Below are 72,089 nucleotides of genomic sequence, written 5' to 3' on the forward strand. Positions count from 1 at the left end.
TAGATAAATCTAATTCCAACCCCGATGAACTTTATATGTATCGTCAACCCCCGAAGTCCTTAAGTTGTAACAATGACCCGGGAACCTCTAAACCACCAGGTTTTTCTAAACCAATGTGGAAAATTACGGCTCGTATTAGGGGAACATCATATATCCCTAGAAACTTGGCAAAACGAACCAAAACCGAAGAAGAAGAAACAAGCGAGTCGGAATAAGATAGTTGTATTCGTGTGGTGTAATATATGTAATATAGTGTGCTTATGCTTTATGATATATGTAAAAATTGCTTGTATTAATAAGTATTTTTTTTTATGAATCTAACTCTTGTCTATTTTACAGTATAAAAACACAAAATGGATAGACAACCCAATATTTTAAGAGACCTACCCGGAGACATGATTGACGAAATCTTGTCTAGAGTCGGTCAGAATTCTTCGGCACAACTATTTAAGGCGAGATCAGTTTGTAAGACATTCGAAGAACGTTCCAAGAATGCCTTGGTTTATAAAAGGCTTTCGTTCGAAAGATGGGGGATATCACATTGGGAAATCCATAAGTTACGATGTGTTTACTTTGACGCATATATTGCGGGGAACCCAAATGCTATTTTACGCAATGGGTTAAGAAATTATTTTGACTCAATATATCCGAATATTGGACTTCGTGATTTAGAAAAAGCGGCTAACATGCAACATAAAGAAGCATGTTATGCTTACGGATTAGTAATGTTCGCTTCTCACCAAAGTGAGAACAAGAACATCGGGCTACAACTATTAAACAAAACGTTCCCACAAGTGACGGAGTCGGTAATTGGGGTAAGAAATGAGGTTTTTAGATTGTTACGGGACTGTTGGACATTACGTAACCCTCGTCCCTTTGACGACGTTACAACACGCTGTCTTATCAACGGCCATAACGGTTATGTTCCACAAGACCAAGGATGGGAAGTAATCCTAGTAAAACCAGAATGCATGACTTGTTTCTGGACGTATGAATTACGTGTCTTTATTGCCTTTGCTGAACGACTTGTGTACTAGCTAGAATTATCTTCACAACTATCTTGTATCAAAGTTATTGGGTGCTATATTTCATGCTTTATGTAAAATAAGCGGTATTGTAAGTTTGTAAAATATTGTATAAAAGTTTGAACGCGAAATATTATTATAATCAGTTTTTTATATAGAATTGTAGTAGGTGAATTGTATATTAGCTACTAAGTATGAACTTAACGGGTAGGTACTACCCGAATTCAAACTTATAAAACGCTAATATGAAGAAAGAACTTTTATAAATGAGTTCATATTATGCTACGAAATACTATTAACTACTTTTAATATTCTGTATGATTAACTTGTTCCATTTGACTATTTTGAAGGAAATGGCACCGACTACTCGACACACCGTGAATATGAATGAAGAGGAATTCCGTACTTTTCTAGCTTCAAACATAGCCGCAGTACAGGCAGCGCTACATACCAACAATAACCTTGGATCTAGCAGTACAGGAAATCGTGTAGGATGCACCTATAAAGAATTCACTGCCTGCAAACCTTTAGAATTTGATGGAATCGAAGGACCGATCGGATTGAAACGGTGGACCGAGAAGGTCGAATCGGTGTTTGCCATAAGTAAGTGTACTGAAGAGGACAAAGTGAAGTACGCTATGCATACCTTCACAGGTTCTGCGTTAACATGGTGGAATACCTATCTAGAGCAAGTGGGACAAGACGATGCATACGCACTACCGTGGTCAGCATTCAAGCACTTGATGAACGAGAAGTACCGTCCCAGAACCGAGGTCAATAAGCTCAAGACAAAACTTAGAGGGTTACGAACCCAAGGATTTGATATTACCACGTATGAAAGACGATTCACAGAATTGTGCCTATTGTGTCCGGGAGCATTCGAAGATGAGGAAGAGAAGATCGACGCGTTTGTGAAAGGATTACCGGAAAGAATCCAAGAAGATATAAATTCACACGAGCCCGCCTCCATACAACAGGCATGTAGAATGGCTCACAAACTAGTGAACCAGATTGAAGAAAGAATTAAAGAACAGACTGCTGAAGAGACCAATGTGAAGCAAGTCAAAAGAAAGTGGGAGGAAAACGGTGATAAGAATCACCAATACAACAACAACAGCAATTACAACAATAATCGCAACAATTATCCCAGCAATCGCAACATCAATCGCAACTACAACAAACGGCCCAACAACAACAACAACAACAACAACAACAACAGCAACTACAACAATCATCCCAACAACAATAATAACCGCAACAACAATAACAATCAGAAGCAGCTATGCCAAAGGTGTGAAAAGTATCACTCGGGGTTCTGCACCAAATTTTACAACAAGTGTAAAAGAAATGGTCATAGCGCGGCGAAGTGTGAGGTCTACGGACCAGGGGTTAATAGAATGAAAGGAATAAATGGTGTCGGAACGAGTAATGGTGGAGCAAGTAGTGTCGGAGCAAGTTATGCCAATGTAGTTTGTTATAAATGTGGAAAACCGGGCCACATCATTAGAAATTGCCCGAACCAGGAGAACACGAATGGACAAGGCCACAGAAGAGTTTTCAATATTAATGCGGCAGAGGCACAGGAAGACCCGGAGCTTGTTACGGGTACGTTTCTTATTGACAATAAATCTGCTTACGTTTTATTTGATTCGGGTGCGGATAGAAGCTATATGAGTAGAGATTTTTGTGCTAAATTAAGTTGTCCATTGACGCCTTTGGATAGTAAATTTTTACTCGAATTAGCAAATGATAAATTAATTTCAGCAGATAATATATGTCGGAATCGAGAAATTAAACTGGTTAGCGAAACATTTAAGATTGATTTGATACCTGTAGAGTTAGGGAGTTTTGATGTGATAATCGGTATGGACTGGTTGAAAGAAGTGAAAGCAGAGATCATTTGTTACAAAAATGCAATTCGCATTATACGAGAAAAAGGAAAACCCTTAATGGTGTACGGAGAAAAGGGCAACACGAAGCTACATCTTATTAGTAATTTGAAGGCACAAAAACTAATAAGAAAAGGTTGCTATGCTGTTCTAGCACACGTCGAGAAAGTACAAACTGAAGAAAAGAGCATCAAGGATGTTCCCATTGCAAAAGAATTTCCCGATGTATTTCCGAAAGAATTACCGGGATTACCCCCACATCGATCCGTTAAATTTCAAATAGATCTTGTACCAGGAGCTGCACCAATAGCTCGTGCTCCTTACAGACTCACACCCAGCGAGATGAAAGAACTGCAAAGCCAATTACAAGAACTTTTAGAGCGTGGTTTCATTCGACCAAGCACATCACCGTGGGGAGCTCCTGTTTTGTTTGTCAAGAAGAAAGATGGTACATTCAGGTTGTGTATCGACTACCGAGAGTTGAACAAACTTACCATCAAGAACCGCTACCCACTACCGAGAATCGACGACTTATTTGATCAACTACAAGGCTCGTCTGTTTATTCAAAGATTGACTTACGTTCCGGGTATCATCAAATGCGGGTGAAAGAAGATGATATTCCAAAGACTGCTTTCAGAACACGTTACGGTCATTACGAGTTTATGGTCATGCCGTTTGGTTTAACTAATGCACCAGCTGTGTTCATGGACCTTATGAACTGAGTGTGTGGACCATACCTTGACAAGTTTGTCATTGTTTTCATTGATGACATACTTATTTACTCAAAGAATGACCAAGAACACGGTGAACATTTGAGAAAGGTGTTAGAAGTATTGAGGAAGGAAGAATTGTACGCTAAGTTTTCAAAGTGTGCATTTTGGTTGGAAGAAGTTCAATTCCTCGGTCACATAGTGAATAAAGAAGGTATTAAGGTGGATCCGGCAAAGATAGAAACTGTTGAAAAGTGGGAAACCCCGAAAACTCCGAAACACATACGCCAATTTTTAGGACTAGCTGGTTACTACAGAAGGTTCATCCAAGACTTTTCCAGAATAGCAAAACCCTTGACTGCATTAACGCATAAAGGGAAGAAATTTGAATGGAATGATGAACAAGAGAAAGCGTTTCAATTATTGAAGAAAAAGCTAACTACGGCACCTATATTGTCATTGCCTGAAGGGAATGATGATTTTGTGATTTATTGTGACGCATCAAAGCAAGGTCTCGGTTGTGTATTAATGCAACGAACGAAGGTGATTGCTTATGCGTCTAGACAATTGAAGATTCACGAACAAAATTATACAACGCATGATTTGGAATTAGGCGCGGTTGTTTTTGCATTAAAGACTTGGAGGCACTACTTATATGGGGTCAAAAGTATTATATATACCGACCACAAAAGTCTTCAACACATATTTAATCAGAAACAACTGAATATGAGGCAGCTTAGGTGGATTGAATTATTGAATGATTACGACTTTGAGATTCGTTACCACCCGGGGAAGGCAAATGTGGTAGCCGATGCCTTGAGCAGGAAGGACAGAGAACCCATTCTAGTAAAATCTATGAATATAATGATTCATAATAACCTTACTACTCAAATAAAGGAGGCGCAACAAGGAGTTTTAAAAGAAGGAAATTTAAAGGATGAAATACCCAAAGGATCGGAGAAGCATCTTAATATTCGGGAAGACGGAACCCGGTATAGGGCTGAAAGGATTTGGGTACCAAAATTTGGAGATATGAGAGAAATGGTACTTAGAGAAGCTCATAAAACCAGATACTCAATACATCCTGGAATGGGGAAGATGTACAAGGATCTCAAGAAACATTTTTGGTGGCCGGGTATGAAAGCCGATGTTGCTAAATACGTAGGAGAATGTTTGACGTGTTCTAAGGTCAAAGCTGAGCATCAGAAACCATCATGTCTACTTCAACAACCCGAAATCCCAGAATGGAAATGGGAAAACATTACCATGGATTTCATCACTAAATTGCCAAGGACTGCAAGTGGTTTTGATACTATTTGGGTAATAGTTGATCGTCTCACCAAATCAGCACACTTCCTACCAATAAGAGAAGATGACAAGATGGAGAAGTTAGCACGACTGTATTTGAAGGAAGTCGTCTCCAGACATGGAATACCAATCTCTATTATCTCTGATAGGGATGGCAGATTTATTTCAAGATTCTGGCAGACATTACAGCAAGCATTAGGAACTCGTCTAGACATGAGTACTGCCTATCATCCACAAACTGATGGGCAGAGCGAAAGGACGATACAAACGCTTGAAGACATGCTACGAGCATGTGTTATTGATTTCGGAAACAGTTGGGATCGACATCTACCGTTAGCAGAATTTTCCTACAACAACAGCTACCATTCAAGCATTGAGATGGCGCCTTTTGAAGCACTTTATGGTAGAAAGTGCAGGTCTCCGATTTGTTGGAGTGAATTGGGGGATAGACAGATTACGGGTCCGGAGATTATACAAGAAACTACCGAGAAGATCATCCAAATTCAACAACGGTTGAAAACCGCCCAAAGTCGACAAAAGAGCTACGCTGACATTAAAAGAAAAGATATAGAATTTGAAATTGGAGAGATGGTCATGCTTAAAGTTGCACCTTGGAAAGGCGTTGTTCGATTTGGTAAACAAGGAAAATTAAATCCAAGGTATATTGGACCATTCAAGATTATTGATCGTGTCGGACCAGTAGCTTACCGACTTGAGTTACCTCAACAACTCGTGGCTGTACATAACACTTTACACGTCTCGAATTTGAATAAATGTTTTGCTAAAGAAGATCTCACTATTCCGTTAGATGAAATCCAAATCAACGAAAAACTTCAATTCATCGAAGAACCCGTCGAAATAATGGATCGTGAGGTTAAAAGACTTAAGCAAAACAAGATACCAATTGTTAAGGTTCGATGGAATGCTCGTAGCGGACCTGAGTTCACCTGGGAGCGTGAAGATCAGATGAAGAAGAAATACCCGCATCTATTTCCAGAAGATTCGTCAACACCTTCAACAACTTAAAATTTCGGGACGAAATTTATTTAACGGGTAGGTACTGTAGTGACCCGAACTTTTCCATGTTTATATATATTAATTGAGATTGATATTTACATGATTAAATGTTTTCAACATGTTAAGCAATCAAACTTGTTAAGACTTGATTAATTGAAATATGTTTCATATAGACAATTGACCACCCAAGTTGACCGGCGATTCACGAACGTTAAAACTTGTAAAAACGACATGACGATATATATATGGATATACATATGGTTAACATGAGATTATGATAAGTAAGTATCTCCATAAGTATATTAACAATGAGTTATATACATATAAACAAGACTACTAACTTAAGGATTTCGAAACGAGACATATATGTAACGATTATCGTTGCAACGACATTTAAATGTATATATATCATATTAAGATATATTAATATATCATAATATCATGATAATATAATAATTTAACATCTCATTAGATATAATAAACAATGGGTTAACAACATTAATTGAGATCGTTAACTTAAAGGTTTCAAAACAACACTTACATGTAACGACTAACGATGACTTAACGACTCAGTTAAAATGTATATACATGTAGTGTATTTAAATGTATTAAAATACTTTTGGAAGACTTCAAGACATATATCAAAACACTCATACTTAACGAAAATGGTTACAGTTACTTTCCCATTCTTTTCTTTCATCAAGAATTCTAGTCGTATTTTTACCCGTATTATACACAGCTTCAAAACGTACTTACTATAGGTATTTACCAATAGGAACTAGCATGGGATTCCACTCTTGATTATGTCATGTATGACTAATCAATTTTAACTTCTACCATGAGCTAGTCAACTAAGTAGAACTCCTTTTAACCCCACTCACCACTCACCAATTACCACTCATCATTCACTCCATTTCACTTCCAATTCTCTTTCTAATTCTCTCTCAACACACCCACACTATTATGAACGTATTTTTCCAGTAGTTAATCATCATCTTCATCAAAAATCACTTCAAGAATCAAGCTATAATCATCATAGGAAGAACACTTCAAGAACACTTCAAAAATCCCTTCAAGTTTACTAATTTACTTCCAAGCTTTCTAATCCATTCCAAGTAATCATCTAAGATCAAGAAACCTTTGTTATATACAGTAGGTTATCTTTCTTATTCAAGGTAATATTCATATTCAAACTTTGATTCAATTTCTATAACTATAAACTATCTTAATTCGAGTAAAAATCTTACTTGAACTTGTTTTTGTGTCATGATCCTACTTCAAGAACTTTCAAGCCATCCAAGATCCTTTGAAGCTAGATCATTTCTTGTCACTTCTAGTAGGTTTACCTACTAAACTTGAGGTAGTAATGATGTTCATAACATCATTCGATTCATATATATATAAAACTATCTTATTCGAAGGTTTAAACTCGTAATCACTAGAACATAGTTTAGTTAATTCTAAACTTGTTCGCAAATAAAAGTTAATTCTTCTAACTTGACTTTTAAAATTAACTAAACACATGTTCTATATCTATATGATATGCTAACTTAATGATTTAAAACCTGGAAACACGAAAAACACCGTAAAACTGGATTTACGCCGTCGTAGTAACACCGCGGGCTGTTTTGGGTTAGTTAATTAAAAACTATGATAAACATTGATTTAAAAGTTGTTATTCTGAGAAAATGATTTTTATTATGAACATGAAACTATATCCAAAAATTATGGTTAAACTCAAAGTGGAAGTATGTTTTCTAAAATGGTCATCTAGACGTCGTTCTTTCGACTGAAATGACTACCTTTACAAAAACGACCTGTAACTTATTTTTCCGACTATAAACCTATACTTTTTCTGTTTAGATTCATAAAATAGAGTTTAATATGAAACCATAGCAATTTGATTCACTCAAAACGGATTTAAAATGAAGAAGTTATGGGTAAAACAAGATTGGATAATTTTTCTCATTTTAGCTACGTGAAAATTGGTAACAAATCTATTCCAACCATAACTTAATCAACTTGTATTGTATATTATGTAATCTTGAGATACCATAGACACGTATACAATGTTTCGACCTATCATGTCGACACATCTATATATATTTCGGAACAACCATAGACACTCTATATGTGAATGTTGGAGTTAGCTATACAGGGTTGAGGTTGATTCCAAAATATATATAGTTTGAGTTGTGATCAATACTGAGATACATATATACTGGGTCGTGGATTGATTCAAGATAATATTTATCGATTTATTTCTGTACATCTAACTGTGGACAACTAGTTGTAGGTTACTAACGAGGACAGCTGACTTAATAAACTTAAAACATCAAAATATATTAAAAGTGTTGTAAATATATTTTGAACATACTTTAATATACATGTATATATTGTTATAGGTTCGTGAATCAACAGTGGCCAAGTCTTACTTCTCGACGAAGTAAAAATCTGTGAAAGTGAGTTATAGTCCCACTTTTAAAATCTAATATTTTTGGGATGAGAATACATGCAGGTTTTATAAATGATTTACAAAATAGACACAAGTAAGTGAAACTACATTCTATGGTTGAATTATCGAAATCGAATATGCCCCTTTTTATTAAGTCTGGTAATCTAAGAATTAGGGAACAGACACCCTAATTGACGCGAATCCTAAAGATAGATCTATCGGGCCCAACAAGCCCATCCAAAGTACCGGATGCTTTAGTACTTCGAAATTTATATCATGTCCGATGGAGGATCCCGGAATGATGGGGATATTCTTATATATACATCTTGTTAATGTCGGTTACCAGGTGTTTACCATATGAATGATTTTTATCTCTATGTATGGGATGTGTATTGAAATATGAAATCTTGTGGTCTATTGTTACGATTTGATATATATAGGTTAAACCTATAACTCACCAACATTTTTGTTGACGTTTAAAGCATGTTTATTCTCAGGTGAATATTAAGAGCTTCCGCTGTTGCATACTAAAATAAGGACAAGATTTGGAGTCCATGTTTGTATGATATTGTGTAAAAACTGCATTCAAGAAACTGATTTCGATGTAACATATTTGTATTGTAAACCATTATGTAATGGTCGTGTGTAAACAGGATATTTTAGATTATCATTATTTGATAATCTACGTAAAGCTTTTTAAACCTTTATTTATGAAATAAAGGTTATGGTTTGTTTTAAAAATGAATGCAGTCTTTGAAAAACGTCTCATATAGAGGTCAAAACCTCGCAACGAAATCAATTAATATGGAACGTTTTTAATCAATAAGAACGGGACATTTCAGTTTGCATCCTTGAAAAGTTTTGTATGAGCATCGGTTTCGTGAATTTGTGTTTATAGCTGCTGCTTCGACTGCTGCTTTTCCTGCCTCGGCTGCAGCAATTCTTTCATTCACACGTTTCTCGACTAGTTCCTCAAACTCAGCATCCGACATTTGAGACACGTTTCTTTAATAAACACAACAGAGATAATTTAATCATATAGAATATTATAGGTAAAATGAGTTGTCAATAGTTAATCGTAGCATATTAATAATATGAACCAATTATTATAAAAGCCTTTTCTTCTTATTAGCGTTTTATAATTATTTCTCGGGTATTAACTACCCGTTAAAGTTCATACTTAATAGCTTAGTACAACAATTAACTACTACAATTCAAATAATATTCTATTATGAAAAATTATAGCGAGTTACTACGTTATTATTTAGTAATAATAATAATAAGTATTAATAATACAAATAATCATTCCATGCTTCTATTATTAATAAACCAAAATAATACAATACCATACAATACTGATATTTTACATATGCTTATTTTATATAACAAGATAGAGTAGCACACATAAGCAATAGAATAGCGCATGGAAGATTTATGGTTGCGAGGTCGTTTATTCAGAACTATCAGAAACTTCTTCCCATTTGGTTCTCTCTGCCAATTGTTTGTGTGTGCATGGTCCGACAGACATTCTGGCAGTGTATTTAATTTTTGGTTGGGGTTTTGAGGTACCCGTTGCCTCAGTGGGTTTAATACAATAAGGGTGGTTACGGATCGAATGGTCTTGTTCCTTTTTAATAATTAAGGTCTTTTTATTACTGTGGTTGTTTTTATTATCAATAGCAAGTTGAAATTTCTCCTTAGTGACTTCTTTTATTTTATTAGCGAAATCCTCTTCTTCACTGATCTCGTCTGATGACGAACTGTTTGAGTCATGTGTAGGAGAATATGATGACGAACTGTCTGAATCATGTGTACGAGAATATGTACCGGTGGTCAAGAACCGAAATCTGCCAGGCGTAATCGGCACAACCCGCCCGTCAGCGATGTATCTGGCCCAATGTCCATGTTCGTTTAGAAATGGACGATCCTCGTTTACTCCAGGGATCATGGGTCTATGCCAACGATACTGTGGCCCCGAAAAACTAGAGCTCGGTGGAGCTGGAACCTCCTCTGGGTTTACTGGGAGTTGAGATTCTCCGGCTAACACAATTTCTTCTTTAATAGGTATGGGAACCCCCTTTTCAGTTGTGGAAAGAATAGATTCAGTGTCCGATTTCGAGTCGTACAAAATGATAGGATTAGAAGAAGTCATCTATCACATAATTGAAACAACAATTATGTTAGCATATAAATATATCACATATAATGTTTTTGACAAAATGATAAGCAAAAATCGGTAAAAACAGATATGGTCATAGTCCAGACTCACTAATGCATCCTAACAATAACCAGTTAAACACATTAATACAAATTCTGGTTCCCTATAACCTCAAGCTCGGATACCAAATGTAACGACCCGTCAAAATCGCTATTGACGCGGCACGTTAATCATTGATTCCACAGTGAGGTTTTGACCTCTATATGATACGTTTTGATAAAATATTGCATTCATTAAAATACGTGACTTTCTAAACATAAAAAGTCATAATCATGTGGGCGAGTGCTTAGGTATAAGCAAAACCCCAAAATACATAAGTCTTTAATTTACAAGTTGACATCACAGTCCAATTATTTATTACATAACGCAGTTTTATTTAGAATGCAATAAACTTTATACAAAGCATGAGAGACTCCATGCAGGCAACAAGCATATCACAGCGGAAGCAGTCTAAGGACCTGAGAATAAAACATGATAAAAAGGTCAACACGAATGTTGGTGAGTTATAGGTTTAATTGCTCGAGTCATAAATATATATAAAGATAGATCACAAGATTTCATCAAAAGTTTATCAATAGATTCTACGTAACAGAGCACCCTGGTAACTAAACTTTAACGTTATAATGATAATTACCCCATTCGTTTTAATACACGCAAACCAACGTGTCATAAACTCAAATAACATACGTCCGTTAAAAGGCTAGCGCTCTAGCTCGGACGTGGATGTCAAGCCCTATGGATCCATATACAATTATTCGCGCCCACCAGTCCATATCCTATGTACTGGCAGCTACTAGTTACCAAAGCTAAGGGATTTTCGGTTTAACTCAGTGTAGAATTTAGTATGTACTTGTGTCTTATTGCGTTTAAAATAAATTGCATGTATTCTCAGCCCAAAAATATTTAAAGTATTTAAAAAGGGAGACTATAAACTCACAGTTCAATATTGAGACTCAATATTGTAGGCAAATTGCGTAGACGTAATGATGGTAGACGACTGTATGGTTGGCCTTGGATTCAAGAACAATACCCCGAACAATACCCAATATTTCCTTAGCTTAAAGCGGTTTGAAACCCGAATTAAAACACCCTCGAATATACTTTATTATTATTAAACTTAAAATTAAAATTATAATTATAATTATAAATATAAATTTAAATTACAGAAGAAGAAAAGAAAAAAAGATGTGTTGATACGAGCAGAAAACTGGCGTATTTATAATACTTTTCCATTTACTGTAGCTCATGCGATCGCATGAGTTTTCAGTGTTTTTGCCATGCGATCGCATGGCTGCCTTATCCGTTTTTGTTTGCTAGTTCGTCGACATCAAATAGTGTTTAATGTAGCAAATAGTGTTTACTGTAGCAATAGTGTTTTAATGTAGCAAAGTCGTTTTCACTGTAGCATTGTAGCACAGTACGGTTCACTGTAGCAAATAGTGTTTTATTGTAGCAAAGTCGTTTTTACTGTAGGAAAGTCATTTTTACTTGTACATCTTATAATATATATATATACATACATACATATAATTGTTCATGAATCGTCGAGAGTAGTCAAAGGTAATTGTATATATGAAACAGTTCTAAAATTTTTGAGACTCAATCTAACAGACTTTGTTTAACGTGTCAAAATAATAAATCGTATAGAGAATTGGTTTAAATAAGTCGAAATTTTTCGGGTCATCACACACACACATATATATATATATATATATATATATATATATATATATATATATATATATATATATATATATATATATATATATATATATATATATATATATATATATATATATATATATATATATATATATATATATATATATATATATTGAAATAAATAATTATTAATATATAAGGTAACAGTATTTTTACCAATCTGTAAATGAAACATATGCGTCTTCGGACGCCATCTTTCAACCATAGCAGTAATAAGTGACCAGTTAGTCTTTGTTTACCCAATTTACAAACTAAACCTAACCCGAGTTAGTCTTTGTTTACCCAATTTACAAACTAAACCTAACCCGATATTATCAAGGTACACCTGGACCTCCGCATGTATTGTTTCGTTTTCAAGACCCGTAATATGCTGCCAAAAGCTGAGATCACATCTTCTTGGTTTTATTAACATGTACTCTTCAATCTCCTTAGTAAATATTGAATATGATTTATGACTCTTTTTCTGCTTGTAAAAACACTAAAGAACTATCAATCGGGACCGATTTAGCACGAACTTGATTCATTTAAGCCATTTTTTTTAATTCGGGTTTTTTTTTTCAGAATAACTTTGATTTTGGTTTGATGTGTGTGAAATCGAAGTTCCAGACTTCGGATTTTATAAACAAAGAAACCGAAGTTTGAAACTTCAGTTTCCACGTGACAATAATTTATTGGACAGTTTTTATTTACACGGATCAAGGGCTTAAATGAGCATTAAAATTACGGTTGCAGCATTTGAATGAAACCGAAGTTTCAAACTTCGATTTTACTACGTATTATATTCGTTTGACCAGTCAGCATGTGCAGTGGCGGTACTTAAGGTATCCCAAAGGTGGTGTCCGCCCACCCTGAATTTTACGGAACAAAAATTTTTACACTAAAAAAAATTACTAAAATATAAGGTGTTTTTTTTTAGTGTTCGTCCCTGCTGACTATGAAAGAAGTAAAAAAAAATTTACAATCGTCCCACCTGTATCCGAGTTTAAGTTCCGCCGTTGAGCCTGTTTTGTCAAAAAGGGTAAAAATCGAAGTTCCAAACTTCGATTTTACCAAATTCGAAGTTTAAAATTTCGATTTTACCATTTGTGTAAAAAATTATGTTTAATTTCTTATTTTGTAAGGCCTTAAAAAAATCTACTATTTAAAAAAAAAAATCTAAGTAGATAGATATACTCCGTATTAAAAAGGGGATTAGATTAGATATTGTACCGAGTTATGAAATTCACTGCTAATCGTTTCTAGATCATTCTGCTAATAGTTAAAGCGCGGGAAACCTAACCCTAATCCGTCGCCTTCCGCCGCTAATCGTGGTCGCTGATGGTTTATCAATTGATTGATTTTTTTGCTTCAGACTAGTAAACATAAACTATATCACATTAGTGGCAGGTATATATATCCTTAATTCCTTATCCTTATTCCTTATGTATATTGAAAATTGCGTTGTAAATACATAATATATATTTACTTATCGAACACTATATATATTAACTTGTTCATTTCTGATTCTGAAGTAATTTCCCCTTCAATTCTGAGTGATTATGTCAGTTTGAAACTGTATCAAATAATTTGGCTCAATGAAGTTTCATTGATATTAGTGCATTGTTTATTGCTGGCATTTTGTGTGTGTTTCATGTAGGGATGGCGCCCGCGGGTAACGGGCACGGGTTCTATATACCCGCACCCGCCCATCGGGTTGTTTTTTTGCTCGTTGAGATCCGTTAGCCGACCGCGGGTAAAAAAACTTCGCCCATGCCCTTGACCCGCGGATACCCGTGACCAGTGTTGTAAATCTCCCCCGAGATCTCGTTTTTAGGAGGCAACCGAGACGAGATGTTCAATCTCCCGAGATTTCCCGGTCAACGGGGTCAAACTTAGTTAAAGCCACGATTTCTCGGATTTTCTTGCTAATTTGTAAGATTTTCTTGTAAAATTCATAATTTCTAAGATTTTCTCGCCTATTTCTCGGATATTTTTGTAAAATCTCGTAAAAACGTATATAAATATACATATATTTATGTTTTTATGTATATTTTTATTAAAAAAAAAAACTATAAAGTCAACGTAAATCAACGTCCGAGATGCCGAGATCTCCCTAAAAAAGTCCAAACGAGATCTCCCCGAGATCCAAATTCTCCAACCTTGCCCGTGACTCGCGGGTAATAATAATATACAACTTCGTTAAATTCTGAATGATTATGTCAGTTTGTTACTGTATCAAATAATTCTGCTCAATCACAATGAAGTTTCATTGATATTAGTGCATTGTTTATTGCTGGCATTTTGTGTGTGTTTCATGTCATTTTCATTTTAGTTTCTAAGTAATTTTGTCAATACTATTTATGAGGTTTGCCTGATTAACATGAGTTGATTGATTTCACTTGGTTTTTGTTTTGTTTGTATTGTGTTTTTGATGGATTCCTTTTTCCATGTAGTTTGATAACCAGGTGTTAAGTATCACTAGTATATGCACTAGACTATTGTTACAAGGATTTGCATGGTAAAAGAGTATATCATAATAATAACCAGGTGTTAAGTATCAGTTTACGGATTTGGTGGGTGCAAGGGGTAAGCTTGTGATTACGAGTGATAGTGCATACGATAATTAATCGTTCCCGCTGAAAAACAATATGGCTATAATGTTCACTTGCTGGAAATTTCGTACTTTAGTGTAAAATGGTTAGTGTTCTTTCATACTTTGATTGAACATCTCCCATCCGATTGTTTTACCTATGTCAGTGTTATGAATAAATAAATCTATGTTATTTTTGTTGTTCTAATTTGGTTTGTCTTGTACGTTTGGAGATTGTATGTGGTAGAACTTTCTTATCTGCTTCGCCCTTGTGCTCCAAAAGACTAAAACTAATATGACAACTGTTATGTTCAATTTAGAAACTCGTATTCATACTTTGCTCAATATTATTTCTAATTGCAATTGTTATAAATCAGGCTTATTTTAAACAGATCTCACTTGAGATAATGTTGCAACCATCGAGGAAATGTTTTGAGATGGATAAGATCAGCAAGCTTCCTCTGGGTATAATAGAAACCATCTTATGTCTTTTACCAATTCAAGAGGCTGCAAGGACAAGTATCCTTTCTAGGTTTTGGAGGTATCGTTGGATCACAATCCCTAAACTTGCATTTATACAGGATACATTTCAAGTAACTGATGACGCTGAGCTGTCCTTTCTCGAGCAAACATTTGGCGCAACAAGTGAAAGGAGAGCATTGACCAAGAGGGGTAGAATTTTCAATGCTGTATATCAAGTTCTGTTAATGCATGAGGGTCCAATACATGAATTCGCTTTTTCCATAGACGCAGATGATACTTGTGTTGAGATTGACCATATGTTACATCATTTGTCGCGGAAAAATACTGTTAAGAAATTAAAACTTGAATTTTGTTGGTGGTACATTAATTTTAGGTACAAGATACCGTTATCTCTCTTCTCGTTTGGTCAGTTAACAGACCTATCTATCGCCGGTTGTATTCTCGACCACCAACCAACATTCAAGGGATTTGGTAACCTTACAAGCTTACATTTGGAAGGCATAGAGACCACTGAGAAAACACTTATGCATCTCCTATCCCATTGTCCTTCACTCAAGAGCTTGAATCTGGTACAATTTTTATTAAAAAAATAATATCCACCCTCATAAACTTTCACTGCTTATCTGAACTTTGTAAGCTGATGCAGGATAGTGACGGTACAACTATCGACCATAGTGGCGATTTCTCTATTGCTGACCTATTCAAGTGTTTACCGTCGATTGAAAATTTGTGTTTTTGTTTTCACATCATTCATGTAATATCACCTACTTTGTCAATAAATTACTTAATTTTGAAGTGAAAAAAGTTTTCTTTCTTATTGAGTACTGATCTTTGTGGTGGCTATGGTTGTAGTGTTTTTGTCCAGACAGAATACCTGAAAAGCTTCCGAACGCATTACTTCATCTGAAAAACTTGGCTATAAATGAGCTATGTTTTCATAGCATACATGGGTTACCTTTTCTCCTTCTGCTGATTAAAAGCTCACCAAACCTGAAGACACTTAAGCTACAGGTAAATGACATAACTCTATTTCGTATCTTGTGTTCCCATTATCATTCCCAAGTTACACTTATACAAGAAATGGCGATGTTTCATGCAGCTTGAAGACAATTCAGATGATGATGAGAGTGAAGTTTCATCTGATGATGAAAATGAGGTTGAAGATTATTCAAATATTTGGCTAGAACATTTGAACGAATTAGAGATTTTGGATTTTAGTAACGGGGAGAATGCGTTGGGTTTTGTGAAGCTTATATTGGCCAAGTCACCCGTGCTAAAGAAGGTGAAGATATTGCTCGACGAAGATGGTGATAAGGATGAAGAGTTGCAGATTATGAGGATTCTTCTACGTTCCCCGCGTGTATCACCGGTGGTGGATATCATTGTTACTTTTTAGACGATATTTGTTGACCTTTTTTACGAAAGAAACCTGAGTTTTGATCTGAGATTATAAATCTATTGTAGGTTGTTGCTTCTGTTATTTGGTTTTGTGAATTTTTAATTGTCTTTTTTTCATGGAAATGGTAGAATCTAAGTTTTACATATTTCCAATTGTTGAACGACTTATATAACTAAAACACAATGGACAAATAAGTAGTTTTACAATTTTCATTTAACATGTCTACATTCAAATTCAAATTTATCACAATTTTTATAATACCAAAGGTACCGCCAATACACATTCTCTGAACAAATTAATGAGTCAAATTGAGTTTTATCTCACGCGTAAAAAAATTGTCACAGCACCAACTCTTGAGACAGACCGGACAGGCTCTCCTCGCTATGAATTGAACTCTATCACTAAAGGACAAACAACCACCTATAAACACTTGTCAAAACAAAACTCTGATGAACACTTGTATCACTACCGGTAAACAAACCACCACCTAGGCTAGCCTACACTCGAACATAGAGTTTTCCGGTGAACACTTGTAACTCCGAAACTTCGAAAAAATCCTCCATCTAAAAGGACAAGGAGCTAGGGGCATGTAACTCCAACAAACTATGATAAACGACCAAACTCCAGCTAAAATTTCTGAAATCTAAAATCGCTAGTTGAAAATTCTGGAACTCGAGAACCGGTGTAAAACTAAATAACCAAACCAACCCACCACACCGAGCACAAAATACGCGTGATAACCCCCATATTTGTCGCCTGCGGCGGAAGGAGTGAGAGGTGTGTCGAAAATACAAAAGACACCGACCTTAGAGGGAAGGTGGAAAGGACCATGAAAAAATCAATGAAGGAAGAGTTGTGAAGGTCACCGGATCACCAACGAGATGCCGGGAGCCGAAAACAAGAAAAAACTCAGCGAGAACAAGGAACTTGAAATTTTTGGAAAGGGACTTTGAGAGAGAATCATAGGGATATTTTGATTAGTGACTAGATTTGAAAAGTAACATTCATTAAACAATATGTTAGTTTAACGAGTTAGCTCGTGGATAACTCAACTCATTTGCAACCCTAATGACAACTAGCGTTTGGTTACGAGTGGTCTAACCAATCTTTGTTGGGCACCTGGGCTATAGTTAAAATACCTTTAACTAATGATAATCGTATTCAGGGTGAATTTTTTTTTTTGGTTTACTCGGGTATAAATTTTTCTTTTTTAGTTTTTTTCTTCACTCAATAAAGACGACGGAAAATGAATATATAGTTTTAAAATCATTTCGTTAATACTGAAAGCGCGGCGAACCCTAGCACTCCGTCGCCGTTCGTCGCCTTCTGCAGCTAATCCTGGTTGCCGGAGACTGGTGGTTCATTAATTGATTGCTTCTTTTGCATCATCAGATTGATGATTACTAAACATAAACCATATCACATTGGTCGCAGACTGGCACTGGCAGGTATACGATATACCGTATATGTATCCTTATGTTATGTATATCTTAAAAATTAATTAGATATACTCTTCCTACGCTATATTAACTTGTTCATTTCTGATTCTGAAGCAATTTTATGTCAATTTCATATTATTTCCTTTCAATTTTTGAGTTATTTTGTCAAATTGTTACTGTATCAAATAAGTGTGCGCAATGAAATTTCGTTGATATTATTGCATTGTTTATTGCTGGCTTTTCTTGTGTGCCTTTTTTTGTCATTTTCATTTTATTTTTAAGTGATTTTGCCAGTTTTATTTTTTATTTATGATGTTTGTGTGATTAATATGAGGAGATTGGTTTCACTTACTTTTTGTTTTGCTTGTAATGCGTTTTTGATGGACAATTGACAACTGGTATGCTCAAAATTTCATAACTCGTAAACATATTTTTGCTCACAATTGATTTTAATTTCAACTAGTGTAAATCTGGCTTATTTTGTCTATGAAATAAATAGACAACAACAACAACAACAACAACAACAAAACCCAATACCACATAAGTGGTGTATGGGGGAGGTGAGATGTAGACAATCATTCCCCTATCCGAGAATAAAGTCAAGTCATTTCTCCACCTAGAGTAAAAACACTCTCAAAAGTAGAGAAAATCATCCCTCTCTCTATTCGACCGGATAGAGAGATTGCTTCCGAGTGGACCTCCGGCCAATAAGTAGGAAAAAGTTTTTTTAAAAAATAAAATAAAATAAAAAATAAAATTGAGACGCCATGAAAATGGTAAAATCAAATTTCCATGGGTTTTAAATCCTGCCTGAAATTTAATTTAGGCTCTAAGAGTCAGTCAAGCCGCCAATAAACTCTATAAAAGAAATAGAGTTTATCCTAAACAGACTTTCATTGTAGGTAATGTTGCCACCGTCAAGAAAATATGATGATATGGATATGATCAGCAAGCTTCCTCTGGGCATAATTGAAACCATTTTATGTTTTTTACCGATTCAAGAGGCTGCAAGGACAAGTATCCTCTCTAGGGAATGGAGGTATCGTTGGATCACAATCCCTAAGCTTGCATTTATTGAGGAAACGTTTCAAGTAACTTATGACGATGAGCTGTCCATTCTGGATCAAATAATTGGCGGATCAAATGAAAGGAAAGTAAAGGCCAAGAGGTGTAAAATTTTCAATGCTGTATACCAAGTTCTGTTAATGCATGAGGGTCCAATACATGAATTCACCCTTTCCATGTGGGCGGATAACTCTTGTGTTGAGATTGACCATATGCTTTATCATTTGTCGCGGAAAAATACTCTTAAGAAATTAACACTTGACATTTGCTGTGGATATAAGTTACCGTTATCTCTTTTCTCTTTGAGTCATTTAACGGACCTATCTATTTCTAGTTGTGCTCTTGACCACCAGCCAACATTTAAAGGATTTGATAGCCTCACTTACTTATTTCTTCAAGAAATACACACCACTGAGAAAACGCTTATGCATCTCCTATCTAACTGTCCTTCACTCAAGCACTTGAATCTGGTAAGTTTTTATTTCAAACATAATATTGGCTTTCAAAACTTATTTGATCATTGTAAGTTGTTGCAGGGTAGTAATTGTACAACTATCGAATATAGTGACGATTATGTCATTGCTGACCTATTCAAGTGTTTACCGGTGATTGAAGATTTGTGTATTTCTTTTCACATCATTCTTGTAATAGTACTGACTTTGTCAATAACTTACTCAATTTTGCTGTGAATTTTTTTTTTTTCTTATTTATTACTGATCTTTGTGGTGGCTATGGTTCTAGTGTTTTCAACCAGACAGAATACCTAAAAAGCTTCCAACTGCATTAGTTCACCTCAAATACTTGTGTATGGAGGGTCTATCCTTTCTTCACAAATATGGGTTACCTTTTCTCGTTCTTTTGATTAAAAGCTCTCCTAACTTGAAGAAACTTAAGCTACAGGTATATGACGGAACTCTATTTTGTATCTTGTGTTTTTATTGTTGGTGCAAATGTACACTCATACAAGAAATGGCGATGTTACATGTGGCTTATAGACGATTCATATCTTGATGAAGTTGAGGTTGGCTCCGTCACACTTAAGGATTATCAAAATATTTGGGTGGAGCATCTGAACGAATTAGAGATTGTGGAATTTAGTGACGGGAAGAATGCGTTGGATTTTGTGAGGCTTATATTGGCCAAGTCACCTGTGCTAAAGAAGGTGAGGATATATCTAGACGAAGATGGTGATAAGGATGAAGAGTTGCAGATTCTGAGAGTTCTCCTACGTTCCCCGTGTGCATCACCAGTGGTGGATATCATTGTTAGACAGGTTCGTACTAGTTAGTCATTACACATATATGTATAACGCTAAGAAGTGTAAACGTGATCGATTACCGTCTCTTTTGTTACTTATTATGTTTTGTTTAATGAAACTAATGATGTCGTGAATCTTATGCATTGTATTGGATCAATCAGCAGTAACTTTTATTTTGACCTATATAGAGTTGAATTTGTTTATTCTTTCTATAGTATTAAAAGAATTTGCTAATCAATCATGTAAAATATATAACATTTTCATTCCTTCTACACTCGTTTTCGCATCTCTCTGATCTTCGTTCCTTTGCCGATGTGTTTCTCATTGTGTCGTTCCGCCTTCGCTACCTTCTTCTCGGGCCTCTAATCTAGGTGCTTCTGTTCTTCTCTGTTGGTAGATGTTTGTGGGTTTCATGGATGTATTTTCGGCATCCATTTGTTTGTGTCCACCTTTCGACTACATTTGTCAATTACAGGTCGGGTATACCCATTGTGCATTTACTTAGTGTGCTCCTAATTGTGACATACTTTTTTTTGGGACTAGCTGCCACATGAGCACTTTTTTATTCTAGGACTAACCCAAGATTAAACACTACCAACAATGACATACCCCTTCAAATAATTTGAGACTTACTATATTAATTAATAAATTAAATTAAATGTACAAGTAAAGAAGCCAAAAGTACCACACATTTTACCATACTCCTCCGTCCACAAATATGATTGAAATGGACATGGAAAAGGGTGGAAGGTTGGTCTAATTGCTGCCAATGGAGTCCTCGAGGACTAAGAGGAGGACGAGAGGGAAGGAGGCACTGTTGGGAGCACTCTTATCATGTTAGATGAGCCTATAGTTGGGGCTTGTGTTTTACGTATAGTTTTAGTGATTCCTTGTCCGTGTTTTGATTGTGGTTCGTGGTCGTTTGTTGTCGTTTTTGGTTTCAATTGTATCTTGGTTGATTTAGGGAATTCGATGAGGATAGATCAACGATTTTAGTATGCCTGGAAAACGGGTCAGGTTGGGTCGGTTTGGGTAACTGGTCAAAATGGTTTTGGGTTGAAATGGGTCATAGGTCAAATTGGGTCGGGTTGGGTCTGTTTGGGTAACGGGTCGAAACGGGTCACAGGTCAGTTGAGTCAAATGGGTTACATTGCTTTTTTTACATTTATGACATTATTTTAGTTATTATTTATTATATATGCATAAGAACTATTAATATAGATAATAAATGATATAACTATGAAAGCTTTCATAAATTTTTGACGGATGAAACTTTTTGTGCTCGACCCATTTGACTCATTCACAAAATCCATTAGACCCATTTCTATTTATTGATCTTTGAGTATTGATACCCATTAGACCCGCTCGTTCATTTTTTTTTATAGGACTCACTAGGTTGGAGAGAAACTCATTTGGATCTTTTTTTTTAAGTTTTGATTTACATTGTTAGGCTTAATTTTTCTCAAGACCCAATTGACCTGAAAGCTTGACCCATTTGACCCGAATTTGAGTGTATGGGTCACAATTGCCAGGTCTAGATTTTAGGTTGTGTTAGGAAATAGGTGAGTTTCAAGTGTTGGTATTTAATAGGTTTCGCATCGCTCAGTTTTAATGCTCCTCACTGGTTAGTTTGATGTTTATGGTGTATTTGGTCAATGCAAATTGGTATGTAAATTGAGTTTAGTTCAATAGAATACTCGAATAGATTCATAAGATATTGTGAATCAGACGCTTTATGTCTGAATCGATTGTAATACACATCTTGTGTATCAAACGCAGGTAAGTGTAACTCGATTGTAGTACAAATATTTGAATCACACATACAGAGTATATTTTTCTATCATCCGCATCCCTACTCTAGCAGCCACCCATCATACTTTAACTTACACCAGGAGGACTGAAGCTAATGGATGTTGTTGAGTGCTATAACTTCACAACCAAAAAGTTCGGCGACGAACTATCGTTTAATCATTATATTTCATTAACAACTTATAACCAAAAACAATAGACAAATAAGTAGCTTTACGATTTTCATTTAACATGGCTACATACAGATTTATTATAATTTTTATAATACAATTTATAATACAATGGCAAACTCAATATACATAATCTGAACAAATTTATATATCTCATGTCTGTAATTTCATATAGTAAAAAATAAAAAAACAAAATTCACAAATTCACAAAATAAACGAAAGTAACTATAAATCTATTAACTAACACATAGGCAGACCCCAGCTTCACAACCTACAAACATTCCAAGGGTGCACCTTTTTATTTCTGTAGATATACAAGCCAGATTCACATTGTGTAATTTGCCTTCAAAGTTAACTCGAAGCGGTTGCTTTCTTGGTTGATGGGTTGAACGCTTTCTGTTCAGCACATGTGAGCACGTCATGGGGCCCAGCTTGTTCTCGGCCGACACCCATCAAATCAAGATAATACAAGTAATGTGTGATGATGGTGTTCATGTCATCGACATCACCCTGACCACATGTACGTTCACCGTATAGAACGTTCATGGTGCAGCCGAATCCTGGTAATCTTTTGGACAAAGTGTCATTTTTGGTGGGCTTGAAGGTCCCGACCATGCAATCATGAGGTGATGGTTGACCCTTTTTTAACGGAGTCATCCATTGAAACATTGCAGCTTGGAAGGCCAAAGTTGCGTTTTGTTCGAGGTATTCGGGGTGGTGTAGAAGATCAACCTTCAAACAGTCACCAAGGTATCCATAGTTGAAATTCCTGAAACAATAATCATCATCCTAATTAAAATCTGTTACCTTGAGTTGAAGTGTTAAGAATCATTAATCTGCAAACGATGTTCCGAATAGCAAAAGTGCTTCATGTTCGCTTCGAGGAAGTTGGTGATCCACATTATGTCGGTAATTTATAACCTTTAAACTTTCACATAAATGGTTAGGATTATTAGACTAGGGTTTAGGTTAGTTGGCGCAACTCCGATTGTGACCATCCCCATGTATGCACCAAGTCATCAAATCTATGTTTTGGTTGGTGTAAAAAAACCTCTCCAACCAAAACATCCTTTTTAGCAAATTTAGGTCCCATAGATATTTTGACATTTTACATCAAATTTGGTGCAACACTAAACATCACACCAAATTTGAAACCCTCATTTTACCTATTACTTTCTTCTATTTTAACCTATCTGTATTTTAATTTACATATATCATATATTGATTGGATCATATAAATTTATATGTTAAATTTTAAAATAAAAATAATTATATGCAAAATATTGTACTAAAAAATACACTAGGTGTAGGCATTGGAGTGAAAACAAATTTGATGTACAAAATATTTTTCTTTTACATCAAAATCGGTGCACCTTTTGATGCATTCATGCTTTTACATCAAACAAAATTTGATGTAGCTTGAACTTGTGGCATACAAGCCTACAATGTTCTTCATGCAGCAAGAAAGCTTGGGCTTAGTTAAGATGCACCCCTAGTCACTAAGTAGTTCAATATGTTACGTAAAACTAAATTAACATATTTCAGGGAATTTAAGTTCCATACCAAAAGACGGGTAAAGCACCACGACCAAAATAGTCAGCTCCAGGTGCACAAGGGTAAGTGTATTTGTAGCTTTCGTCACAGTAATCTTGCATAGGGCTCATTTCTTTGTTGTAACACAATCCCCATGCCGTCGGTCCTCCGGTTGCCACTCCGTATCCACCTAAACCATTTGCAACAACAATGATCAAGTTATGTTAACCTTTGGCAATTTTAAGTGCCATTAATATAACAAAGATGCCATAATCCAATAACATAAGCAATTTGACAATAAAAGTAGCACCATTTTTTTGAATTAATATGAAAAATATAAAAATGCAATCTAGAAGGGTTTTCAATACTTGTTACATACTTCCCCAAGACTCAAAATACAGTAATTAGCAATCAGTGAAGTTAGCTATTTCAATCCATTAACTTGTGAATGAGTCAAGTTGGGCTATATTTTACCTCAAACGCATAAAGAAACTTGTTAAAAAATTAGATAAAAGATGAACAAGTCAAACAGGATGAAAGTTTCCCAAACTCCATTTTTTAAGCATACGACTTCCTAATGTAATAAATATTAATGTTATTAACACGTTAATAATGGGAGAACTTCGCAACTGTTGTCAAAAAATGTGTCAGTGGGCAAGCAGGGCTGGTCCGTTCTAACAGGCCCTTTTTTACCTATATACATTGATGGAATTCCAAATGCATACTCTATAGTATTATTAGTTCAAGATTCAACTACTGCAAAACAAGATTACTCGTTAACAAATAAACTAATCATTAGCACAACTTACACGAAGTTTGACTACCAACATGAGCAAGAAAAGCAGCCATCTCCAACATTTGCGTTGTTTTGTTGCCTGTAGTACCAAACCCGATGGGCTGGTAAACGGTTGAGGCAATAATAAATGACTTAAAATCCCAGAAACCGACAGCATGTGCAACTGGTGTATTTCTTTTCGGGAAAAGATTCTCGAATTGGTAATAATCAAAATATTGAGATATTGTAAGGTTGCAACAATACTCTGACCATCCTTTACATTCCCAACCTTGATCACAAACTTTTTTTCCCTTCACCTTTTTCACCAATATAGGTGATGTGTCGGCATCCACAATCGAAACGATCATAAACATTAAGGTTATCAACAAAAGACACGTATGTTTTTTCTCCATTCTTCTTTGCTATAAAAACCAAACAACAAGTAACAATTTAAGCTCAGTTTATGTAAATTGAAATGCAAAACACACAAGGTTACGAGAATATGAAACATAAAAACCGGAAACGCATTATCATCTCTTGTTTGTTTTTAATGTAAAGTTAACAAAAACATTGAAAGTTGAATTACACTCTGAAAAGTTAAAGAATATAAATCAACCAAATGAACAGATATAAGTAAAACAACAAATACATCAAGGAATTTAGTCTTCTTTTTATGGTTATAATATCAATTGGAAACAAAATTAAATACAAATCATAATCTGAAATGGGCAGATGATACATATTCCGTATTACCCACTGATAAAGCAACATCCTTTTCTTGATTATTTAAGCATTTGGTCAAAAAAATACAATAATCAAACATACCCAAATACTATAAAGAACAGATAACACCTAATACAGTATATACAATATACAATATATCCATTATAATAATATGTTACCTTTTAGGGTTTTACTGAATCCTATTCACAAAGACACATAATTTAGCATGAATTATAAACTAAATACCCAATAACAAATCAAGTTCCTTTTTAAATGATTTCAGCATTTGTTGAATTTTGCTTCGCAAAATATCACGAATCAAACAAACCCATATAATATAAATAATATATTTTTGCCTTGGAAAAAAAAATATAATATAAATAAACAATACGGAGTATAATAGTACAAGTTAACAAAACAAAACATCAACAAATTTGTCGCCTTTTAGGGTTTTACCATAAGAAATTAACAAAACAAATGCTAAAACCAAAATGAATATACACAATTTCAAGAAACTGAAAATGTGCATCAACTTACTGAGATTGGAGACTTGTTCCTTCAACAAGATTTGATATTTTTGATTACTTTGCTTGAAATGCAATTGCTTTTGGTATGAAAAGTATTCCCAGAGCAGATATAGTGAAGCGTTAGATGAAATATTTGTGTCAGGTGGAACAATGAATGTGAGGTTGTAGAAATGGACGGTTGAGATTGAAAGATGGGTTATAGTTGAAATGTATAAATCATTGATAGATGAACAGGCTGGATTTGGAATCAAGTAAACGTAGGAGTATTGTATTGTGAACCTTTGAAACACGACCCACCAACTAAAGATTTAAGTTAACTCGCCACCGACAGACAACTCACTGGTTTGAGTTTGGAGTTGACTCGGAGATTAATTCGGTGAGTTCGAATAGTTTGGGTTGGACTAAAACCGTCGGTTTGTCCTTTATTGTTTGACTAAACTGTCGGTTTGTTTAAACCACGTTTAGATATTTTTTGTAAAATTAACTCGTAGTAGCTTTGTAAATTTTTAACATATCTATATCTATAATCTATATATCTATCTTCTATATATATATATATATATATATATATATATATATATATATATATATATATATATATATATATATATATATATATATATATATATATATATATATATAACATTTGATAAAGCAAATGTCTTATCCTACGTGTCAACAGAAGCTTCATTTGGCCATTTGGTATTGACATGTGTAAGCTTCTTATTGGTCAGTTTTTAATAACTAAAGATTGCCATTTGTTTCATCATTATTGATCCAAATATTAAACTCTCTTCTAAAACTGTTCACCACCGCACCCATCTCTCTTCCCCCTTAATAACGCGCATAAAATACGCTAAACATATCGCGCATAAAATACGCTGACATATCGCGTAAGACTGTTATCGCGTTCAATATAAGGCGCAGTTCGGCCAACGATATCGCGCGATTGAGTGTAGCGCTACCTGAAGATTGCGATAAGTAAAGGCGGGGAATGAATAAGACAAAAGACAGTACAAGACATCAATGACAGAATCTCAGTAATCGTACGAGTGGCAGGACGTAGCAAACCAGCACGATGTGGAGGGGACCACGCGAGTGCACAATCCAATGCGACAGAATAGTACAATTCTGTACCATTCTGTCCCCTCCTCCTTTTCTTGTCGCCCACGTGGCAAAGAAAATGATAGCTACTCTTGCCTATAAATACCCACATCCAGCTTCTCACAAAGGACCAATTCAAGATAGAGGGAGAAAACTCATCTCTCACAACATTCTATCTGCGCAGTCATAATAACGGTTCTCCGGTAACGTTCCTTGAACATCAAATCCTAACACAGTCCAACGAGCCATCGTCTCCGGTTAACCCGAATGATGTTGGGTTACGTTTAACCACCCTTTCTGAGATCATCATCTCGTATGAGGGTTATTCACGGTACTCTGGACCGGAGAATTAAACTCAAGAAACCCTTAAATCTCCCTTTATTGTTGATCTTGCATGAACCGAACCCCTTGGACCATTTTATGCTTGGTCAAATGGCGCCATCCCTGGGACAAGAAAGTTAAAAGGTTTAAATATATCTTTTTCCTCTATTGTTCTTAACGTTTTCTCAATTTTTCTTCTCAGCTCTCGCTGCTATCCATAGTTTAGCTCACAGAAGAAAGGCATATGCAAGTATGACCACTCTATCTTCGCGCAGAGATGGAAAGCGCAAAGCTGACCAAATAGGTGGAGAGATTACAGGAATCTCTTTTCCTGTTATCCGGTTTCATAACAGCTCGTGCGCACCTATTGTGGTTCAGGGCTACTTGCCTGAATCCGGATACAGGATAAGGCGTTTACATATGGACACCGGTAGCACCGTGGACATAATGTACGGACAATGTTTCAAGCAATTTCCAGAGTCCGTAAAGTAAGGCATCCGGCCTTCAACTATGGCGCTCTCTGGATTCTCAGGGGAGTCGGCATGGCCTATAGGCTCCCTGGATCTGAAACTAGAATTGAGGGATGACAATGATAAATCTAAGACGTGCACTGAAGATGTTGAGTTTTGAATAATGCGCGCGCGCTCCAGGTATAACGCCATACTACGCAGAATATCCCTTTAAAGATTTGGAGCAATACTGTGATGCCCCGTCCAAAACCTCTATGGTACGGATCATCAACGACAGGTCCATTACACGGTATAACACTATATGCTATTTTAAAACAAGGTTTTGCATTCATAAAAAGATAACGTTTTTCCAACGACAAATGTTTTATAAAAGTAACGTGCTTCTACGGATAGAAAGCATTAACAAAAGTACGTGACACTTAGGTCATTACAAAACCATGGTTCGAATATAACATAAGTAGTGAATGCAAAATAAAAATTCCATGACTATGAGACATCTCTAACAATGCAGAGTACATCGGAAGTCTAACACATCAAGTCTATTACAGCGGAAGCAATTTCATCTAAGCACCTGAGAAATAACATGCTTTAAAAAGTCAACACGAATGTTGATGAGCTATAGTTTTATTGTAAACAATAATGCAATGTAGACCACGAGATTTTGTATTCAAAACGGTATGAAAAGTATATGCTTAACCGTGGGCGCTTGGTAACCAACTTAACAAAGAAATATAATATATCACCTCCTAAAAGTACACTTGGCGAGTGCGTTAAAATAGACGAAGTATTAAACACCCGTTGAATGCTAGCGCGACTAGCCCGATTGGGGATGTCAAACCCTATGGATCCATATCTAAGATTTGCGTCTACCGGTTCATAAACCAATAGTTAAACGTTACCGAGCTAAGGGGAAAATTTGTGACGTTATGTCACCCACACATATATAAAGTTAAAGTACTCGTGTCTAGTATGTAAAACATAAAAAGCGCATGTATTCTCAGTCCCAAACATAGTTAAAGTAAAAAGGGAGCTATAACTCACAGTGGATGTACGGTAAAGTCGATACGAAAATGTAAGCAAGTAGTAAGTCGGTCCAAACAAGTAAGTTGGTAGATCCAAAAGGCCCTCAACCTAAGTCAATGGTTGCTAAGTCAGTAAGTTGTCCCAAGAAGTTTTATAGTAAGTAAGTTAAGTCTTAAGTATCATCATTATCATCATATGTATAAGATAAAGTAAGTTTTCAACAAGAATAGAGGTCGAAACGAAGAGCTGAATTCGAACAGCCGCTACGACCTCTACGCAAACTAAAATGACGCGCGGCCAGTGGTTAAGGCTCCGTTTGTGAGTCCTCTTGCCGCTATCTAAAAATCAGACCTCAACTCAATGTCGTTTGATCGTGGCGTTGGTCAAACCGTGAGTGGGTCAGAATTTTCAACACGTCGTAAGAAAAACATAGTGATTCGTCGGAGGCGTAATTCACAAACCGTGCAACGGATTCTGATGAGGCCTATATGAAAAATCATCTACACAACCTGAGGAATCCAAATCATAAACTTCTTGAACCTCCAGGTGTGCTGTTATGATCAGAATGGGCTGATCGAGTTGTTAGGAACGTTTAGACACTTTTCGACTCAAGTAAGGTGCACTTTTATTGCATGTAAGCAATATAGCTTCACCCTTTTTGGTGTCTAATATAAAGACCCATCCTAATCCACCTGGATGAAGTCTTCAATAGATGGTCCCATTGCGAGGTTCTGACCTCTATATGCCATGAACGACTCCATGTAATATCTTTAAAATGAGAAAATGCACAGCGGAAGATTTCTTTCATAACTGAGAATAAACATGCTTTAAAGTGTCAACCAAAAGGTTGGTGAGTTCATAGGTTTATCGTAATCAATCATTTCCATAATTTTTAATTGACCACAAGATTTCATTTTTCATAAATAACATTACACTCGCAAGTGTATAAAAATCATTCGTATGATGAACACCTGGTAACCGACATTAACATAATGCATATAGAATATCCCCCGCATACTCGCAAGTATGCCATATACCGGCAATCGCAATCACCGTTTAAATCGAAGTAATAAAGCAGTTCAAATCCTCTGACTGGGGCTGGTCAGTGCCCGTAGATCTACCTTTAGGATTCGCGTCAATTAGGGGCCATTTCCCTAATTCTTAGGTTACCAAGTTAAGGGAAAATATTCGGTATAGTAATCCAACCATAGAATGTAGTTTTAAGTACTTGTGTCTATTTCGTCAATCATTTATAAAAGCAGCGCATGTATTCTCAATTCTAAAAATATATATTGCAAAAGCATTTAAAAAGGGAGCAAATGAAACTCACGATACGATATTTTGTAGTAAAAATATGCATATGACGGAACTGAACAATGCAGGGTTGACCTCAGATTCACGAACCTATAACATTTACATATATATTAACATACATATTTGTAATCGAACAAATTCATATATTATATCTTAAATTATATATTTTATATATTTAATTTGTGTATATATTTTGTGTATCACTTAATTTTTTTTATATAAAAGTAACATTTTGTTTAAGAATATAAAAGTATGTAATATTAGTATAGATATGTAATAAATATTTATATAAATAATATTTGTTGTAATAATAATAATAATGATAGTAATAATAATAATGATTTTAATAAGTACGATAGTTTTAATAAAAATGATAATTTAAAAAAAAATGATACTTTTAATATTAATGATAATGATGTTAAAAATAATAATAATGTTAATAAAAATGAAAATACTTATAATACTAATAATAATGATAATAATAGTAATAATTCTTATAATAATACTAATTATAATGATAATAAAAAATGTTAATACTTAAAATAATATTAATAACCCTAATAATAATAATAATAATAATAATAGCAATAATAATAATAATAATAATAATAATAATAATAATAATAATAATAATAATAATAATAATAATAATAATATTTCATTTAAATCATAACTTAATTATAATTATAATCGTTTTCATATTTGTATCCATACTTGAAACTATATCTATAATTATATTGTTAATATTATTTAGCTCTTGATCAAAATCATAATCTCATTAAATATTTAAAGACAATATCAAACGTAATGGATTAAGGGATATACCCTCGGTGTAAATTGAACGAGAGATGAGCACTGGTTGCACTTGCGCCCGATACAAATTGAACAACACTTAATAAGTACAGAGTGAATGGGTTTCTTGGGCCATAGGAGTATTTTAGCAGTCCATTAGGAGTAACCATTTGTTGGGCCTTATAAGAATTTAAGCCTATAAAAAAAAACTCGATGGCCTGTATCATATACATCCAGTCCTTCTGGTTACCCTGGATCGTTTCATTCCTCATGTTAGTCATTACCCCATTTTGTTTCAAGACCAAATTCCACAAAATCAAGTCACCAGATCGATGAGCTTGTTTCCTATATCCACGCTTAAGGAGGTTTATGAAGGAAATCAAGGTTAGGAACAATAACAAACTCTAATTTTGTTAATAATAGTGGCGATGGTGATGATGAACATCAATTCAGAAACTGAAGTCTAATTCGGTTCAGGTATGGATTCTTTCATGAAAAGTGTTTAGAATCTCCCATAGCATGCTCGTAAATAATCATTTGTTTCAGAAACACCTTATAGTTCATGAATTGAAAGGTTGACCGAAATCTTTATATGTTGACTTTGAGATCTGGATTTTAGAAGTGTAAATTAATTGAGGTTAATACCTCACGAAGCACTAATAAGCATCCAGGAATCGAAATAAGTCATTAATTTAATTTGATATTTAATCATTTGACTTTTAGGGTTTGAATTCGAATAGAAACAGGTGCACTAGCAGCTGCAGTTGCAGCAGTAGTGGTTGATGATGGTTTTGGTGGAGAAGAAGGGTGGCAGCAACAGTAAAAGGGACAGAAGCATAGTGGTAACAGCGGTGATAATTAGGTGGTGGTTCGTGTTTTGAAACAGAAACAGAAACAGTATAGTTACAGTAATAGTTTAAGTTTACTTGTGAGGTTTTGACGACAGGAAACATGATTAAGCAGGTGTAGGAGGTGGTTGTTGATGGTGTCACGGTGGTAGCAGTAATGGTGGTTGTTGAAGTAAACAGAAAACCAGAGATAGGACTGCAGCAGCAGTGGTTTTCGAACAACAAATTGGTACAGTGGCAGTTGCAGTGTCGAAGAAAAGCAAAAGAAGAATCAAAAAGCCGACGGGTTAGTGGTGATCAAAATAGAAAACACAGTAGGTATAACAATAGCGAGTAGTATAAATGGATTCAAACAGTAACATGGTTAGTGGTTGGGTTTTATTGCAGGTATAGTAGTAGTAACAACAGAAACAAATTGGTGGGTTTATAGTGATAGTTGTCAACGATAGAAATGGTTATGGTGGTGATGATTGACTAAGAGTTGATGGTGGGAGTGTGTCCATGATGGTTTTGTGTGGTTCTCGGTGACAGAAAATAAAAACATGGAAGCGATATTAAATGGGTTTGGGGAAATGATGTCACGATGGGGGTGGTGATTGAACAAGAATGTCGTGGAGATGGTCCGATGAAGGTGTCGACTTGTGGTTTGTAGGTTGGTTGGGTGTTGATTGCATCAAATGGGTTTTCCTTCTTCTTTATCTGTAACCAATATGTGTATATATAATAAATGCTTATAGATATTTATTTAACTTTCAAGCTAGTGTACAAACAAGAGGGTTGGAAGTGGAGCAGGGTATCGTGCAAAAAGAAAGAAAGGAGGAAGAGAAAAGGAAAACTAGGATGGTGATGGAGTTTGTTTTCATTCCATATAAAATGATTCAGTGAGTTTAATATATATTGATATAGAATAGATAGGATAGATATTGATAGATAATGATTGCTAACAGAAAGTAGGCTAATAAATAACATGTATCATTATTTAAAGAATATGAGATTGTGTTTGGATTGGTGATCTGTGACGACCCAGAAATTTTCGACCAAATTTAAACTTAATCTTTATATGGTTTCGACATGATAAGCAAAGTCTATTTAATTAAATCTCAAAAATTTTGAACTGTTTCATATATTCACTTGACCTTCGACTGCTCTCGACAATTCACGAACAATTAATTGTAAATTGATATGTGTGTATGTATATATAAATAATAATTCAAAATATAATTTGAAGTATTATATGTTGTTGTTATTAAAAAAAAATAATAAAATAAAAATAGGATATTATAATATTTATTATTTAAAATATATCTCTATATATAAATAAAGTATATTAAAAATAAATATTAAATGATTGTAATACTCGTTTGATGTTTCGATTGATATTAAGCAAGTTAAAAATTCAAACTTATATGATTTTAAAATAAACGGTGATTTGAAAATGAGTTCTATAAACTTTAGACTTACTAAAAATGTATTTAGGACCTAGTTATTAAATTTTAAAACTTTTTATATTTTACTTGGGGTTGGGGTGAATAATTAATGTAATATTTATTTAATAGTTAATGATCGAATTTTATACCATAATGACCAAAATAAATAAATATAGTTAATTTAAAAATATGGAATTTTTCTGAACACTTTTATTCGCCACTGAGTGAACAACGGAGTACGATATAATAACCCGTGTATATTGTCGGTAGAGTAATGACAGTATGGCTGCTAATCTATATTAAATTACCACGTTATATATATATATATATATATATATATATATATATATATATATATATATATATATATATATATATATATATATATAATATTATATTATGTTATTAATTGTTATATATATCATACATACATATATGAATTGAACACCCATATCACCACTGCATCTTCCTCAATTACCACCAACCGCCACTCCCACCACATTACTCACCGTGAACCTCAACCCACCATCACCTTATCATCCTATGCACACCATCATCAACAAACTCATACGATAAGGTACGATTACTGTACTGCTACTGCTTCTGTCTGTCTCGATAGAACCACAAAGGAAAATTTGACCACACCACGATCATCAAAAGCTATTGTATGTGTCTCTAGTTTTCAAATCTTGAAAACCACCTTGAACCCACTAAACCTATCACCATCCTCACGACCTCACCTCTCAACCTTCCATCACCACTACCACACCTTCGCTACTTCTGCTACCCACTGTATCCCTATTCTGATCGAGAACAAGTGAAATGTCCCGTTCTTATTGATTAAAAACGTTCCATATTAATTGATTTCGTTGCGAGGTTTTGACTTCTATATGAGACGTTTTTCAAAGACTGCATTCATTTTTAAAACAAACCATAACCTTTATTTCATAAATAAAGGTTTAAAAAGCTTTACGTAGATTATCAAATAATGATAATCTAAAATATCCTGTTTACACACGACCATTACATAATGATTTACAATACAAATATGTTACATCGAAATCAGTTTCTTGAATGCAGTTTTTACACAATATCATACAAAAATGGACTCCAAATCTTGTCCTTATTTTAGTATGCAATAGCGGAAGCTCTTAATATTCACCTGAGAATAAACATGCTTTAAACGTCAACAAAAATGTTGGTGAGTTATAGGTTTAACCTATATATATCAAATTGTAACAATAGACCACAAGATTTCATATTTCAATACACATCCCATACATAGAGATAAAAATCATTCATATGGTGAACACCTGGTAACCGACAATAACAAGATGCATATATAAGAATATCCCCATCATTCCAGGACACCCTTCGGATATGATATAAATTTCGAAGTACTAAAGCATCCGGTACTTTGGATGGGGTTTGTTAGGCCCAATAGATCTATCTTTAGGATTCGCGTCAATTAGGGTGTCTGTTCCCTAATTCTTAGATTACCAGACTTAATAAAAAGGGGCATATTCGATTTCGATAATTCAACCATAGAATGTAGTTTCACGTACTTGTGTCTATTTTGTAAATCATTTATAAAACCTGCATGTATTCTCATCCCAAAAATATTAGATTTTAAAAGTGGGACTATAACTCACTTTCACAGATTTTTACTTCGTCGGGAAGTAAGACTTGGCCACTGTTGATTCACGAACCTATAACAATATATACATATATATTAAAGTATGTTCAAAATATATTTACAACACTTTTAATATATTTTGATGTTTTAAGTTTATTAAGTCAGCTGTCCTCGTTAGTAACCTATAACTAGTTGTCCACAGTTAGATGTACAGAAATAAATCGATAAATATTATCTTGAATCAATCCACGACCCAGTGTATACGTATCTCAGTATTGATCACAACTCAAACTATATATATTTTGGAATCAACCTCAACCCTGTATAGCTAACTCCAACATTCACATATAGAGTGTCTATGGTTGTTCCGAAATATATATAGATGTGTCGACATGATAGGTCGAAACATTGTATACGTGTCTATGGTATCTCAAGATTACATAATATACAATACAAGTTGATTAAGTTATGGTTGGAATAGATTTGTTACCAATTTTCACGTAGCTAAAATGAGAAAAATTATCCAATCTTGTTTTACCCATAACTTCTTCATTTTAAATCCGTTTTGAGTGAATCAAATTGCTATGATTTCATATTGAACTCTATTTTATGAATCTAAACAGAAAAAGTATAGGTTTATAGTCAGAAAAATAAGTTACAAGTCGTTTTTGTAAAGGTAGTCATTTCAGTCGAAAGAACGACGTCTAGATGACCATTTTAGAAAACATACTTCCACTTTGAGTTTAACCATAATTTTTGGATATAGTTTCATGTTCATAATAAAAATAATTTTCTCAGAATAACAACTTTTAAATCAAAGTTTATCATAGTTTTTAATTAACTAACCCAAAACAGCCCGCGGTGTTACTACGACGGCGTAAATCCGGTTTTACGGTGTTTTTCGTGTTTCCAGGTTTTAAATCATTAAGTTAGCATATCATATAGATATAGAACATGTGTTTAGTTGATTTTAAAAGTCAAGTTAGAAGGATTAACTTTTGTTTGCGAACAAGTTTAGAATTAACTAAACTATGTTCTAGTGATTACAAGTTTAAACCTTCGAATAAGATAGCTTTATATGTATGAATCGAATGATGTTATGAACATCATTACTACCTTAATTTCCTTGGATAAACCTACTGGAAAAGAGAAAAATGGATCTAGCTTCAATGGATCCTTGGATGGCTCGAAGTTCTTGAAGCAGAATCATGACACGAAAACAAGTTCAAGTAAGATCATCACTTGAAATAAGATTGTTATAGTTATAGAAATTGAACCAAAGTTTGAATATGATTATTACCTTGTATTAGAATGATAACCTACTGTAAGAAACAAAGATATCTTGAGGTTGGATGATCACCTTACAAGATTGGAAGTGAGCTAGCAAACTTGAAAGTATTCTTGATTTTATGAAACTAGAACTTTTGGAATTTATGAAGAACACTTAGAAATTGAAGATAGAACTTGAGAGAGATCAATTAGATGAAGAAAATTGAAGAATGAAAGTGTTTGTAGGTGTTTTTGGTCGTTGGTGTATGGATTAGATATAAAGGATATGTAATTTTGTTTTCATGTAAATAAGTCATGAATGATTACTCATATTTTTGTAATTTTATGAGATATTTCATGCTAGTTGCCAAATGATGGTTCCCACATGTGTTAGGTGACTCACATGGGCTGCTAAGAGCTGATCATTGGAGTGTATATACCAATAGTACATACATCTAAAAGCTGTGTATTGTACGAGTACGAATACGGGTGCATACGAGTAGAATTGTTGATGAAACTGAACGAGGATGTAATTGTAAGAATTTTTGTTAAGTAGAAGTATTTTGATAAGTGTATTGAAGTCTTTCAAAAGTGTATAAATACATATTAAAACACTACATGTATATACATTTTAACTGAGTCGTTAAGTCATCGTTAGTCGTTACATGTAAGTGTTGTTTTGAAACCTTTAGGTTAACGATCTTGTTAAATGTTGTTAACCCAATGTTTATAATATCAAATGAGATTTTAAATTATTATATTATCATGATATTATCATGTATGAATATCTCTTAATATGATATATATACATTAAATGTCTTTATAACGATAATCGTTACATATATGTCTCGTTTAAAAATCATTAAGTTAGTAGTCTTGTTTTTACATATGTAGTTCATTGTTAATATACTTTATGATATGTTTTCTTATCATAGTATCATGTTAACTATATATATATATCCATATATATGTCATCATATAGTTTTTACAAGTTTTAACGTTCGTGAATCACCGATCAACTTGGGTGGTCAATTGTCTATATGAAACATATTTCAATTAATCAAGTCTTAACAAGTTTGATTGCTTAACATGTTGGAAACATTTAATCATGTAAATATCAATCTCAATTAATATATATAAACATGGAAAAGTTCGGGTCACTACAGTACCTACCCGTTAAATAAATTTCGTCCCGAAATTTTAAGCTGTTGAAGGTGTTGACGAATCTTCTGGAAATAGATGCGGGTATTTCTTCTTCATCTGATCTTCACGCTCCCAGGTGAACTCGGGTCCTCTACGAGCATTCCATCGAACCTTAACAATTGGTATCTTGTTTTTCTTAAGTCTTTTAACCTCACGATCCATTATTTCGACGGGTTCTTCGATGAATTGAAGCTTTTCGTTGATTTGGATTTCATCTAACGGAATAGTGAGATATTCTTTAGCAAAACATTTCTTTAAATTCGAGACGTGGAAAGTGTTATGTACAGCCGCGAGTTGTTGAGGTAACTCTAGTCGGTAAGCTACTGGTCCGACACGATCAATAATCTTGAATGGTCCAATATACCTTGGATTTAATTTCCCTCGTTTACCAAATCGAACAACGCCTTTCCAAGGTGCAACTTTAAGCATGACCATCTCTCCAATTTCAAATTCTATATCTTTTCTTTTAATGTCAGCGTAGCTCTTTTGTCGACTTTGGGCGGTTTTCAACCGTTGTTGAATTTGGATGATCTTCTCCGTAGTTTCTTGTATAATCTCCGGACCCGTAATCTGTCTATCCCCCACTTCACTCCAACAAATCGGAGACCTGCACTTTCTACCATAAAGTGCTTCAAACGGCGCCATCTCAATGCTTGAATGGTAGCTGTTGTTGTAGGAAAATTCTGCTAATGGTAGATGTCGATCCCAACTGTTTCCGAAATCAATAACACATGCTCGTAGCATGTCTTCAAGCGTTTGTATCGTCCTTTCGCTCTGCCCATCAGTTTGTGGATGATAGGCAGTACTCATGTCTAGACGAGTTCCTAATGCTTGCTGTAATGTCTGCCAGAATCTTGAAATAAATCTGCCATCCCTATCAGAGATAATAGAGATTGGTATTCCATGTCTGGAGACGACTTCCTTCAAATACAGTCGTGCTAACTTCTCCATCTTGTCATCTTCTCTTATTGGTAGGAAGTGTGCTGATTTGGTGAGACGATCAACTATTACCCAAATAGTATCAAAACCACTTGCAGTCCTTGGCAATTTAGTGATGAAATCCATGGTAATGTTTTCCCATTTCCATTCCGGGATTTCGGGTTGTTGAAGTAGACCTGATGGTTTCTGGTGCTCAGCTTTGACCTTAGAACACGTCAAACATTCTCCTACGTATTTAGCAACATCGGCTTTCATACCCGGCCACCAAAAATGTTTCTTGAGATCCTTGTACATCTTCCCCGTTCCAGGATGTATTGAGTATCTGGTTTTATGAGCTTCTCTAAGTACCATTTCTCTCATATCTCCAAATTTTGGTACCCAAATCCTTTCAGCCCTATACCGGGTTCCGTCTTCCCGAATATTAAGATGCTTCTCCGATCCTTTGGGTATTTCATCCTTTAAATTTCCCTCTTTTAAAACTCCTTGTTGCGCCTCCTTTATTTGAGTAGTAATGTTATTATGAATCATTATATTCATAGATTTTACTCGAATGGGTTCTCTGTCCTTCCTGCTCAAGGCATCGGCTACCACATTTGCCTTCCCCGGGTGGTAACGAATCTCAAAGTCGTAATCATTCAATAATTCAATCCACCTACGCTGCCTCATATTCAGTTGTTTCTGATTAAATATGTGTTGAAGACTTTTGTGGTCGGTATATATAATACTTTTGACCCCATATAAGTAGTGCCTCCAAGTCTTTAATGCAAAAACAACCGCGCCTAATTCCAAATCATGCGTCGTATAATTTTGTTCGTGAATCTTCAATTGTCTAGACGCATAAGCAATCACCTTCGTTCGTTGCATTAATACACAACCGAGACCTTGCTTTGATGCATCACAATAAATCACAAAATCATCATTCCCTTCAGGCAATGACAATATAGGTGCCGTAGTTAGCTTTTTCTTCAATAACTGAAACGCTTTCTCTTGTTCATCATTCCATTCAAATTTCTTCCCTTTATGCGTTAATGCAGTCAAGGGTTTTGCTATTCTGGAAAAGTCTTGGATGAACCTCCTGTAGTAACCAGCTAGTCCTAAAAACTGGCGTATGTGTTTCGGAGTTTTCGGGGTTTCCCACTTTTCAACAGTTTCTATCTTTGCCGGATCCACCTTAATACCTTCTTTGTTCACTATGTGACCGAGGAATTGAACTTCTTCCAACCAAAATGCACACTTTGAAAACTTAGCGTACAATTCTTCCTTCCTCAATACTTCTAACACTTTTCTCAAATGTTCACCGTGTTCTTGGTCATTCTTTGAGTAAATAAGTATGTCATCAATGAAAACAATGACAAACTTGTCAAGGTATGGTCCACACACTCGGTTCATAAGGTCCATGAACACAGCTGGTGCATTAGTTAAACCAAACGGCATGACCATAAACTCGTAATGACCGTAACGTGTTCTGAAAGCAGTCTTTGGAATATCATCTTCTTTCACCCGCATTTGATGATACCCGGAACGTAAGTCAATCTTTGAATAAACAGACGAGCCTTGTAGTTGATCAAATAAGTCGTCGATTCTCGGTAGTGGGTAGCGGTTCTTGATGGTAAGTTTGTTCAACTCTCGGTAGTCGATACACAACCTGAATGTACCATCTTTCTTCTTGACAAACAAAACAGGAGCTCCCCACGGTGATGTGCTTGGTCGAATGAAACCACGCTCTAAAAGTTCTTGTAATTGGCTTTGCAGTTCTTTCATCTCGCTGGGTGCGAGTCTGTAAGGAGCACGAGCTATTGGTGCAGCTCCTGGTACAAGATCTATTTGAAATTCAACGGATCGATGTGGGGGTAATCCGGGTAATTCTTTCGGAAATACATCGGGAAATTCTTTTGCAATGGGAACATCATTGATGCTCTTTTCTTCAGTTTGTACTTTCTCGACGTGTGCTAGAACAGCATAGCAACCTTTTCTTATTAGTTTTTGTGCCTTCAAATTACTAATAAGATGTAGCTTCGTGTTGCCCTTTTCTCCGTACACCATTAAGGGTTTTCCTTTTTCTCGTATAATGCGAATTGCATTTTTGTAACAAACGATCTCCGCTTTCACTTATTTCAACCAGTCCATACCGATTATCACATCAAAACTCCCTAACTCTACTGGTATCAAATCAATCTTAAATGTTTCGCTAACCAGTTTAATTTCTCGATTCCGACATATATTATCTGCTGAAATTAATTTACCATTTGCTAATTCGAGTAAAAATTTACTATCCAAAGGCGTCAATGGACAACTTAATTTAGCACAAAAATCTCTACTCATATAGCTTCTATCCGCACCCGAATCAAATAAAACGTAAGCAGATTTATTGTCAATAAGAAACGTACCCGTAACAAGCTCCGGGTCTTCCTGTGCCTCTACCGCATTAATATTGAAAACTCTTCCACGGCCTTGTCCATTCGTGTTCTCCTGGTTCGGGCAATTTCTAATAATGTGGCCTGGTTTTCCACATTTATAACAAACTACATTGGCATAACTTGCTCCGACACTACTTGCTCCGCCATTACTCGTTCCGACACCATTTGTTCCTTTCGTTCTATTAACCCCTGGTCCGTAGACCTCACACTTCGCCGCGCTATGACCATTTCTTTTACACTTGTTGCAAAATTTGGTGCAGAACCCCGAGTGATTCTTTTCACACCTTTGGCATAGCTGCTTCTGATTGTTGTTGTTGTTGCGGTTATTATTGTTGTTGGGATGATTGTTGTAGTTGCTGTTGTTGTTGTTGTTGTTGTTGTTGGGCCATTTGTTGTAGTTGCGATTGATGTTGCGATTGTTGGGATAATTGTTGCGATTATTGTTGTAATTGCTGTTGTTGTTGTATTGGTTATTCTTATCACCGTTTTCCTCCCACTTTCTTTTGACTTGCTTCACATTGGCCTCTTCAGCAGTCTGTTCTTTAATTCTTTCTTCAATCTGGTTCACTAGTTTGTGAGCCATTCTACATGCCTGTTGTATGGAGGCGGGCTCGTGTGAACTTATATCTTCTTGGATTCTTTCCGGTAATCCTTTCACAAACGCGTCGATCTTCTCTTCCTCACCTTCGAATGCTCCCGGACACAATAGGCACAATTCTGTGAATCGTCTTTCGTACGTGGTAATATCAAATCCTTGGGTTCGTAACCCTCTAAGTTCTGTCTTGAGCTTATTGACCTCAGTTCTGGGACGGTACTTCTCGTTCATCAAGTGCTTGAATGCTGACCACGGTAGTGCGTACGCATCATCTTGTCCCACTTGCTCTAGATAGGTATTCCACCATGTTAACGCAGAACCTGTGAAGGTATGCGTAGCGTACTTCACTTTGTCCTCTTCAGTACACTTACTTATGGCAAACACCGATTCAACCTTCTCGGTCCACCGTTTCAATCCGATCGGTCCTTCGGTTCCATCAAATTCCAAAGGTTTGCAGGCAGTGAATTCTTTGTAGGTGCATCCTACACGATTTCCTGTACTGCTAGATCCAAGGTTATTGTTGGTATGTAGCGCAGCCTGTACTGCGGCTATGTTTGAAGCTAGAAAAGTACGGAATTCCTCTTCATTCATATTCACGGTGTGTCGAGTAGTCGGTGCCATTTCCTTCAAAATAGTTAAATGGAACAAGTTAATCATACAGAATATTAAGAGTAGTTAATAGTATTTCGTAGCATAATATGAACTCATTTATAAAAGCTTTTTCTTCATATTAGCGTTTTATAAGTTTAAATTCGGGTAGTACCTACCCGTTAAGTTCATACTTAGTAGCTAATATACAATTCAACTACTACAATTCTATATGAAAAACTGATTATAATAATATTTCGCGTTCAAACTTTTATACAATATTTTACAAACTTACAATACCGCTTATTTTACATAAAGCATGAAATATAGCACACAATAACTTTGATACAAGATAGTTGTGAAGACAATTCTAGCTAGTACACAAGTCGTTCAGCAAAGGCAATAAATACACGTAATTCATACGTCCAGAAACAAGTCATGCATTCTGGTTTTACTAGGACTACTTCCCATCCTTGGTCTTGTGCAACATAACCGTTATGGCCGTTGATAAGACAGCGTGTTGTAACGTCATCAAAGGGACGAGGGTTACGTAATGTCCAACAGTCCCGTAATAATCTAAAAACCTCATTTCTTACCCCAATTACCGACTCCGTCACTTGTGGAAACGTTTTGTTTAATAGTTGTAGCCCGATGTTCTTGTTCTCACTTTGGTGAGAAGCGAACATTACTAATCCGTAAGCATAACATGCTTCTTTATGTTGCATGTTAGCCGCTTTTTCTAAATCACGAAGTCCAATATTCGGATATATTGAGTCAAAATAATTTCTTAACCCGTTGCGTAAAATAGCATTTGGGTTCCCCGCAATATATGCGTCAAAGTAAACACATCGTAACTTATGGGTTTCCCAATGTGATATCCCCCATCTTTCAAACGAAAGTCTCTTATAAACCAAGACATTCTTGGAACGTTCTTCGAATGTCTTACAAACTGATCTCGCCTTAAATAGTTGTGCCGAAGAATTCTGGCCGACTCTAGACAAGATTTCATCAATCATGTCTCCGGGTAGGTCTCTTAAAATATTGGGTTGTCTATCCATTTTGTGTTTTTAAACTGTAAAATAGACAAGAGTTAGTTTCATAAAAAAATACTTATTAATACAAGCAATTTTTACATATATCATAAAGCATAAGAACACTATATTACATATATTACACCACACGAATACAACTATCTTATTCCGACTCGCTCGTTTCTTCTTCTTCGGTTTTGGTTCGTTTTGCCAAGTTTCTAGGGATATATGATGTTCCCCTAATACGAGCCGTCGTTGTCCACATTGGTTTAGAAAAACCTGGTGGTTTAGAGGTTCCCGGGTCATTGTTACAACTTAAGGACTTCGGGGGTTGACGATACATATAAAGTTCATCGGGGTTGGAATTAGATTTCTCTATTTTTATGCCCTTTCCCTTATTATTTTCTTTTGCCTTTTTAAATTCAGTTGGGGTAATTTCTATAACATCATCGGAATTCTCGTCGGAATCCGATTCATCGGAGAATTGGTAATCCTCCCAATATTTTGCTTCCTTGGCGGAAACACCATTGACCATAATTAACTTTGGTCGGTTGGTTGAGGATTTTCTTTTACTTAACCGTTTTATTATTTCCCCCACCGGTTCTATTTCTTCATCCGGTTCCGATTCTTCTTCCGGTTCCTCTTCGGGAACTTGTGAATCAGTCCACAAATCATTCCAATTTACATTTGACTCTTCATTATTATTAGGTGAGTCAATGGGACTTGTTCTAGAGGTAGACATCTATCACATAATATCAAACACGTTAAGAGATTAATATATCACATAATATTCGTATGTTAAAAATATATAGTTTCCAACAAAAATGTTAAGCAATCATTTTTAAAGAAAACACGGTCGAAGTCCAGACTCACTAATGCATCCTTACAAACTCGATAAGACACACTAATGCAAATTTTCTGGTTCTCTAAGACCAACGCTCGGATACCAACTGAAATGTCCCGTTCTTATTGATTAAAAACGTTCCATATTAATTGATTTCGTTGCGAGGTTTTGACTTCTATATGAGACGTTTTTCAAAGACTGCATTCATTTTTAAAACAAACCATAACCTTTATTTCATAAATAAAGGTTTAAAAAGCTTTACGTAGATTATCAAATAATGATAATCTAAAATATCCTGTTTACACACGACCATTACATAATGATTTACAATACAAATATGTTACATCGAAATCAGTTTCTTGAATGCAGTTTTTACACAATATCATACAAAAATGGACTCCAAATCTTGTCCTTATTTTAGTATGCAATAGCGGAAGCTCTTAATATTCACCTGAGAATAAACATGCTTTAAACGTCAACAAAAATGTTGGTGAGTTATAGGTTTAACCTATATATATCAAATTGTAACAATAGACCACAAGATTTCATATTTCAATACACATCCCATACATAGAGATAAAAATCATTCATATGGTGAACACCTGGTAACCGACAATAACAAGATGCATATATAAGAATATCCCCATCATTCCAGGACACCCTTCGGATATGATATAAATTTCGAAGTACTAAAGCATCCGGTACTTTGGATGGGGTTTGTTAGGCCCAATAGATCTATCTTTAGGATTCGCGTCAATTAGGGTGTCTGTTCCCTAATTCTTAGATTACCAGACTTAATAAAAAGGGGCATATTCGATTTCGATAATTCAACCATAGAATGTAGTTTCACGTACTTGTGTCTATTTTGTAAATCATTTATAAAACCTGCATGTATTCTCATCCCAAAAATATTAGATTTTAAAAGTGGGACTATAACTCACTTTCACAGATTTTTACTTCGTCGGGAAGTAAGACTTGGCCACTGTTGATTCACGAACCTATAACAATATATACATATATATTAAAGTATGTTCAAAATATATTTACAACACTTTTAATATATTTTGATGTTTTAAGTTTATTAAGTCAGCTGTCCTCGTTAGTAACCTATAACTAGTTGTCCACAGTTAGATGTACAGAAATAAATCGATAAATATTATCTTGAATCAATCCACGACCCAGTGTATACGTATCTCAGTATTGATCACAACTCAAACTATATATATTTTGGAATCAACCTCAACCCTGTATAGCTAACTCCAACATTCACATATAGAGTGTCTATGGTTGTTCCGAAATATATATAGATGTGTCGACATGATAGGTCGAAACATTGTATACGTGTCTATGGTATCTCAAGATTACATAATATACAATACAAGTTGATTAAGTTATGGTTGGAATAGATTTGTTACCAATTTTCACGTAGCTAAAATGAGAAAAATTATCCAATCTTGTTTTACCCATAACTTCTTCATTTTAAATCCGTTTTGAGTGAATCAAATTGCTATGATTTCATATTGAACTCTATTTTATGAATCTAAACAGAAAAAGTATAGGTTTATAGTCAGAAAAATAAGTTACAAGTCGTTTTTGTAAAGGTAGTCATTTCAGTCGAAAGAACGACGTCTAGATGACCATTTTAGAAAACATACTTCCACTTTGAGTTTAACCATAATTTTTGGATATAGTTTCATGTTCATAATAAAAATAATTTTCTCAGAATAACAACTTTTAAATCAAAGTTTATCATAGTTTTTAATTAACTAACCCAAAACAGCCCGCGGTGTTACTACGACGGCGTAAATCCGGTTTTACGGTGTTTTTCGTGTTTCCAGGTTTTAAATCATTAAGTTAGCATATCATATAGATATAGAACATGTGTTTAGTTGATTTTAAAAGTCAAGTTAGAAGGATTAACTTTTGTTTGCGAACAAGTTTAGAATTAACTAAACTATGTTCTAGTGATTACAAGTTTAAACCTTCGAATAAGATAGCTTTATATGTATGAATCGAATGATGTTATGAACATCATTACTACCTTAATTTCCTTGGATAAACCTACTGGAAAAGAGAAAAATGGATCTAGCTTCAATGGATCCTTGGATGGCTCGAAGTTCTTGAAGCAGAATCATGACACGAAAACAAGTTCAAGTAAGATCATCACTTGAAATAAGATTGTTATAGTTATAGAAATTGAACCAAAGTTTGAATATGATTATTACCTTGTATTAGAATGATAACCTACTGTAAGAAACAAAGATATCTTGAGGTTGGATGATCACCTTACAAGATTGGAAGTGAGCTAGCAAACTTGAAAGTATTCTTGATTTTATGAAACTAGAACTTTTGGAATTTATGAAGAACACTTAGAAATTGAAGATAGAACTTGAGAGAGATCAATTAGATGAAGAAAATTGAAGAATGAAAGTGTTTGTAGGTGTTTTTGGTCGTTGGTGTATGGATTAGATATAAAGGATATGTAATTTTGTTTTCATGTAAATAAGTCATGAATGATTACTCATATTTTTGTAATTTTATGAGATATTTCATGCTAGTTGCCAAATGATGGTTCCCACATGTGTTAGGTGACTCACATGGGCTGCTAAGAGCTGATCATTGGAGTGTATATACCAATAGTACATACATCTAAAAGCTGTGTATTGTACGAGTACGAATACGGGTGCATACGAGTAGAATTGTTGATGAAACTGAACGAGGATGTAATTGTAAGAATTTTTGTTAAGTAGAAGTATTTTGATAAGTGTATTGAAGTCTTTCAAAAGTGTATAAATACATATTAAAACACTACATGTATATACATTTTAACTGAGTCGTTAAGTCATCGTTAGTCGTTACATGTAAGTGTTGTTTTGAAACCTTTAGGTTAACGATCTTGTTAAATGTTGTTAACCCAATGTTTATAATATCAAATGAGATTTTAAATTATTATATTATCATGATATTATCATGTATGAATATCTCTTAATATGATATATATACATTAAATGTCTTTATAACGATAATCGTTACATATATGTCTCGTTTAAAAATCATTAAGTTAGTAGTCTTGTTTTTACATATGTAGTTCATTGTTAATATACTTTATGATATGTTTTCTTATCATAGTATCATGTTAACTATATATATATATCCATATATATGTCATCATATAGTTTTTACAAGTTTTAACGTTCGTGAATCACCGATCAACTTGGGTGGTCAATTGTCTATATGAAACATATTTCAATTAATCAAGTCTTAACAAGTTTGATTGCTTAACATGTTGGAAACATTTAATCATGTAAATATCAATCTCAATTAATATATATAAACATGGAAAAGTTCGGGTCACTACAACAAGCACAACTAAACACCACATAAACCATCGACCCAAAACACCACCATCATCCCACCCTTCCGGTTGCTACTGCTGCCCATGTATTATATATATATATATATATATATATATATATATATATATATATATATATATATATATATATATATATATATATATATATATATATATATATATTTTAAACTCGCCACAAACACAAACCCAATTGCTAAATGGTTGAATAATGTTGTTATGTTTACGTTATATTAAGTTGCAGTAGGGTCCAAATCCATTCAATCATCCACTAGTCCATTAAATTGCTTTATGTAAAGGGTATGTTGAGGAATGGGTGAGCTGTAAAGTTAGCAAGTGTTTATGCCTCCCACTATGAAATTCTGAATGAGGTGAATCATGGCTGTATTCCCTTATCTTTTTCCTGATCGATACCATTTCCTTTTTCCTTTTTGAAACCCTACAACCCCACAAGCCATATCAGTATATAGGTCATCATATATGTTGGCACTTTTGGAAATTGTTAGGACACGCATCATAGGATTCCAAAATTCCACTCAATCTAGTTCTTTATCTTAAATCAAATAAATACGTCCACTTGGGATAACTTTTAGATTATATTAAGTTGTTATTACCAAGCTACCACTTTAAAAATTCCGGATGAACCGATATTCTTATAGGTTGATACAACTTGGGCGCATGTTACTTAATTATTATTGGGCCGATATGATTTGGTGATCTAGCTGGGCCACAAACCAAAATTTTTAGTAGAAGATGAGGTTAATAAATGACGATGATGCATAGATGATAAGGTTGTATTGTGTTAATAACATGATAACAACGTAGAGTAATTAGAAAAGATAATGATATTTATGTACATAAAATAATAACGAGTGATGATGATGAGGGATTACAGTGAACATGTTGATGGCGTATATTGATGACGACTCCATGATAATAGATGATAGACTATGATGATGATAACCATACGAATAATAGGGATGATGATGGTAAAGATAGATATAGATGATAATATAAGTATTATGATGATAGTTAGTGGATGATGATGATGGTATTACTCATTTAAAATACTACACTGATGTTTCTAAAGTTCATGTGGCATTTGATAAAGCAAATTGGGTTTAGTTAATTAATAATGGGGACCGTGTGTCTCTCAAATTTATAAACACATTTGACACATGATAATTAGATGGGGACAGTTAATGAAAGTGGAAACCATAAGGTTACAGCGAATGTTTGTTAAAGGCGTATTGGGCTGTTTATTTATGGAGTATTTAATGGGCTAGTTACCGATTGGGCTAGATTTATAATCTCTTGGGCTTGCAAGCGTGGGCTCTGATAAATAGGCATGTGATGAACTAAATGTTGGTATTATGATTGTTAGTACACTGGTCGAATAATTATCATGAAGAAGAAATAGCAGCAGGGATAATTGGGTTAAAAGGATTTAAAACTCTAGTTATAACATATAGTAGATAACAGATCGAGGGTTTAGTGTTATGTAGTTTAAACGAGAGGTTTTAGGTTCGAGCCCGGGCATGGACATTTATTTTTAGGCTTGATACATTGAGGTAGCCTTATTATTATTATTATTATTATTATTATTATTATTATTATTATTATTATTATTATTATTATTATTATTATTATTATTATTATTATTATTATTCTTATCATTATTATTTTTAATATTATCATAAGTATTAGTATTATTATTAGTTGTATTATTATCATTATACTTATTAATATAAATATTAGTATTTTTATTAATCGTAAAATCATTATTTTTATAGTTATTATTATTAGTAGTATTATTATCATTATAATCAAAAATAACATTTATTACTATTATTGATATTATGTTACTAAATAAACATTTTGTATATAAAAATATACTTTTAGTAGTATTACATATAAGTATGTATTAATCATATTAACATTTTTTTTCATAAATAACAAATTAAGTATTTTTAATATAATACTAAACAAATATATAATAATATAACTATATAAATGTTAGTCATTATAAATATATATAAACAAATTAAATATATATAATATATAAAACAAGTTATAATATGTGAAATTGTTCAATTACGATTATATGTATTAATATACATATAAATGATATAGGTTCGTGAATCCGAGGCCAACCCTGCATTGTTCAGTTCCGTCGTATGTATATTTTTACTACAAAATATCATATCGTGAGTTCATTTGATTCCCTTTTACTCTTTACATTTTTGGGACTGAGAATACATGCACTGTTTTTATAACTGATTTATTAAATGCTTTTGAAATATATTTTGAACTGCGAATACATGAAATACTTTTATAAATGTTTGACGAGATAGACACAAGCAAAACATTCCTCGAATGAATTATTATGCAGACAGAAGTTCTGTGGATTATTATTGAATTAGTTAGACGTGATAATTGCCACTAATTGTTGTGAATATTTTTTTCCTGATTATTATTGCTTGATAACCTAAGAATTAGAAACGGGTATGGCCCTAATTCACGCGAATCCTAAAGGTAGCTACCGGGTTTAACACCCCCACCCAGAATGTTCACTAGACGGAAGAGCTAGTGGGCGTGGTGTTTAGTACTTCGAAGTTTATATATTATACATACGAGATGTTCTGTTTTGGGGATATTATTGATGCGCATTATATGTTAAGGTCGGTTACCATGTTAAGCAATAAAATCGAAATGAATGTTAAGTATCTAGAGAATGATTTTTATACACAGGTTATGTGTATTAGTTTTGTGCACGAGATATGTGCACGATTATTTAAAAATCGCGAGGCAAACTACGGGGGAGAAAAGGATACGAACCTACTCTGCTAAGCATTATAAAAAATGGTTTCGTACACGAGATAGGTGTACTGTATTTGAATCTTGTGGTCTATCAAAATTTTGAATTTTATTGTTTACGATAAACTTATGAACTCACCAACCTTTTGGTTGACACTTTAAAGCATGTTTATTCTCAGGTATGAAAGAAATCTTCCGCTGTGCATTTGCTCATTTTAGAGATATTACTTGGAGTCATTCATGACATATTTTAAAAGACGTTGCATTCGAGTCATTAAGTTCATCAAGATTATTATTAAGTCAATTATAGTTGGATGTATTATGAAATTGTTGAGTCTCCAAAATAATTAAGGATTTAATTATTACAAAACTGTAATTTATTTGCACTAAAATGTTATATGCAGCCAGCACAAGTTTGTTTATGTATAGACATCAGATATTGCTGTGTCGAGTGTAGTTTGCTGCTCAGTCTACCAGCACAAGGTAGATAGTGTTCTTCAATCAGCACAGGATGTGTACTCAGCAGTTCAAGAATATCAAGTGTCTCAGCAATGAAGAACTAGCACAGCTGGAATGCAACTTACTACACAAGACAGCTATGCTCCATTATAAGCATAGTAGTTTCCCGAGTGGTCTACATCAATTGTACTATTCAACATAAGTCAAAGACAAAGTTGAACAGAAAAGGACACGCGTCGGCGGCTGACAAGTGACCTTACAAGACCACGTGGGAATGCAGAAGTTCAACGCATGTGCATACATGGGTTATACTTTGTCAACACCTAGGGAACACAACATTCTATTTGTTTAATCAAATAGTGGTGCCAAACCAAATTGGAATATTCCTGCAAATAGCTACCAAAGAGGAAAGAGGAGAGCATGCTCTCTGATGCAGTTGTCCCCACAAGTACAGACATCCTATGTACCAGTGGACAATAGAACCATTACACGGTTAATAGGACTACTATAAATTGTTGTATCCACTATTGTAACAACTAGTGGTGTAGGTTTATTTATTTAGAGTTTTAGTTTACCTCTTAGCTATATTCTAGGTAATCTGTATCAACCAACTATCATTCCGTCAAGGATAGTTGTGATTCTTTGTGATTCAATCAATAAAGAATAACCGTTGAAAATTACCTGTGACTCCATTTAATTTACATACTTGAATACTAATCGTGTTTAACTGTTAAGTTAATTAAAAGAAATTGTATTCACCCCCTCTACAATACTCCTGTTGTTATCAAGGGACCAACAACTGGTATCAGAGCTTCAGTCTTGATAATTAATATCTTGGATCTGAATTCTCTCATGGCTGCATATTCAAATATAGCTTACCTTGAAAATGGCTCATCCAATAGACCACCCAAATTTGATGAAGATGAGTATGAAACTTGGAAGGCATGCTTCACCTTGAGTGTATTGACCCACTCATGCCTGGTATTGCCACAAATGGTCCATTTGTTCCCACTGAGACTATTGGTAGTGCTCCAGCTACAGCTGACACTCCTGCTGTTCCTGGCAGAGAGGTTATTCTCACTCCTTCTAAATGGGATGCTGAGGATAAACGTCGTGTTGGACTTGACCCTAAAATCAGAACCCTGTTAGCTATAACTTTGCCTAACCCACTATTCAAACTGATTAGGGGAAAAGCAAATGCCAAGCTTATGTTAAACTATCTAGATGTCACCTATGAGGGTATGGGAGAAGTAAGGCAGAACAGAATGATTACTTTGAAAAGAGAATATGAAATGTTCTTTACCTACAAGAATGAAACCCTTAAGCAAACCTTTATTAGGTTTAACTCCTAGATTGCAGACCTGATCACTTTGAATGTCACCTATACTGAATTTGAACAAGTAAACAAATTCATTGATTCACTGCCTACTAAATGGAAATCTGTTACTGACCCTTTAAGAACCACTCAGACCTTAAAGAACTTTAACATGTCTTCTCTCTACAGTTCACTATGGAACCATGAGAAAGCAGAGGCTAAATTTGAACTTAACTTGAAAGAAAACTTTAGGTCTACCCCCACCACTTCAAAATCTTCTAAGACAGATGATACTGCTCTTATTGATGCTGCTAAAAAGAAAGCTCAAAAGGCTTTACTGGTTCAAAAGTTGTTGGCAGAAGAAGAGACAACTGAGAGTGATGTGGATAGTGGTACTGGGTCTGAAGAAAGCAGTGATGATGAAAGTGATGTAGAAGGGTTTGCTGAAGGTATGACTTTGCTGGCTAGGCAGTTCAAAAGGTTCAATCGTAATAGAACCAGCAAGTCATACAAAGGGAGTAAGAAACCGAGTGCTAGGTATAGCAGCAAGTCAGTCAAGGTCCTAAATCTGAGTGTTATAATTGTGGGAAGGTTGGACATTTTGCTGCTGAATGCATGTCCAGGAAACCTTCAACTTCACATGCTAACTCTTTCTCAAAAGCTGATAAGTATAAGAACAAGTACAAAGCTATGAAAGCTCAGATGAAGGAAAGTGCTAAGACTGATAAGAAGGGAAAAAAGCCAGAAAAGGTTCTAGTTGCTGAGCATCATGATTGGGATGAAACCAGCTCGTCGTCATCCTCTGATAGTGATACTGATGATGATGGTGCTGGTTATGCTTCTGATAAAAAGCTGTGTTTAATGGCCAAGGAGGTCAAGGAGTCTGATGAGGATGTTAGTGGTAGTAAGTTTTTGGCTGATATGAGGGAGGCTGATCAGAAAAAAGATTCGCCTCAATGAAAAACTGAAATGATGTATAAGGTTGATAATTTTCGAACTTATACTGATGATGAAAAAGCCGAAATGTTTGACTACCTAAGAGTTGACTTATGTAGAGGCAGCAAACGTGAAGAAGTTTTGAAAACTGACAACAAATCTTTAAATGAGAAACTTAAAAGCAAAAATGATGAAATTAAAATCTTGAAAGATGATATTTCCAAACTTGAAAAACAAAACTATGATTTAAAGTCTCTTCACGTTGAGGCAGCAGAAGTCAAGAACCAGCTGGATAATCTTAAAAAGGTTGTCGCTTCGTGGTGTACATCTGCTCAACGTACAGCCAAGTGTGTTAACGAGCAGGTGCCTGTCCAAGTTGAAGCTTTCTTTACTGGTGACTATGCTGCTGCTGCTGCTATTGCAAAAGTTACTTTCATGGACCCAATTCTTGATACTGATCCTGAAGCTGTCTTGCCAAATACTTTTGCCAAGATAGTTAAGGGTAAAAAGGTCTTGAAAAATAAGTTTGTTAGACCTGCTGTGTCCCTACCACCTGCCATGAAAGAGATTTTGGAGGATGAAGTTAGAGCAAGAGAAGCCAGTACCTCAATTGATGAGACTACTGACCCCTCAAGCATCTACTACATGACTCCAAAAGAAAGACGTATTAAAAGGGAAATCACTGAAAATAATCTACGAAAAATTAAACCTACTGATTCCCCTTCGTGTTCGAGTTCCAATTGTGCTGAGCCAGCTGATGACAAACTTACTGGTCAACCAGTAGCTGTAGACAAGCCAGTCAAACAAAATACTGGCAAGTCCAAGGCAGCAGGTAAAACTTCTTCTAGCTCATCAGCTTCAGTAGACAAGCCAGTAACTTCCCACGCTGGCTCGTCAAGTGATAAAGGCAAAGCAATACGCCATGACTATGGTACTGGTTCTAAGAAGAAAGCCGCCCTTAAGGAAAAAGCAAAAGTGGACTCGAATGATGAGCTGTCTATTACTGAAATTATGACAGTTAAGCTTGACCAGCTAATTGAGGCAGTAACCAAAAGTCAACCCGATCTTACTGCACCAATTTACTCAGTGTATGACCAGTCACCGATACCAAATGTGAGAAAATGCTACAAATGTGGCAGCAAGTTTCACGTAGCTAACCGGTGTACTCTAACCCTAACCTTATCTGCTACTGCTTCTTCAAGCAAACCAGCAGACAGGAAGAGATCATCAAAGATGACCCTTCCAGAACCCATCCTTGGATGGGTTCCCAAAAAGAACTAATCTCTTAGCTACTGTGCAGGGCATTCAAAACAAGCAAATCTGGTATCTCGATAGTGGTTGTTCGAGACATATGACCGGATGTAAGTCCTTGCTGATGGACTATCAAGAAAAGGATGGTCCAGTTGTTTCGTATGGAGATACTTCGTTGGGTTACACAAAGGGTTTTGGTACATTGACAAATGGGAATGTCACGTTCTCAAATGTTGCATATGTCGTTGGGCTTAAACATAATTTACTCAGCATAAGCCAACTGACAAGTAAGAATAAGATAGTCCAATTCAAAAGGAAAATTGGCACTATTTTTGATAAGACAGGGAAGCCACTGCTGACTGCAAAACGTCATGAAAACATGTATCAAATTGACATTAACACAGTAGTCACAACAACTGATACTTGTTTCTATTCAAAGGCAGCAGACAACCTGAAGTGGTTTTGGCACAAGAGACTCTCACATCTCAACTTCAAAGACATTCACAAATTATCCAGTAGAAGTTTGGTGTCTGGGCTACCCACTATGTCTTATGTAAAGGACAGATTGTGTCCTGGCTGTGAAAAGGGAAGACATCACAATGCCTCATTCAAATCAAAGCAAATCTCATCTGTTGAGAAACCATTTCATTTACTTCATATGGATCTATTTGGTCCTGTTAATGTGGCCAGCTGTAGTGGGAAGAAGTATACACTGGTTATTGTTGATGAATATTCCAGATACACCTGGGTATTCTTTTTGAAGCAAAAGAGTGAAGCTGCTGATGAAATTATCAATTTTATCAAAAGAATGGAGCTTTTAAATGGGCAACTGGTGAAACAGCTAAGAAGTGATCATGGTACAGAATTCAGAAATGCTGCATTAGAAGAATTTTGTGCTGTCAAAGGTATTTCACAGAACTTTTCTGCTGTGAGAACACCTCAGCAGAATAGTGTTGCAGAAAGAAGAAACATAACTCTCATTGAAGTAGCAAGATCTATGTTAGCTGAGTCTGGGCTGAAAAATTCATATTGGGCAGAAGCTGTGAACACTGCATGTTTTACCCAGAATAGATCTTTAATAGTGAAAAGACATCAGAAAACTGCTTATGAAGTTCTTAAAGGAAGAAGACCCTCAATTTCATTTCTTCATGTATTTGGCACTCCCTGTTTCATTCTAAACAATAGGGATCAGCTAGGCAAGTTTGATGCTAAGGCTGATGAAGGTATATTCTTGGGATATTCCAATATGTCAAAGGCATATAGGGTTTTTAATAAAAGAAGGGGTTGTTTTGAAGAATCAATTAATGTTACATTTGATGAAACTGCCCTAGCTTCATCTCCCAGTCAAGAAGATGAAGTGTTATTATTTAAAGAGCCTACTCAGCAAGCTCTTGATGATGAAGAAGAACCAGCTGCAAATCCCTCACCAATCCATTTTACTGGGTTCTCTGATGATGAGATGGAACACTTTGTTCCATCTGTGTCTAAACCAAGTGGACCTACTAGCTCTACTGAAGTCCTACAACTTGAGCATAGGTCTACTGGTTCTGAAGGATCACAAGCTGGTACTAGTTACATTAATAATGAACAGCTGTCTCCAACTGCTGCTCATACCTTTGAACCAGCTGATGATCAAGATGCTGTGTGTTCCACGACAAGCTCACCTGTTCACAACACTAGATGGACAAAAAAGCATCCAATTAAGCAAGTTATTGGTAATCTGGCTAGTGGTGTTAAAACAAGAAGACATGCAACCCGCAACTTTTGTATGCATGTAAATTTTGTGTCTACCATTGAACCTACATGTCCTGATGAAGCAATCAAAGATCCAAGCTGGGCAGGAGCTATGCAAGAAGAGATCTCCCAGTTTGATAGGAATAAGGTTTAGACATTGGTACCTAAACCTGATGATGAAACTAAGAAGATCATTGGTACCAAGTGGGTTTTCAAGAACAAGATGGATGAAGATGGAATTGTGATCAGAAACAAAGCTAGATTGGTAGCTCAAGGATTCAAATAGGAAGAAGAATTGGATTATGGAGAGACATATGCTCCAGTAGCTAGGATGGAAGCTATCAGATTGTTCTTGGCATATGCTGCTAAGATGAACTTTAGGGTATTCCAGATGAATGTTAAATCTGCATATCTAAATGGGAAGCTGCAAGAAGAAGTTTATGTCAAATAGCCTCATGGTTTTGTAAGTAGTAAATATTCAGACCATGTCTACAAGCTAGACAAAGCTCTTTATGGCCTCAAATAGGCACCAAGAGCATGGTATGAGACACTTCATGTGTATCTCACTGGTATAGGTTTTAAAGTTGGAATAATTGATACCACTCTGTTCTCAAAAGAGACAGATGGTGATCTCTCACTGGTACAGATATATGTGGATGATATTATTTATGGATCTAAAAATGAGAAACATTGTCAAGATTTTTCAAAACTTATGTAAAAGACATATGAAATGAGCTTACAAAGAGATTTGCAATACTTTTTGGGATTGCAAATTAAATAACTTGATGATGGAATTTTTATAAATCAGGATAAATATATCAAAGATATGTTAAAGAAATTTAGTTTGACCTGTTTAAAGGATATAGGGACCCCAACGGCAGCATCTATTAAAATAGATACTGATCCCAATGGTGAACCAGTCAATATCACTGAATATAGAGGTATGATTGGATCCCTGCTTTATCTTACAGCCAGCAGACCAGATATTATGTTTGCCACATGTCTCTGTGCTAGATATCAAGCTGATCCTAAAGAGTCACACTTGCTAGCAGTAAAAAGGATATTTAGGTATCTGAAAGGTAGTGCTAAACGTGGTCTTTGGTATCCCAAAGACCAGGATTTTGAGCTAATTGGGTATTCAGATGCTGACTTCGCAGGGTGTAAAATAGATAGGAAAAGTACTACTGGTGGTTGCCAGTTACTGGGTGGTAAGCTAGTCAGTTGGACAAGCAAAAAGAAAAATATTGTGTCCACATCTACTGCTGAGGCAGAATACATTTCTGCTGGTAGTTGTACTGCTCAAGTACTATGGATGCAAAGCCAGCTGAAGGACTATGGTGTTCCTGTTATAGAGACTGCAATCTACTGTGACAACACAAGTGCAATTGCTATCACCAACAATCCTGTGATGCATTCAAGGACGAAGCACATTGATGTTCGATATCATTTCATAAGGGATCATGTTCAAAAAGGAGATGTGGAGCTACATTTTATTTCAACAGACCAGCAGTTAGCAGATCTATTCTTTCAATAGACCAGCAGTTAGCAGATCTATTCACAAAGCCCTTAGATGAGAACGTTTTAACTATCCCATCTCTGAGCTGGGTATGCTTGAACTTTAAATAAAAGACAATTTTTTTGGTGTGCTGGCTCTACAACATGTAGGGCAAACCAGCAAGTCACATTTATTAACTTACTGCCTACATGTCAAACACTCAGCACAACAAGGTCTTTTATACTTTGGTTACTCAAAATGTTTTAAATGAAATAATAAATAGCTCACAAAATTAAATGATTCCTTAAAACTGAAACTCATTTACTCCCAATGATTTAAATTAAATTCATGACATATTATATGTAACAAAGTATTTTGTATTTAATACAAAATTTATTTTGTGGTCTTTAAATCAATTTTGAAATAAAACCTGCTGCATTTAATGCTGAATGGGAGGTATGAGTGTTTAAGCCGTATATACGTCATGTCAACAGTCTGTATCCCCTCAAAAATGTGCCAGTCTGTCACATCTGCCCACACGCCTGCAGATGACAGTTGCCATTTTCTCTCTCCTGCACTTTTTCACCCAATCAAAACGGATAAAAGAGTGTTTTATCTTCCATAATAACCTTCGGTTATTCATTATTCAAAATCACACACTCTTTTCTCTCAAAATCTTCCAATCTTCCAACTTTCACAACTTCATATCTTCATCTTTACCTATCATCAATGGCAATCCAACCACAATCACCACATGTTGAAAACCAGCCCGAGGAACAACAACAACAACAACAACCGGTATAACAACCTGATCAACAACCACAACCTGTAGTGACCTGAACTTTTCCATGTTTATATATATATATTAAATGAAATTGTTATTTACATGATTAAGTGTTTCCAACATGTTAAGCAATCAAACTTGTTAAGACTTGATTAATTGAAATAGGTTTCATATAGACAATTGACCACCCAAGTTGACCGGTGATTCACGAATGTTAAAACTTGTAAAAACTATACGATGACATATATATGGTTATATATATAGTTAACATGATTTTATTATAAGTATGTATCTCATTAGGTATTTTAACAATGAGTTATATACATAAAGATGAGACTATTAATTTAAGAAACTCGAAAACGATATATATAACGATTATCGTTATAACAACGTCTTACAAGGTACATATGAATCTTATTAAGATATTGATACACTTGGTTAATTATGTTAAATGATAAGTAAATATATTATTAAGTGTATTAACAATGAAATACATATGTAAAAATAAGACTACTAACTTAATGATTTCGAAACGAGACATATATGTAACGATTATCGTTGTAACGACATTTAACTGTATATATATCATACTAAGATATATTATATATCATAATATCATGATAATATAACAATTTAATATCTCATTTGTTATAATAAACAATGGGTTAACAACATTCAACAAGATCGTTAACCTAAAGGTTTCAAAACAACATTTACATGTAACGACTAACGATGACTTAACGACTCAGTTAAAATGTATATACATGTAGTGTTTTAATATGTATTCATACACTTTTTAAAGACTTCAAGACACTTATCAAAATACTTCTACTTAACAAAAATGCTTACAATTACATCCTCGTTCAGTTTCATCAACAATTCTACTCGTATGCACCCGTATTCGTACTCGTACAATACACAGCTTTTAGATGTATGTACTATTGGTATATATACTCCAATGATCAGCTATTAGAAGCCCATGTGAGTCACCTAACACATGTGGGAACCATCATTTGGCAACTAGCATGAAATATCTCATAAAATTACAAAAATATGAGTAATCATTCATGACTTATTTACATGAAAACAAAATTACATATCCTTTATATCTAATCCATACACCAACGACCAAAAACACCTACAAACACTTTCATTCTTCAATTTTATTCATCTAATTGATCTCTCTCAAGTTCTATCTTCAAGTTCTAAGTGTTCTTCATAAATTCCAAAAGTTCTAGTTTCATAAAATCAAGAATACTTCCAAGATTGCAAGTTTACTTCCAAGTTTTCTAAATCCATTCCAAGTAATCATCCAAGATCAAGAAACCTTTGTTACTTACAGTAGGTTATCTTTATAATACAAGGTAATAATCATATTCAAACTTTAATTCAATTTCTATAACTATAACAATCTTATTTCGAGTGGAAATCTTACTTGAAATTGTTTTCGTGTCATGATTCTGCTTCAAGAACTTTCAAGCCATCCAAGGATCCTTTGAAGCTAGATCTATTTTTCTCATTTCCACTAGGTTTATCCAAGGAACTTGAGGTAGTAATGATGTTCATAACATTATTCGATTCATACATATAAAGCTATCTTATTCGAAGGTTTAAACTTGTAATCACTAGAACATAGTTTAGTTAATTCTAAACTTGTTCGCAAATTAAAGTTAATCCTTCTAACTTGACTTTTAAAATTAACTAAACAAATGTTCTATATCTATATGATATGCTAACTTAATGATTTAAAACCTGGAAACACGAAAAACACCGTAAAACCGGATTTACGCCGTCGTAGTAACACCGCGGGCTGTTTTGGGTTAGTTAATTAAAAACTATGATAAAATTTGATTTAAAAGTTGTTATTCTGGGAAAATGATTTTTATTATGAACATGAAACTATATCCAAAAATTATGGTTAAACTCAAAGTGGAAGTATGTTTTCTAAAATGGTCATCTAGACGTCGTTCTTTCGACTGAAATGACTACCTTTACAAAAATGACTTGTAACTTATTTTTCTGACTATAAACCTATACTTTTTCTGTTTAGATTCATAAAATAGAGTTCAATATGAAACCATAGCAATTTGATTCACTCAAAACGGATTTAAAATGAAGAAGTTATGGGTAAAACAAGATTGGATAATTTTTCTCATTTTAGCTACGTGAAAATTGGTAACAAATCTATTCCAACCATAACTTAATCAACTTGTATTGTATATTATGTAATCTTGAGATACTATAGACACGTATACAATGTTTCGACCTATCATGTCGACACATCTATATATATTTCGGAACAACCATAGACACTCTATATGTGAATGTTGGAGTTAACTATACAGGGTTGAGGTTGATTCCAAAATATATATAGTTTGAGTTGTGATCAATACTGAGATACGTATACACTGGGTTGTGGATTGATTCAAGATAATATTTATCGATTTATTTCTGTACATCTAACTGTGGACAACTAGTTGTAGGTTACTAACGAGGACAGCTGACTTAATAAACTTAAAACATCAAAATATATTAAAAGTGTTGTAAATATATTTTGAACATACTTTGATATATATGTATATATTGTTATAGGTTCGTGAATTAACCAGTAGCCAAGTCTTACTTCCCGACGAAGTAAAAATCTATGAAAGTGAGTTATAGTCCCACTTTTAAAATCTAATATTTTTGGGATGAGAATACATGCAGGTTTTATAAATGATTTACAAAATAGACACAAGTACGTGAAACTACATTCTATGGTTGAATTATCAAAATCGAATATGCCCCTTTTTATTAAGTCTGGTAATCTAAGAATTAGGGAACAGACACCCTAATTGACGCGAATCCTAAAGATAGATCTATTTGGCCTAACAAACCCCATCCAAAGTACCGGATGCTTTAGTACTTCAAAATTTATATCATATCCGAAGGGTGTCCCGGAATGATGGAGATATTCTTATATATGCATCTTGTTAATGTCGGTTACCAGGTGTTCACCATATGAATGATTTTTATCTCTATGTATGGGATGTGTATTGAAATATGAAATCTTGTGGTCTATTGTTACGATTTGATATATATAGGTTAAACCTATAACTCACCAACATTTTTGTTGACGTTTAAAGCATGTTTATTCTCAGGTGAATACTAAGAGCTTCCGCTGTTGCATACTAAAATAAGGACAAGATTTGGAGTCCATGTTTGTATGATATTGTGTAAAAACTGCATTCAAGAAACTGATTTCGATGTAACATATTTGTATTGTAAACCATTATGTAATGGTCGTGTGTAAACAGGATATTTTAGATTATCATTATTTGATAATCTACGTAAAGCTTTTTAAACCTTTATTTATGAAATAAAGGTTATGGTTTGTTTTAAAAATGAATGCAGTCTTTGAAAAACGTCTCATATAGAGGTCAAAACCTCGCAACGAAATCAATTAATATGGAACGTTTTTAATCAATAAGAACGGGACATTTCAGTTGGTATCAGAGCGTTGGTCTTAGAGAACCAGAAAATTAGCATTAGTGTGTCTTATCGAGTTTGTTAGGATGCATTAGTGAGTCTGGACTTCGACTGTGTTTTCTTTAAAAATGATTGCTTGACATTTTTGTTGGAAACTATATATTATTAACATGTATATATTATGTGATATATTAATCTCTTAACATGTTTGATATTGTGTGATAGATGTCTACCTCTAGCACAAATCCCATTGACTCACCTAATAATAACGAAGAGTCGAATATATATTGGACTGATTCACAAGTTCCAGAAGAAGAACCGGAAGAAGAATCAGAACCGGAAGAGGAGGAACCGGAGGAGGAAATAGAACCGGTGGGGGAAATAATAAAACGGTTAAGTAAAAGAAAATCCTCAACCAACCGACCAAGGTTAATTATGATCAATGGTGTTTCCGCCAAGGAAGCAAAATATTGGGAGGATTACCAATTCTCCGATGAATCGGATTCCAACGAGAATTCCGATGATGTTATAGAAATTACCCCAACTGAATTTAAAAAGGCAAAAGAAAATAATAAGGGAAAGGGCATAAAAATAGAGAAATCTAATTCCAACCCCGATGAACTTTATATGTATCGTCAACCCCCGAAGCCCTTAAGTTGTAACAATGACCCGGGAACCTCTAAACCACCAGGTTTTTCTAAACCGTTGTGGAAAACGACAGCTCGTATTAGGGGAACATCATATATCCCTAGAAACTTGGCAAAACGAACCAAAACTGAAGAAGAAGAAACGAGCGAGTCGAAATAAGATAGTTGTATTCGTGTGGTGTAATATATGTAATATAGTGTGCTTATGCTTTATGATATATGTAAAAATTACTTGTATTAATAAGTATTTTTTTTATGAATCTAACTCTTGTCTATTTTACAGTATAAAAACACAAAATGGATAGACAACCCAATATTTTAAGAGACCTACCCGGAGACATGATTGATGAAATCTTGTCTAGAGTCGGTCAGAATTCTTCGGCACAACTATTTACGGCGAAATCAGTTTGTAAGACATTCGAAGAACGTTCCAAGAATGTCTTGGTTTATAAGAGACTTTCGTTTGAAAGATGGGGGATATCACATTGGGAAACCCATAAGTTACGATGTGTTACTTTGACGCATATATTGCGGGGAACCCAAATGCTATTTTACGCAACGGGTTAAGAAATTATTTTGACTCAATGTATCCGAATATAGGACTTCATGATTTAGAAAAAGCGGCTAACATGCAACATAAAGAAGCATGCTATGCTTACGGGTTAGTAATGTTCACTTCTCACCAAAGTGAGAAAAAGAACATCTGGCTACAACTATTAAACAAAACGTTCCCACAAGTGACGGAGTCGGTAATTGGGGTAAGAAATGAGGTTTTTAGGTTATTACGAGACTGTTGGTCATTACGTAACCCTCGTCCCTTTGACGACGTTACAACACGCTGTCTTATCAACGACCATAACGGTTATGTTCCACAAGACCAAGGATGGGAAGTAGTCCTAGTAAAACCAGAATGCATGACTTGTTTCTGGACATATGAATTACGTGTCTTTATTGCCTTTGCTGAACGACTTGTGTACTAGCTAGAATTATCTTCACAACTATCTTGTATCAAAGTTATTGTGTGCTATATTTCATGCTTTATGTAAAATAAGCGGAATTGTAAGTTTGTAAAATATTGTATAAAAGTTTGAACGCGAAATATTATTATAATCAGTTTTTCATATAGAATTGTAGTAGTTGAATTGTATATTAGCTACTAAGTATGAACTTAACGGGTAGGTACTACCCGAATTTAAACTTATAAAACGCTAATATGAAGAAAAAGCTTTTATAAATGAGTTCATATTATGCTACGAAATACTATTAACTACTCTTAATATTCTGTATGATTAACTTGTTCCATTTGACTATTTTGAAGGAAATGGCACCGACTACTCGACACACCGTGAATATGAATGAAGAGGAATTCCGTACTTTTCTAGCTTCAAACATAGCCGCAGTACAGGCTGCGCTACATACCAATAATAACCTTGGATCTAGCAGTACAGGAAATCGTGTAGGATGCACCTACAAAGAATTCACTGCCTGCAAACCTTTGGAATTTGATGGAACCGAAGGACCGATCGGATTGAAACGGTGGACCGAGAAGGTCGAATCAGTGTTTGCCATAAGTAAGTGTACTGAAGAGGACAAAGTGAAGTATGCTACGCATACCTTCACAGGTTCTGCGTTAACATGGTGGAATACCTATCTAGAGCAAGTGGGACAAGATGATGCTTACGCACTACCGTGGTCAGCATTCAAGCACTTGATGAACGAGAAGTACCGTCCCAGAACCGAGGTTAATAAGCTCAAGATAGAACTTAGAGGGTTACGAACCCAAGGATTTGATATTACCATGTACGAAAGACGATTCACAGAGTTGTGCCTATTGTGTCCGGGAGCGTTCGAAGATGAGGAAGAGAAGATCGACGCGTTTGTGAAAGGATTACCAGAAAGAATCCAAAAAGATATAAGTTCACACGAGCCCGCCTCCATACAATAGGCATGTAGAATGGCTCACAAACTAGTGAACCATATTGAGGAAAGAATTAAAGAACAGACGGCTGAAGAGGCCAATGTGAAGCAAGTCAAAAGAAAGTGGGAGGAAAACGGTGATAAGAATCACCAATACAACAACAACAGCAATTACAATAATAATCGCAACAATTATCCCAACAATCGCAACATCAATCGCAACTACAACAAACGGCCCAACAACAACAACAACAACAACAACAACAACTACAACAATCATCCCAACAACAATAACAACCGCAACAACAACAACAATCAGAAGCAGCTATGCCAAAGGTGTGAAAAGTATCACTCGGGGTTCTGCACCAAATTTTGCAACAAGTGTAAAATAAATGGTCATAGCGCGGCGAAGTGTGAGGTCTATGGACCAGGGGTTAATAGAACGAAAGGAACAAATGGTGTCGGAATGAGTAATGGCGGAGAAAGTAGTGTCGGAGCAAGTTATGCCAATGTAGTTTGTTATAAATGTGGAAAACCGGGCCACATTATTAGAAATTGCCCGAACCAGGAGAACACGAATGGACAAGGCCGCGGAAGAGTTTTCAATATTAATGCGGCAGAGGCACAGGAAGACCCGGAGCTTGTTACGGGTACGTTTCTTATTGACAATAAATCTGCTTACATTTTATTTGATTCGGGTGCGGATAGAAGTTATATGAGTAGAGATTTTTGTGCTAAATTAAGTTGTCCATTGACGCCGTTGGATAGTAAATTTTTACTCAAATTAGCAAACGGTAAATTAATTTCAGCAGATAATATATGCCGGAATCGAGAAATTAAACTGGATAGCAAAATATTTAAGATTGATTTGATACCAGTAGAGTTAGGGAGTTTTGATGTAATAGTTGGCATGGACTGGCTGAAGAAGGTGAAAGCAGAGATCGTATGTTAAAAAAATGCAATTCGCATTGTACGAGAAGAAGGAGAATCCTTAATGGTGTACGGAGAAAAGGGAAACATGAAGCTACATCTTATTAGTAATTTGAAGGCACAAAAACTAATAAGAAAAGGTTGCTATGCTGTTCTAGCACACGTCGAGAAAGTACAAACTGAAGAAAAGAGCATCAATGATGTTCCCATCGCAAAAGAGTTTCCCGATGTATTTTCGAAAGAATTACCGGGACTACCTCCACATCGATCTGTTGAATTTCAAATAGATCTTGTACCAGGAGCTGCACCAATAGCTCGTGCTTCTTATAGACTCGCACCCAGCGAGATGAAAGAACTGCAAAGCCAACTGCAAGAACTATTAGAACATGGTTTCATTCGACCAAGCACGTCACTGTGGGGAGCTCCTGTTTTGTTTGTCAAGAAGAAGGATGGTACATTTAGGTTGTGTATTGACTACAGAGAGTTGAGCAAACTTACCATCAAAAACCGTTATCCACTGCCGAGAATTGACGACTTATTTGATCAACTACAAGGCTCGTCGGTTTATTCGAAGATCGATTTACATTCTGGATATCATCAAATGCGAGTAAAGGAGGATGATATTCCAAAAACTGCTTTTAGGACGCGTTATGGTCATTACGAGTTTATGGTTATGCCGTTTGGATTGACTAATGCACCAGCTGTGTTCATGGACCTTATGAACCGAGTGTGTGGGCCATATCTTGACAAGTTTGTCATTGTTTTCATCGATGACATACTTATTTACTCAAAGAATGATCAAGAGCACGAAGAACATTTGAGAAAAGTGCTAGAAGTATTGAGGAAAGAAAAACTGTACGCTAAGTTTTCAAAGTGTGCATTTTGGTTGGAAGAAGTTCAATTCCTCGATCACATAGTGAACAAAGAAGGTATCCAGGTGGACCCGGCAAAGATCGAAACCGTTGAAAAGTGGGAAACCCCAAAAACTCCGAAGCATATACGTCAATTTTTAGGATTGGCTAGTTACTACAGAAGATTCATCCAAGATTTCTCCAAAATAGCAAAACCCTTGACTGCATTAACGCATAAAGGGAAGAAATTTGAATGGAAGGATGAACAAGAGAAGGCGTTTCAATTATTGAAGAAAAAGCTAACTACGACACCTATATTGTCATTGCCTGAAGGGAATGATGATTTTGTGATTTATTGTGACGCATCAAAGCAAGGTCTCGGTTGTGTATTAATGCAACGGACGAAGGTGATTGCTTATGCGTCTAGACAATTGAAGATTCACGAGCAAAATTATACGACGCATGTTTTGGAATTAGGCGCGGTTGTTTTTGCATTAAAGACTTGGAGGCACTACTTATATGGGGTCAAAAGTATTATATATACCGACCACAAAAGTCTTCAACACATATTTAATCAGAAATAACTGAATATGAGACAGCATAGGTGGATTGAATTGTTGAATGATTACGACTTTGAGATTCGTTACCACCCGGGGAAGGCAAATCTGGTAGCCGACGCCTTGAGCAGAAAGGACAGAGAACCCATTCGAGTAAAATCTATGAATATAATGATTCACACTAACCTTACTACTCAAATAAAGGAGGCGCAACAAGGAGTTTTAAAAGAGGGAAATTTAAAGGATGAAATACCCAAAGGATCGGAGAAGCATCTTAATATTCGGGAAGACGGAACTCGGTATAGGGCTGAAAGAATTTGGGTACCAAAATTTGGAGATATGAGAGAAATGGTACTTAGAGAATCTCATAAAACCAGATACTTAATACATCCTGGAACGGGGAAGATGTACAAGGATCTTAAGAAACATTTTTGGTGGCCAGGTATGAAAGCCAATATTGCTAAATATGTAGGAGAATATTTGACGTGTTCTAAGGTCAAAGCTGAACATCAGAAACCATCAGGTCTACTACAATAACATGAAATCCCGGAATGGAAATGGGAAAACATTACCATGGATTTCATTACTAAATTTCCAAGGACTGCAAGTGGTTATGATACTATTTAGGTAATAGTTGATCATCTCACCAAGTCAGCACACTTCCTGCCAATAAGAGAAGATGACAAGATGGAGAAGTTAGCACGACTGTATTTGAAGGAAGTCGTCTCCAGACATGGAATACCAATCTCTATTATCTCTGATAGGGATGGCAGATTTATTTCAAGATTCTGACAGACATTACAGCAAGCATTGGGAACTCGTCTAGACATGAGTACTGCCTATCATCCACAAACTGATGGGCAGAGCGAAAGGATGATACAAACGCTTGAAGATATGCTACGAGCTTGTGTTATTGATTTCAGAAATAGTTGGGATCGACATCTACCGTTAGCAGAATTTTCTTACAACAACAGCTACCATTCAAGCATTGAGATGGTGCCGTTTGAAGCACTTTATGGTAGAAAGTGCAGGTCTCTGATTTGTTTGAGTGAAGTGGGGGATAGACAGATTACGGGTCCAGAGATAATACAAGAAACTACCGAGAAAATCATCCAAATTCAACAAAGATTGAAAACCGCCCAGAGTCGACAAAAGAGCTACGCGGATAGTAAAAGAAAAAATATAGAGTTTGAAATTGGAGAAATGGTCATGCTTAAGGTTTCACCTTGGAAAGGCATTGTTCGATTTGGTAAACGGAGAAAACTAAATCCAAGGTACATTGGACCATTCAAGATTATAGATCGTGTCGGACCAGTAGCTTACCAACTGGAGCTACCTCAACAACTCGCGGCTGTACATAACACTTTCCACGTCTCAAATTTGAAGAAATGTTTTGCTAAAGAAGATCTCACTATTCCGTTGGACGAAATCCAAATCAATGAAAAACTTCAATTCATTGAAGAACCCGTCAAAATAATGGATCGTGAGGTTAAGAGACTTAAACAAAACAAGATACCGATTATTAAGGTTCGATGGAATGCTCGTAGAGGATCCGAGTTCACCTGGGAGCGTGAAGATCAGATGAAGAAGAAATACCCGCATTTATTTCCAGAAGATACGTCAACACCTCCAACTGCTTAAAATTTCGGGACGAAATTTATTTAACGGGTAGGTACTGTAGTGACCAGAACTTTTCCATGTTTATATATATATTAAATGAAATTGTTATTTACATGATTAAGTGTTTCCAACATGTTAAGCAATCAAACTTGTTAAGACTTGATTAATTGAAATAGGTTTCATATAGACAATTGACCACCCAAGTTGACCGGTGATTCACGAACGTTAAAACTTGTAAAAACTATACGATGACATATATATGGTTATATATATAGTTAACATGATTTTATTATAAGTATGTATCTCATTAGGTATTTTAACAATGAGTTATATACATAAAGATGAGACTATTAATTTAAGAAACTCGAAAACGATATATATAACGATTATCGTTATAACAACGTCTTACTAGGTACATATGAATCTTATTAAGATATTGTTTCACTTGGTTAATTATGTTAAATGATAAGTAAATATATTATTAAGTGTATTAACAATGAAATACATATGTAAAAATAAGACTACTAACTTAATGATTTCGAAACGAGACATATATGTAACGATTATCGTTGTAACGACATTTAACTGTATATATATCATACTAAGATATATTATATATCATAATATCATGATAATATAACAATTTAATATCTCATTTGTTATAATAAACAATGGGTTAACAACATTCAACAAGATCGTTAACCTAAAGGTTTCAAAACAACATTTACATGTAACGACTAACGATGACTTAACGACTCAGTTAAAATGTATATACATGTAGTGTTTTAATATGTATTCATACACTTTTGAAAGACTTCAAGACACTTATCAAAATACTTCTACTTAACAAAAATTCTTACAATTACATCCTCGTTCAGTTTCATCAACAATTCTGCTCGTATGCACCCGTATTCATACTCGTACAATACACAGCTTTTAGATGTATGTACTATTGGTATATACACTCCAATGATTAGCTCTTAGCAGCCCATGTGAGTCACCTAACACATGTGGGAACCATCATTTGGCAACTAGCATGAAATATCTCATAAAATTACAAAAATATGAGTAATCATTCATGACTTATTTACATGAAAACAAAATTACGTATCCTTTATATCTAATCCATACACCAACGACCAAAAACACCTACAAACACTTTCATTCTTCAATTTTCTTCATCTAATTGATCTCTCTCAAGTTCTATCTTCAAGTTCTAAGTGTTCTTCATAAATTCCAAAAGTTCTAGTTTCATAAAATCAAGAATACTTCCAAGATTGCAAGTTTACTTCCAAGTTTTCTAAATCCATTCCAAGTAATCATCCAAGATCAAGAAACCTTTGTTACTTACAGTAGGTTATCTTTCTAATATAAGGTAATAATCATATTCAAACTTTAATTCAATTTCTATAACTATAACAATCTTATTTCGAGTGGAAATCTTACTTGAAATTGTTTTCGTGTCATGATTCTGCTTCAAGAACTTTCAAGCCATCCAAGGATCCTTTGAAGCTAGATCTATTTTTCTCATTTCCAGTAGGTTTATACAAGGAACTTGAGGTAGTAATGATGTTCATAACATCATTCGATTCATACATATAAAGCTATCTTATTCGAAGGTTTAAACTTGTAATCACTAGAACATAGTTTAGTTAATTCTAAACTTGTTCGCAAATAAAAGTTAATCCTTCTAACTTGACTTTTAAAAGCAACTAAACCCATGTTCTATATCTATATGATATGCTAACTTAATGATTTAAAACCTGGAAACACGAAAAATACCGTAAAACTGGATTTACGCCGTCGTAGTAACACCGCGGGCTGTTTTGGGTTAGTTAATTAAAAACTATGATAAACTTTGATTTAAAAGTTGTTATTCTGGGAAAATGATTTTTATTATGAACATGAAACTATATCCAAAAATTATGGTTAAACTCAAAGTGGAAGTATGTTTTCTAAAATGGTCATCTAGACGTCGTTCTTTCGACTGAAATGACTACCTTTACAAAAACGACTTGTAACTTATTTTTCCGACTATAAACCTATACTTTTTCTGTTTATATTCATAAAATAGAGTTCAATATGAAACCATAGCAATTTGATTAACTCAAAACGGATTTAAAATGAAGAAGTTATGGGTAAAACAAGATTGGATAATTTTTCTCATTTTAGCTACGTGAAAATTGGTAACAAATCTATTCCAACCATAACTTAATCAACTTGTATTGTATATTATGTAATCTTGAGATACCATAGACACGTATACAATGTTTCGACCTATCATGTCGACACATCTATATATATTTCGGAACAACCATAGACACTCTATATGTGAATGTTGGAGTTAGCTATACAGGGTTGAGGTTGATTCCAAAATATATATAGTTTGAGTTGTGATCAATACTGAGATACGTATACACTGGGTCGTGGATTGATTCAAGATAATATTTATCGATTTATTTCTGTACATCTAACTGTGGACAACTAGTTGTAGGTTACTAACGAGGACATCTGACTTAATAAACTTAAAACATCAAAATATATTAAAAGTGTTGTAAATATATTTTGAACATACTTTGATATATATGTATATATTGTTATAGGTTCGTGAATCAACCAGTGGCCAAGTCTTACTTCCCGACGAAGTAAAAATCTGTGAAAGTGAGATATAGTCCCACTTTTAAAATCTAATACTTTTTGGATGAGAATACATGCAGGTTTTATAAATGATTTACAAAATAGACACAAGTACGTGAAACTACATTCTATGGTTGAATTATCGAAATCGAATATGCCCCTTTTTATTAGGTCTGGTAATCTAAGAATTAGGGAACAGACACCCTAATTGACGTGAATCCTAAAGATAGATCTATTGGGCCTAACAAACCCCATCCAAAGTACCGGATGCTTTAGTACTTCGAAATTTATATCATATCCGAAGGGTGTCCCGGAATGATGGGGATATTCTTATATATGCATCTTGTTAATGTCGGTTACCAGGTGTTCACCATATGAATGATTTTTATCTCTATGTATGGGATGTATATTGAAATATGAAATCTTGTGGTCTATTGTTACGATCTGATATATATAGGTTAAACCTATAACTCACCAACATTTTTGTTGACGTTTAAAGCATGTTTATTCTCAGGTGAATACTAAGAGCTTCCGCTGTTGCATACTAAAATAAGGACAAGATTTGGAGTCCATGTTTGTATGATATTGTGTAAAAACTGCATTCAAGAAACTGATTTCGATGTAACATATTTGTATTGTAAACTATTATGTAATGGTCGTGTGTAAACTGGATATTTTAGATTATCATTATTTGATAATCTACGTAAAGCTTTTTAAACCTTTATTTATGAAATAAAGGTTATGGTTTGTTTTAAAAATGAATGCAGTCTTTGAAAAACGTCTCATATAGAGGTCAAAACCTCGTAACGAAATCAATTAATATGGAACGTTTTTAATCAATAAGAACGGGACATTTCACAACCGGCAACGGAGGAACAGGGCTGCTAATGCACCTGAACACACGACTATTCGCTTATCGAGAGGCAATGCTACTCATTCACTCTCCATTCCCAAATCAAAAGCCAATATGGGTTATGAAATGCTAATCGACTACATCCGGCAATCCCCTATGGCTAGAGCTATCACCGGTGTACCCTCACACTTATATGCTGCCTGCTTGGCACGATTTTGGTATACTGCCACCACTCCCCAGAATGTTCCATGTATTCATGGCATGGTAACCAAAACCCTAACTTGCTCCATCACCGTTGAGGCCATCCGCCATGCCCTTCATTTACCAGATGGACCGTTTATCAATTCACCATCCAGCGATGTATTCAGACGGGAGGTGCTAGAAATCATTGGATTTTCTCAACCAATAGCTCATACACCTTTGAGGAAGCATATGCTACCTCTTTGGTACTACTTCTTTGGGCTGCTGACCCAGTGCATCAGCTAAAAATTAGGAAGTTTTGACCAGTGCTCAGATTTTGAGCTTAAAA

General features: G+C 34.9%; 3 protein-coding genes across 3 annotated transcripts; 2 read left to right on the plus strand and 1 right to left on the minus strand.

Annotated features, from left to right (window-relative positions):
- Positions 1-15,351: 15,351 nt before the first annotated feature.
- LOC139868276 (F-box/FBD/LRR-repeat protein At1g13570-like) lies at positions 15,352-16,825 on the plus strand. The gene is made up of 4 exons (XM_071856606.1): positions 15,352-15,966; positions 16,044-16,151; positions 16,250-16,408; positions 16,497-16,825. Exons 1-4 carry the CDS (start codon positions 15,352-15,354, stop codon positions 16,791-16,793), a joined length of 1,179 nt encoding a protein of 392 aa, XP_071712707.1. The 3' UTR covers positions 16,794-16,825.
- Positions 16,826-19,140: 2,315 nt separating this feature from the next.
- On the plus strand, positions 19,141-20,588 carry LOC139894594 (F-box/FBD/LRR-repeat protein At1g13570-like). Its single transcript, XM_071877972.1, has 4 exons — positions 19,141-19,770; positions 19,837-19,944; positions 20,042-20,200; positions 20,268-20,588. The coding sequence occupies exons 1-4, from the start codon at positions 19,141-19,143 to the stop codon at positions 20,586-20,588; spliced, it is 1,218 nt and encodes a 405-aa protein (XP_071734073.1).
- A 2,075-nt stretch (positions 20,589-22,663) lies between these two features.
- LOC139868281 (chitinase-like protein 1) lies at positions 22,664-26,263 on the minus strand. Its single transcript, XM_071856610.1, has 4 exons — positions 26,106-26,263; positions 24,880-25,267; positions 24,101-24,260; positions 22,664-23,306 (listed from the first exon to the last, which is right to left on the minus strand). Exons 2-4 carry the CDS (start codon positions 25,256-25,258, stop codon positions 22,889-22,891), a joined length of 957 nt encoding a protein of 318 aa, XP_071712711.1. The 5' UTR covers positions 25,259-25,267; positions 26,106-26,263; the 3' UTR covers positions 22,664-22,888.
- Positions 26,264-72,089: the final 45,826 nt, after the last annotated feature.

Source organism: Rutidosis leptorrhynchoides, chromosome 1 (assembly GCF_046630445.1).
Source record: "Rutidosis leptorrhynchoides isolate AG116_Rl617_1_P2 chromosome 1, CSIRO_AGI_Rlap_v1, whole genome shotgun sequence".
NCBI lineage: Eukaryota > Viridiplantae > Streptophyta > Magnoliopsida > Asterales > Asteraceae > Rutidosis > Rutidosis leptorrhynchoides.

Coding starts and splice junctions, on each gene's coding strand:
- LOC139868276 (XM_071856606.1), top strand. CDS start 15,352: ATGGATAAGATCAGCAAGCTTCCTCTGGGTATAATAGAAACCATCTTA. Junction 16,152..16,249: donor TTTGTTTTCACATCATTCAT/GTAATATCACCT, acceptor CTATGGTTGTAG/TGTTTTTGTCCAGACAGAAT. Junction 16,409..16,496: donor TGAAGACACTTAAGCTACAG/GTAAATGACATA, acceptor TGTTTCATGCAG/CTTGAAGACAATTCAGATGA.
- LOC139894594 (XM_071877972.1), top strand. CDS start 19,141: ATGTTGCCACCGTCAAGAAAATATGATGATATGGATATGATCAGCAAG. Junction 19,771..19,836: donor CACTCAAGCACTTGAATCTG/GTAAGTTTTTAT, acceptor AAGTTGTTGCAG/GGTAGTAATTGTACAACTAT. Junction 20,201..20,267: donor TGAAGAAACTTAAGCTACAG/GTATATGACGGA, acceptor CACTCATACAAG/AAATGGCGATGTTACATGTG.
- LOC139868281 (XM_071856610.1), bottom strand. CDS start 25,258: ATGGAGAAAAAACATACGTGTCTTTTGTTGATAACCTTAATGTTTATG. Junction 24,261..24,879: donor TGTTGGTAGTCAAACTTCGT/GTAAGTTGTGCT, acceptor CAAATGGTTTAG/GTGGATACGGAGTGGCAACC. Junction 23,307..24,100: donor GGTGCTTTACCCGTCTTTTG/GTATGGAACTTA, acceptor TTATTGTTTCAG/GAATTTCAACTATGGATACC.